We start from the raw sequence: 52790 nt of genomic DNA, 5'->3' as shown, positions 1-52790 counted from the left end.
CAAATCTTAGCTGGCTAACTCAGCATTACTTTGGTGGGCTTACCAACTCTTCGTCAGCTGCCTCCTGTTAAACCAGTGTTCTGTGGATGCCCGGGTGGGTAGGACAGTTTTTCAGTGAGTAGTATCCAAGCTTAACTCGGTCAGTGAGTTAATCACTCCAGGTAAAACAAACGACTTCCTAAGTGCATAAAGCTTCTATGGCTTGGCCAGCTGAGTTGCAGGAGACCCATTCTAGCTATTACCACATATTGCGTATATTCTTCTGGAGATTCTCAATTGTGTCTGCCAGGTTCAAAATAGTTCAAGAAAATATCTAATTGCAGGTATGGATTAATGCCTACAGCCTAGAACAGGGGTAGGCAACCTATAGCACGCATGCCGAAGGCGGCACGCGAGCTGATTTTCAGTGGCACTCACGGTGCCCAGGTCCTGGCCACCGGTCCGGGGGGCTCTGCATTTTAATTTAATTTTAAATGAAGCTTCTTAAACATTTTAAAAACCTTATTTACTTTACATACAATAGTTTAGTTATATATTATAGACTTATAGAAAGAGATCTTCTAAAAACTTTAAAATGTATTACTGGCAACACGAAACCTTAAATTAGAGTGAATAAATGAAGATTCGGCACAGCACTTCTGAAAGGTTGCCAACCCCTGGCCTACAATAAACAGGTTCTAACTCTCTGCTGCCATAGAAGGATTTAATGGCTCATGACTCTTTTGCGTGACACAGCTATTTAAGTTTTAACTCCCAAATGGAGAGTAAAACATGGGGGGCAGGTGTGATATTGGGCAAGGAACTATGTATTTGCATTGTATTAGTACCTAGGAGTCCTGTTGGGTCAGGCAATGCACAAACATAGTAGAGAATCTGTTCCAGAACTTTCACTCTGTATTTGTGTTTAAGTGAGATGTGTAAATGAGAGAGACAAATAAGGAGAGGGCATGACTAGGTAAAAGTTAATCTGTTGTATAACAAGCAGTTGTATTGCGTAGCCATTATCAGATGGCAGCATTGTGTAGGCATCATAGCAGAGGTCAGTCATGAAGTGATAGTTTAATTTTGGGATTATTATTATTTTTTTTAAATGGAGTTTTCCCCAAGCATAATGGGAGCATGTGAGAACATTAAAGTCTTGATGGGAGAAATACTAATGGGCAGTATAGGCTGGCATCTTTTGTAGAGCAGTGATGATGGCTGTCATGTCCAGAAAAACTGATAGGGTGAGGCTAAACCTTGAAGGGCCATAAAAGTAAAGACAAACTTAGGGCTGACATTGGAAAAGAGGAGTGGATGGAGGGATCTGAGGGTGTGTGAAATCTTAATAGCAGCAATTTCAATGGAAGATAGCAGAGTTGAGATGCAAGATGAGGGCCTGGCTGAGAGATTTTGGTGGAGTGCAGAGAGGAAAGGCCAGATCCATAGAATTTTAACAGAAATAAGTAATAAGAATTAGATATGGCCTGGAAGTGTGAGCCTAATGAGAGGGCAGTGTCAAAGATGACCCCTAGATTACAGGCCCAATGTGCTCTGGGCTGCTTTGCATGGGAGAGCAGGATGTTACCCTTGCTTGGTAACATGGAGTTTTTTCTAATTAGGTTGGGAGGGAGAAAGAGGTTTTATCAATATGCCGATTATGAGCTATTCTTGAATAGGTGATTAACAGTACTCTCATTTACCCCTTTTAGTTTCTATTCTTGGGGAGAGGAACGTACGACTTTGGCTGATTTGTGAGTCCCTAGATTGTGTCTCACATGGTGTGAACCATTTTTTTATTTACTTCTAGGTGGCTCTGGCTCCTATTTTGGGATGAGTAGAGATGGACAGCTTTTCTAATTTCTTGAGGGCCAGAAGGAGTTAGTAGTTATTGGTCCTTCAAGACATATCTGTTCTATATATCTCTTACACTAGGTACTTGGCAACACGTGCAGTAGCTGATGTTCAGAATCCTGTGGCAATGCAGGACATGCCCTGGAGCCAACAGAACCTGAAGTTGTGTGAGTGTGGGAGGGAGTCCCAAGCAAGAGGGGATTTAGACTATCAGAAGTGGAGGTGGGTCCTGAGTAGCCTTCCCTTCAGTGCCTGCTCCTGAAGCACAGACGACTCGATTGGGTAACAAATTGGATAGGGTGGGGCAGTGACTCTATACAATGAATAGAGCAATAGATCCATCTTGCCCTTGTTTTGAAGGGATGCTTAAAATAAAAACAATGAATAGCTAAAACTATGAAGGCATTTTCATTTTTAAATTTTGGTTAACTGCATATGTTCTTTGCTTTGCTTAGCTTAAATAGTGAAACTCAACTGGTCTGTTTCACTTCCTGTTTACAATCAGCCTCACTTTCTAGTTAAGCACTAGAACAATGGTGCTTTTTGACTTTCCAACACCCCAGGACAATATTTTTACAAACACTTTTGAAAAACCTTAAACTAACTTAAACGCGTGTAATATTAGGCCCAAAACATAAGCTGCCTTAAAAAACAAAACCTAGTGAAGCCTAAATTACTAAAGCGTTGCTTTAAAGTTGAAACTTAGCTATTGAAAACATAACCATGTGGCTGCATCCAAACTTCTAACACTCCCAGAGACACTGTTTCAGTGGCTGTAATGTTCAGTGTCTGGGTTTAGTTGAATAATGCCAGGGCAGATTAACAGTCATGGTTTCTGAGTGTTACACTTTTTAAAAAGTGTATGACTTATTAATAGTGACGCTGGCCCACAGCAGCCCATTGTCTGACTGAAGCGTGAAGGTGATATGAAATACAACAGGAACCTTGGACCGCATTCTATAGTGTAACAAATACATGCTGCTTTTTCGTACTTCAGTGACATCTGGTGGCCCACTCTCCTGTTGACTTAAACTACACTGATTATGCCAAATAGCTATTTCCTACGAAAACAAACAAACAAACAAAAAGTATATTGTGTGTTCATTCACATGTATTCAGTATTGAAATCAGAGCACCCCCTTCAATTTCCTTAGAACTTAACTCTCTGTTGGAAGATTAATTACTGAAATCAAAACAGCAGTCTGTCTAGTTTAGGAATACTTAGCCATTCTTAAACTGAGCTTGCATATCTACCTCTAGCCTAATTACCAACAATGGTAGCTTACTTTAATTGCAACAAGGTTCTCTCACCCTTTTCCCCCCCAGGTATTTGTAGCCAAAAGGAATGTGACCACTTACTTGTATGCACTAAGGGTATGTCTACACCCAGCCGCTAGTTCGGCGGCTGGGAATCGAAGTTCTGGGTTCGACTTATCGCGTCTTGTCTGGACGCGATAAGTCAAACCAGGAAGTGATCGCCGTCGACTGCGGTACTCCAGCTGGACGGGAGGAGTACCGCGGAGTCGACGGGGGAGCCTGCCTGCCGCGTGTGGACCGAGGTAAGTTCGAACTAAGGTACTTCGAACTTCAGCTACGTTATTCACGTAGCTGAAGTTGCGTACCTTAGTTCGATTTGGGGGTTTAGTGTAGACCAAGCCTAAGATATAGTTAATCCTTTAGTTACTGGACTAAATAGCCTCCAAACCCAGTTGGGTGACATGTGAAGCAGAATACTTGTGGCAAAATTAAGTTGTTCTACTTGTCATATGCAGTTGGTACAGAGAGACAGTACTGGAGAAATGTCATGAATTTAGTTTTGTAAGAACTATGAACAAATGAGTTTTTAGAGTATACCTATTGAAAAGCTGTTTGGTATGTAATTAAAATGTTCTTCCTTTAGATTTTGCAAAACTAAAATCTTGCTTAAATTTCACTAGGGGCAGAATCAAACCCTGTGGTTCACAGAGAGCCAGATCTTCAAGAAAGCAAGACCATAATATTGCAGTTTTTCTCCACTTACAATTGCGGCCAGATTGTCAAAGGAATTCAGCATGCTAGGTGCTGATTGTCAAAAGAAATCTGGCCCCAAGTGTGAGATGCTGAACGCTTAAAAATGTGACCCTACTGCTCTGTCTCTATGCGCAACACACCAATGATGTCATTAGCCATTCCTCCTGGAATACAATTTAAGTGTCTGCCTAGCTGTTGCACATAGGACCAGACACTACACTGTTAATTCACACATTACTCATGCTGCAGTCTATTAAGGGAGTTTAAAGACTGAAGTTGGTAATGTGCAAGAGTGACTCACAAGACATGTGTGACGAGTTACCATTTTTTCTCTAAAACTTAGATTTGACCACTCTGTGTTCACAGAATGTTTTTTTTCTGCAGTAGTTTCTAGAGATTTCTAAAATAACTTCAGAAGGCAAACTCTAACTTCTAAAACAAGCACTTCAGAGTCGTTGCAAGCTCTTCACCATGAATATGGTCTAGCAATTGACTTTCCATTAGAATACTCAAACAGTAATTCCAGTACCACTGTAACATCAAGTATAGTTGGCCTCTGTATGATAAGGTCTTTGTGTCTCCTGTACAAGGAAAATAAGTGTCCTTGAACTCCTCCCCGCCCCCATTTATCCTAGAACTTCACTTAACTACCTCACAAACAATTCACAACTTGGATTTCGTTTAGTAAGCTGGTCACTGACTCTTGTGTCCTGCAATACTCAAGTATCTATGACCAGAAGCTTCACAGGAAATCACAATATCGCAGATGCTGCTGCACTGTGATTTTCAAATCTCTCTTTAGTGTTGTATTTGTGAGGCTCAAAACTAAGCCTAAAAATAAGATTGGAAAGACCACAGTCCACAGCATGATTAGAGGAGGAAACCGATGGTGATGTTAATGTCTGCCTAATCCTCTCAGAACCTTTTCAGTACTCAATCTTGAAATGAAATTTGTCCATGATTTTGACAATATGCAGGGAGAGAAGGAAGTTCCTTCCTTATTCCCCCCCCCCCCCACAAATATGCTAAACCGTTCAGTTTCTGTCAGCAAAAATCCCTATAGTAAAACATGCTGAGATTCCATTGGTAGATCAAATAATTATCCACTTTCCTTTAATCGTGAGTTATGTGGAGTCTGGCAGCAATATCTGAGGTATGTGACCCGCATCACCACAGTATCAGAGCATCAAGATATTTTAATGTATTTATCCTTGCAACACCCCTGGGAGCAAGGCAGTGCTATTATCCCCTTGTTACAGATGGGAACTGAGGCAGAGACTAAGATCACACAGGAAGTCCGTAGTAGAGCAAAGACTTGTAGCCAGGTTTCCCAAGTCCTAGGCTAGTACCCTAGTCAGTGGATCATCTTGTCTCTCCTCCTTTTTCCCCTCTGCCAAAGAGGCCATCTTTGGTTCTAAAGAGTCTCCCTGAGTCCTGGCATCTGGAAAAGGTTGTTATTAAGATCTTCTCCGTTCACTCTTTGAGGCCTTCACAAAATTCTGTAGTACTGTTTCTTCATGCACAGTGGATTATCTTGTATTTACCTTGTCCAATCTTACCTTGAGTGCAAGGTAGAATATATTTTACAACTTAAATTTCTCAGCAAAACCCACAGGGCTGGATCTCCTTTTCCTGCAGAAGCTCTATCATGGGAACCTTAATTTTCAGTGCAAGTGGCTAGACTTGTGGGAGGATCATCATTTCAGGAAATGACTACACCGGGTGAAGTTCCTCATAACTTGATTGCAAAATTGAGACCTCACTTAATGCACTTAGAAAAGAGTTTGAAACTTGTGGTGCCTTTATGCACGGTGGATCATGCAGAACTCTGTGCCAGAGGGGTCCAGTGGAATGAATGAGTTCATAGACCTGCAGTCCCAGCAGCCCCCTGGCTCACAGAATTATGGAGCTATTGCACCAACTACAAGTACTGCTCAGTTCTTACAGACACCAGGAAACATTTCAGCAAAGCGATCTTACCTAGCAGTTGGTGTGCTGTGCTATATTAACTTACTCAACTACATGGATTGGTTTATTGTACCAGGTAAGACTCTTCCTCCTCTCTCTTAGAAAGAACAAACTATAGTTCTCAGCAACTCTGTTCACTCCACAGTTAACGGGGAAACATCTGGCTTAAAGCTGTTTATCTGTGTAAAAAAAGTAAATTATTCAGAAGCACAGACTGTTTAACACTTTTCACTTGTTTGTTTTGGTCCGTTGGTCACACTTCCTGTCAAGGTGCCATTTATAGATTTTAATAATTGTTAAAGGTCCATAAACTTTTAAGCAACCTCCAACTATTCATGTCTATAACATGCATATAACATGCATTAACCATTTATTAACCCTTAAATCATTTATAAATGGAACCTGGGTATAAAGGGCAACTGATCTGGTTCTAAGTAATGACTTTCCAGAGCTTTGACAAAGATGCTTTTCTGGGGCTGTAGACAGGCAGCTCACAACATCTACCTTCAGTAGGCTTTTCTCCTCTCTGCCTGGGGAAGTGAGTGGGGGATTACTGCCCTCTTTGCTTGCTTTAGACAGTGCGCCCATTGAAACTAGTGAGCCTTGTATGAAAAAGGACTAATGATGAGATCATCCCTGACTCTCTTCTCTTATGGAGGGGATTAAAGGAGCAAAAAACCTACTCTTTTGGCCAAAATTTTGACAGGGAAAGGCTGGTTTTATCTTCTGGCCCAGTGGAAACTATGTGATCTCTGCAGTTAGGAGTTTCACATAACTTCGGGAGGAATTGAGGCTAGAGGAGACCCATTCTCCATTTCATTGCCCTTCAAAAATCACAAATAGTTCTCTGAATAAGATCATTCTGACTTAGGAGGATGGTTTTTGCCAAGGCATGAGTGAGAACCATGATAAAAGCAGTGCTTCTAGTGGAGCTTTGTTGCAATTTGGATATCTGGAGAATTGTGAGGAAGCCATGGTTCTTCAGATGAATTGTGATCTGTGGGATTTCTTCTGGTTTAGGTGTCAAAACCCTATTTCTACTCCGCTCCCTCCCTCGCCTGCAAACCTCTAGCTTGCCCTCAACTTGGAGGTAAGAATGGAAACTTGTGATGGGTTTCCCAGGCTGCCTGCCAGTGTTTTTCAGTTTCCGATTGGGCACAAAGACTGGAATTTCCTCAGTTTCTCTATCTAGCAGACCCACTTTTTATTCACAAAATAGCAAATTTAACTTGGCAATCCTGAGTCTCTTGTTTGTCAAGGTCTTTGCGGGTTTGGTCATCAGTCTGGACTTAAATAAATGCCTGACTGCCCTTAACAGGAAAGGGAGTTATTTTGTGCACTAAGATGAAACTATATGTGCCATAGACTTAATTCACACAGGAAGCAGTTTTAGCAACGATGAGGGACTGGGACTGTACATTGTTTGTGGGTTCAAACTTGTTTTCCCCTGAATAATTGGGGAAATGAACATGGCTCCTTTTCAGCCAGGAATAGGAAACAAATAGGAATATGAGCTGAATGAAGTAGCAAGGCAGTTATTGCCACAAGTCCTTCATGGGAATTTTTGATTCTCCTACTATTTTCTTTTGCTTAGGCATCAAATAACTGACCCTCAGCTAGGAGCCGAATGGGGGATGGACAGAATAACTGGAAGGGGGGATAAGGAGAAAGAATACACACAGGGAAAATGTTGGATGTTAATAAAATGAATTTGACAGAGGCTAGGTATGCGAAGTCCTGGCCATCGTCATTGTCATTCAACACATTACTAGAACTGTACTACTTTAGCTCCTTCCAGTCTGTGATATGAAAGTGCTTTACACAGATTAGTGAAAGTTTCACAGCACCCCTATGAAGTCAGTGATGGCACCCCAGCTTAACCAATAAGGAAACTGAGGCACAGTTTAACACAACCGAGATAACACAGGAACTCGATAGCAGAGATGGGGCTAGAACCCAAGCATTCAACAGATCAGTCCTGTACCCTAACCCTAAGCTAGGAGTTAACTGAAATATGTTTCAGTTCTCAGAGTTCTGGATCCCCTTTTGTTTGCCAGTTAAAACAGCTACCTATGCCGTATAGCAACATCCTGTACATCAGCTTGAAGTCAAGCTGTATTGCAGAATTCTTGCATCAGCCACCTTCCTTTTTAACTCTTCTATCTCTTTGGCTGTCAGAACCCTTAAGTAAAAGGTATGTCTACACAGCCCATGGCAGCGAGCCTCAGTGTGCTTTGGCCGACTTTGGCTACCGGGGTTTGCACTGATGCTCTAAAAATAGCTCTGTCGACAGCATGGGAAGTTGCAGCTCAGGCTCTGAAGCCTAGGGCCGGGCCGGGGGGGAATAAGACAGCAACTTCCCATGCTGTTGACACAGTTATTTTCAGACTACTATTGTGAGTAGAGAATTTTAGTTATAAGTTAGGGACGCATAGGTTGGAAGTGACGGAGGAGGAGAAGGACTTCGGAGTCCTGGTTGATCGCAGGATGACTATGAGTCGGCAATGTGACGTGGCTGTGAAAAAAGCTAATGCGATCTTGGGATGCGTTAGGCGAGGTATTTCTAGTAGGGACAGGGAGGTGCTGCTTCCGTTATACAAGGCGCTGGTGAGACCTCATTTGGAGTACTGTGTGCAGTTCTGGTCTCCTATGTTTAAAAAGGATGAACTCAAACTGGAACGGGTACAGAGAAGGGCCACTAGGATGATCCGAGGAATGGAAAACCTTTCCTATGAAAGGAGACTCGAGGAGCTCGGTTTGTTTAGCCTAACCAAAAGAAGGCTGAGGGGGGATATGATTGCTCTCTTTAAATATATCAAAGGGATTAATACCAAGGAGGGAGAGGAATTATTTCAGCTCAGTAGTAATGTGGACACGAGAACGAATGGATATAAACTGGCCGTGGGGAAGTTTAGGCTTGAAATTAGACGAAGGTTTCTGACCGTCAGAGGGGTGAAATTTTGGAACAGCCTTCCGAGGGAAACGGTGGGGGCGAAAGACCTCTCTGGCTTCAAGATTAGGCTTGATAAGTTTATGGAGGGAATGGTTTGATGGGATAACGTGATTTTAGTCAATTAGGCATTAACGTGCCATCGCGGGTAAAATGAGGGTCCGGCTGTAGAATCTTGCCTGCATGCTCGGGGTTCTGCTGATCACCATATTTGGGGTCGGGAAGGAATTTTCCTCCAGGGTAGATTGGCAGAGGCCCTGGAGGTTTTTCGCCTTCCTCCGCAGCATACGGCAGGGGTCGCAGGCTGGAATATTCTGTTGTGGGTGGGTCAGCTTTTGTGGCCTGCATCATGCGGGAGGTCAGACTAGATGACCATATTGGTCCCTTCTGACCTTAAAGTCTATGAGTCTATGAGTCTATGAGTCCTGCTAGCCCGAGTCTGTGTAGACATACCTAAAGTGTCTGGCTTTTAATAAGTTTGAACCGGAAAGTAGGGGAGGTGTGTGCATCAACTTGCAAGGGTACTGAAGGCTATGGAGAAGTTGTGGTTTTCTGTTCTTAACAGTTCTTTTCAAGATGCAATCTGCTTTGCTCTGACCCTCAGCCATGAGAGACCTTTTGTCTGTGTGCATCTAATTATATGAGGGGAAAGGATAGAATAGATTCTGTCAAATGTTTCTTCAAGTGTTGATAATTGAACTTTGTCCCTCTTGTTTGTAATCCCATTGCTGGGGGTTAAGGTCAATACTTTCCAACTTGGTTCCCACTAAAAGTTATACACCTAAATAACTGGCCTGAATTTCAGAGGTGCTGATCATCTTTGGCTCCTATTGACTTGTGTGGCTTGGTATGTGAAAGCTAGAGAATTATTTAGGTGGATATCTTTAGGTAGCATTCAAACGGAAATTTTTTTAGCTTGGGTTGGAATGCTCAATTTGCATGTGTGGAGAATCTACTTGCAATTCCAGTTGCAGTTTTACTTTGATACTTTACTTTCTGCATTTCCTGTTGATCAGTGGTGCTGTGCATTGATAAATAGCTACCAAGTTCTACCAGTTCTACCCTAGAGGCATGGATAAAAGGGTCTAGTTTGATTGATTTCTAGTGTGGTAAAATCTTGACAATTAAAAGTCTGTCTCAATCATTGAAATAACTTCAGGATTTAAGTGGGGTTCTGCTCTGAAAAGTGACTAAAAATGTCACTGGAGTTCCATGTGTTGTACATCAATGTTTGTTTGTTTTGTTTTTTCTCATTCTAAGCCCTGCAAATTTATCCTGGGATATGAAAATCAAAGTCTGAAGGTCTTCTACACAATCACTAAAAGCAAAGGGCCTGGAGGCAAAGTTCTGCCTTCAATTACACCTGTGTTTTCTGTAATGAAGGCACAGGGATTGTAGGCATGACATGTATGGATGATTGCAGAAACTGACTGGTGAAGGAAAATAGACTCTCCAGTCACTGAGGGAGATTGCAAGAGTAGTAGACTACAAAAAATAATCTGTTGCTTGCACGTGAAGAATACAGTATAATCGGAAGAAATTAAGAATCAAATATGGAATCTCAGTGTTGCTGCTAGTCTCATTTCAAAGTCACTTTAATCAGTCATCAAAGTAGGCCACATTCAACAGTTGCTTGTCTACCACGCTATTGGAGATTAGAGAGTGGCACCATGTCTCCTCATTAAAATTCTTTAAATTCCTTTTTCAAAAACATAAAAATAAACTAAACCAAGTAATACAAGAAGTGAGAAATTGCTAAAATATCCACTATTATCAGACTAAAGGAATACAAATACATCCCTGTTTCTTTATTGTTTAAGCCTCTGCTATCTATTTTAAATTTTGTCTCAGGAAAGGGCTGATGCGTGATTAAAAGATAAGTGTGTCCTAGCTACAAATGCAGCCTAAAAATGATGATGGTCATGATATTATGTAAATGCCATGTTTTATCACAACTGCATTAATGCATCCATATGATGTCGAATCCTAGTATTTTTCCCTATTTTGTTGCTGATGTAAAGTCAAACAGTTTTGAAAGAAACTAACATTTCTTTCAATAAGCTGGAAATGTTCAAATTTTGCCACTAGTCTTAATTAGTTAAGAGGAAGTGAGGAAGATCAGCAACCAGCTCTTCACACCTTTATATAAACCAGATACAGAAACATCAAATAATTCTTTATCACTGCAAGCTTGTGGTGTTTGTCAGTGTCATAGGGATTACAAAAATCTTTTGTCTCAAAATTGCTCTCCTACATGTGCCTCAGTTTACCCCAACAAAGTGGGTACAAAACATCAAGCTCTTGTCAGGATAACAATCTTTCCAAATGGTGAAAACTATTTTTAGAGAACTACTACACCAATCACTAAAGTTTATTTTTTTTAGCCTTCAACTCGTAATAAGGACTCTTGTAACCATTAATACTCTCTCTGGAGAGAGACAGAAATCAGAGCACCTCTGTACACTGGAAATGTTAAAATGTCATCCTTAACAGAATTTTAGAAATAACTTTTGCTTATCCTAAACATTTCAGGATCTCTAGCTGCATGCAGCTAAAAGCCCACAAAATTAAACTACCATCTATTCCATTTTGTTTCCCATTGGGTCCGTCTAAACCAGTGGTTCTGAAACTTGGTTTGTGGCTTGTTCAGGTTAGGCCCCTGGCGGGCTGTGAGACGCTTTGTTTACCTGAGCGTCCGTAAGTACGGCCGCTCGCAGCTCCCAGTGGCCACGGTTCGCTGTTCCCGGCCAATGGGAGCTGCGGGAAGCAGCGCGGGATGGGCCACCGCTTCCCACAGCCCCCATTGGCTGGGAACGGCGAACTGCAGCCACTGGGAGCTGTGAGCGGCCGTACTTACGGACGCTTAGGTAAACAAAGCATCTCACAGCCCACCAGGGTCTTACCCTGAACAAGCCACAAACCAAGTTTGGGAACCACTGGTCTAAACCTTGAATTGTAAACCGTTTATACATCACTATGTACACACATGGCTCTGTAGAAATTCTATGGAAATCCTGGCTGAGTTGAGTCTTGCAAGATCTCCAATAGTAGGATGACTATGAATTGCCTGAAGAAAGTGATGGAAACTTCACAATAACTAGTTTATTAATGTATACAAGATGCTATGGAAGGTTTAAAGATTATACAGCCCCCAGGAAAATTAATGGGCCAACTCACCACCTCTGTGCAACCCCTTGACTTGAAGTGAGTCTTCAGGTTAGCAAATGAGTAAAATGGCAACTACTGAGGAATGATACACTCTGCTATAGCTGCATAATTATGATTTTTCTCTTTGTTGCAGGGGTGCTGGTAGATATAACGAAGTACTTCAACATCAGTGATAGCAGTGCAGGCTTACTGCAGACAGGTAAAGAGATGTCACACTACTGGGAGCAGCTTAGCCTACTCCACATCCATGTTGCCTGTCTCTAAAATGCAGTCTAGTTTGTCCCTGCTCCTTATTTTTTCCAGTTCCCCACTGTCCTGTTGATTTCGGCTTTGATCTTTAAAATGTTTAGTCAGTTTGATCACAAATACAAGACTGAAAGTCACTGGCTAAAGTCTGACCAAGGCTGCAGCCTTCCAGGAGTAAAGAAAGTGCTTGGCTGTTTGTGGTCACCACTAAAGTTCTTACAGCACTTAAATCATAAGAATTGAGGGGGGTTAAACTTGGTTTCTCACCTAACTTCCAACTTGGGCAATAAAATTCTGCATATAAAAATTCTCCTTGAGGTTACCATTGGGAAAGATACTTGCTTCCTGCCCTGAACACAACAGGTAAAATTCTAACCTAATCAAATCCATTGTCTCCAGGGTATAAATAGAGCAGGCTAACCAATTAAATTGCTCTTTTTTTCATAAAGCAATTGGCATGAATTAAAGTTCTACATAAAGTGGTCATTGTATGTAATCCCTTTGTTTTACTTTTAACTGTTGGGTATCTTTCAGACTCTGTAAAATGATCAGTTCCAGAATTAGAACTCTTTAACTGAATTCGATAGTATTTAAGGGTGTACCCCCTTTTGGAGCATGCTTTGGGAATAACCAGTCCATTCTGGATGGTGACATGAACTAGTAAGCTGGGCTGACAGTGTCTGAACTGTAGCTGCAGAGTCTGGAGGCGCAACCTTAGGCTGAATTTTCAGTGTCTCCCTATGGTCTATTGAGGTACCTGGGAGAAGTGTCTTTCAGCTATGTATATAAAATAGTAACTTAGTAACACATTTCATCCAGTTTCTTGCTTTAAACATGTATTTTACTGTCCATTGGCTCTGTCATCTCCATCTGTAAACTTCAATAGCTAGAAAAGCCACTGCCTAAAACAGAATTAATAAATCCAAACATCTTGTAACTAGAGAAGAGCCAGGGATATAAAAATGTGAATTGTTTGGATCTGGAGGGTTGGCTCAGAGCTCTCTACTCATGAATTGCACTTCTGCAACCTCAAAATTGGGCATTCCGCCTAATAAGTAGCTCATGTCAAGTATCAGGGGGTAGCTGTGTTAATCTGTATCCACAAAACAACTAGGAATCCGGTGGCACCTTAAAGACTAACAGTAGCAAATGGCATCCCTCTCTGGGGAGCGAGGGGAGCCATAAGAATAATCTGGCCAGCATTGTCACTGCTCTTGCTTTGGATTGCAGTCTTCATCTTCTGTTTTTTGCTGTCTGCACCCTTCTTCGGATACCTTGGTGACCGGTACAACAGGAAAGTCATCCTCAGTGCTGGTATCTTCCTCTGGTCAGGTGTGACGTTAGGCAGCTCATTCATCACTGAATCGGTACGTCACTTGCTTATTTGGAATGGTACTTTTAGAAATCAGCTGCCTGAGTCTTGCAGTGACTCATGGAACTTTTGTTCTGATCACGTTATAGTTTGTAAAAGCTTTCAGGCAGCACCCTGGAGCTTACTCCTTGAAACATGAGTAAATGGGCTTTGTGCAGGAAAGCTCTATAGGGAATGATATCCTGACCCTTCCAGGCCATAGCGCAGCAGTGAAGCTATTCTGCAGCTGCTGCTGCAGTATCCTTAGCTTTGTCCTTGCCCTCTTTCTGAGCGTGTGCATTAGGGTGTAGGGGCTTGGCTGGTGAATCTGTGGAACTACGGACCATGCCTTGCAATGTCCCCCGGTGACACCCCAAGAATTCACCACATGCTGCTGCAGAAGGAAGCTTGAAAAGCACAGTGTTGTGTTTGGAGGGGGTGCAGGTGTGGGAGGAGACAGCACTCTGAAGTCAATGGGAGTCATGAATGAATAAATGCCAAGCACTGCAGGATTTGGCCCAGTTACTTCAGCTGCCCTTCTTAGATCCTCCAGTTTAGTGAGGCTACCTTAGTAACTATAGGGGACTCAAAGTGTTCTCCCTGTTGTAAACACTGGTAACTGTAATGACCCTGGCAGAGGCAGCTAAGACCTTGTCTACACTAAGGGCTTGTCTTCACTACTGGCTAGATCGATGCAGCGGCCATCCATTTAGTGGGTCTGGTGAAGACACGATAAGTTGATGTGAGAGCGCTCTTCTGTCGACTTCAATACTCCACCTCCCTGAGAGGCGGAAGCTGTGTTGGCGGGAGAACATCTCCTGTCAACATAGTGCGGTTTAGACATAGCTGTAAGTCAATCTAAGCTACGTCGACTTAAGTTACATAATTTAACTAGCGTAACTTAAGGCGACTTACATTACCCCCTTAGTGTAGACCAGGTCTTAAACTCCCATCCCATGAGAAACATGCTTCCTTAAAAGGTAGCTTCCATTTCATGTGTGCTTGTTGGATCTTAATGCCTCTTCTGTCCCCAGTACTCCTGGATATTCTTCTTTTCACGAGGATTTGTTGGCATCGGCACAGCCAGTTACTCCACCATAGCGCCTACCATCATTGCGGACCTGTTTGAGAAGGACCAAAGGACCTGTATGTTGTCTGTCTTCTATATCTTCATCCCAGTTGGAAGGTTTGTCTGCTCACCAGTAACGGGCACTTCTTGGAGCACTTTCTGAATTGAATTTTTTCATGTTTACTTTTTCAACTAAGAATGGCTTTTTGACCCATTTTTTTTTCTTGTGGAAAACTTTGATTTTGGTGGAAAAATTGAAATATTTTAATAAAACGAAAGCAAACTGAAAAGCAGAATTTTTCTGGAATACCCAAAGCTCTTCAGCTTATTGGTTTTTCCTTAAAAATATTGTCAGGGAGGTTTTTTGTTGTTGTTGTTTTTTAAATTTCCCATGAAAAACTTTTGAAACATCTCTACACATAAAAAGAATAAGGTACTGAAAATGTGGTTTGCTTTCTTAATAAAAAACCTCCTCTGAGAGTGGGAAAATAATGGTCTTATAGATAAGCTGTCCAGAGTCTTAGTGACAGTCAGGACTAGAGCTCAGTCTCCCAGTTAAAGCTAAAGGAAGGAACCATTGCAGGGCTTAATTCATATGGTTTACCCAAACAGGGTCTCGCAGTGAACCTGTGTGTGGGCTGCCTAGATTTGGATGCTTGGGTCTAATTACACAGAGTAAATGTTTACTCCCAGGGGAAACACTCCTTCTATCTCAGGGGTGGGCAAACTTTTTGGCCCAAGGGCCACATCTGGGAATAGAAATTGTATGGTGGGCCATGAATGCTCACAAAATTGGAGTTGGGGTACGGGAGGGGGTGAGGGCTCTGGTTGAGGATGCGGGCTCCGGGGTGGGGCCAGAAATGAGGAGTTCAGGGTGTGTGAGGGGGCTTGGCTGGGGCAGGGGATTGGGGTGCAGGAAGGGGTGCAGGCTCCAGCTGGAGGTGCAGGCTCTGGGGTGGGGCTGGGGATGAGAGTTTTGGGGTGCAGGAGGGTGCTCCGGGCTGGGATCGAGGGGTTCAGAGGACGGGAGGGGGATCAGGGCTGGGTCAGGGGGTTGGGGCATGGGGAGAGGCTCAGGGATGCAGGCTCCGAGCGGCACTTACCTCAAGTGGCTCCCGGAAGCAGCAGCATGTCCCTTCTCTGGCTCCTACGCGGAGGCGCGGCCAGGTGGCTCTGCACGCTGCCCCATCTGCAGGCACCGCCCTTGCAGCTCCCATTGGAGCACCGGAGGGGGTCACTGAAGTGCGTAGGAGCCAGAGCAGGGCCATGCCTCAGCTTCCAGGAGCCGCATGGTGCGGTCCCCAACCCTGCACCCCGGCTGGAGCGCTGGAGTGAGGCAACCCCCAGACCCTGCTCCCCAGCAGGAGCTTGCGGGCCGGCTTAAAACTGCTCGTGATCTGTAGTTTGCCCATCCCTGTTCTATCTGATACGCTGAATAATACTCTCCCCTACCCTGCTTCTTAACCTTGCCCCTACCTCCCCGCTCCCCGTTTACCATTACCTTCATGGAGGGAGGGTGGGCAAGCCAGAGGCATCATCACATTGCTTCTGTGCCTTCGTGGGCCTGGAAAACCCTTTTCTAGCATAGTCCAACATGATTGGGTAGCTGCTCCCCAATCTTAACATTTTGTGTGGGGCTGCTGGATAAGGGCCAATCTCCCATTGTCCTCCAAATCTGTCCTGTGAGGGAAAGGTAGCCTGACCTCCTGTGATTCAACAGTAGGGACACGCAGAGTGTGTCTGTACTATGAAAAATCAGTACCTGTTTTTCAGCATCAGCATACTTGCATAAATATTAATGTAAACGTGGCTTGGATATTACCACCATCTCAAACCTGCTCTGAGCAGGTTACAATGCCTAAACCCAACTAATTTCCCTGGGAGCTACAATTGAATAGGCCTCACTGCTAGGAAATGACTGCAAAAAATGTTCCTCTATGCTCCTCTCAGTACAAATCCTACCCCTGCAGGGCCTTGGGGTCTCACGGCACCAATGGAAACTAATATTGTCTTGGCATCACATTTTGTCTTTTACAGTGGTCTTGGTTATGTTCTGGCATCTAGTGTAACACAGGCTGCTGGCCACTGGCATTGGGCATTCAGGGTGAGTCTTTCCCTTTCTCTCACTGCTCAGTACTGATCCACTCTTTGTAAAATCCTGGTTTTGACTGGGATCCATATAGCCTATTGGGGTCTGTATCATTAGGATTTCAATCCTGTATGCAGGGACTTCTCTGATCACTGTGTCTCAACAAGAATGTTAAAAGGGTTTTAAAGAAACAAAATATAAGAATAAATGGAGAGGAACATAGTTACCAACAGAGAAAAGAGTTGCAGTCCTAGAACCTTCCATTAAAGCCCCCCTTTCTTACATGAATTCACTATTTAATGGAACTCTTTCTGGAGGGTGAGCAGGAGCGCCGCCAGCTTTTCTGCCGCCCTAGGCGGCGGAAGGTCCCGCCCCAAAATGCCGCCCCCCAAATGGTAGCACCCTAGGCGACCGCCTAGGTCGCCTAATGGGTTGCACCGGCCCTGAGGGTGAGTGGCGTTTTAAGGTTCCATGACTGTAACTATGCTCAAAGCAAGGATGGGTGAACTGCAGAGCTGCCATCCAGTCAATTTTTAGGTGGGACATTGGATCCTCCTTAGCTTCATAGGTACCTCTTAATTAAAGACCCATTTGGAAGAGCTACAGTGGACTGAAGGGTAGCTGGTGCTGGGCCTAGAGGCCTTTTCAGACAGAGGCACCTAAAAACTAAAATGGTCATCACTTTGGCATAGAATCATGTCATTCTGCAGAGAAATTGTTACAAGAGGAACCAGTTTTGTGAAAATACTGCCGCAAATAACCCCTATTCCAGTCTTGTATTAGTCAGATTGCCGTGATGAATGCTCTGTCCTTATAGGACATTTCACATCTTCAAAGCACTTGATAAATCTTCCTAACTCACCTGCAAAGTATGTCAGCTAGTATCAGTGGGGCAAAGAGGACATGGGGTTTGACTTAGAGCTGCACGGAAAATGAGTGACAGCTGGGATTAGAACTCTGAAATACTTGATTTGTAGTCTCAAGCTCAATTCTTCTACATTATGCTGCTCAAAGTGTCCTGAATAACCCCCCTATTGAGGTACTTGCTGGATTAGAAGTGTGCACGTGGGTGCGAATGCTTTTCTAGGTGCAGCAGGGATGCTACGGCTCCCCTATCTGGTGACCCGCCTGCTCGAGATCCCAACATTGCATCGTGGGGAGCCCTCCCCTTACATTTTTCTCCAGGATCATGGGGAAGGGGGGACGGTGCCTTTGCATAGGAGACTGCATAAGGGTTGGGGAACATACTGCATCTTTTCACCAACATCACCAAAAGGGTTTCTCCCCTGAGAGAAAAGCTAATCATGTCTAGGTGACACATGCAACTGGGTCTAGGCTTGTCTGCAGCTTCCCTAAATGTAAATCTTTAGGAGCAATGTTGTGACTTTCTTTTGCTATTAACTGGCCTTTAGTATCAGAGGAAAGGTGACCGTGACCTTACTCCAGTTTTGTCTCTACAGATAACTCCTTGCATGGGTGTTATAGCAGTGGCTCTTCTGATTCTACTGGTCCCTGATCCAACCCAGGATGCAGCTGAAGGAGATGGAGGCGAGAGCATCACTAGCACAACTCAGGGAGCAGATAAGAAGCCTGGTGCCCAGAGTACTGACAGCTCGACCTGGTGTGAAGATGTCAAATCCCTCAGCAAGAAGTAGGTGGCTATGGCTGCAAAGGCTAAACCAATAGAGCGATTCGAAATTCAGAAAGCTCCCATATTCTACATGCAGGTCCTCTGCATCTATGTGCTGTAGGGCATGTAAGATCACAGAGATGTTTGTAATGAATCCCCCTTCCTTAATTACTGGGATACTGCCTGTGAACTAAGAACTGATCTGCATTGGCCACTCTCCCCCTATGAGGGGAAAGAAAGATGCAAAGCAGCTAGTCTTTGGGACAGAGGGGACAGGGGTGTCTGGCTCACGCATTACTGGAGAGACCCTGTTAGAATTGCCTATCTAATTTAGAAATGGGCCTGAACTCTAGCACTGGTTCAGTCTAGCTGCTACTGTCATGCAGTTGGAAACCTGATCCAAACCTGCCTCTAAACTTAACAGCCCTGGGCCTCTATGTTGGGATTCAGTTCAGGGGTATAACTTCACAACTCTGGCCCATCCCTAGCATGTACAAATGTTTGTGGTCTCCCCTGAGGCTATCTGTTGCTGTGATTAGTTGGAATCAAATGAAATATAAATCCAGTGTAGAGGAACTCCTCACCTGCTTGTGGTAGACCAAACATAATCCTATTCCTAGGTGTACAGCTGATGGGGCTGAGAGTTCACCCCAACAAACAAGGGGTGGTCCCAAATGTTGGATATTTTGACAATTAGATTGCAACATCCTGAGTCATGGTATGAGGATGAACAACCCAGATGCTCCTTCAGATCCGAGCAAATGGAGCACATTAGAGGGCAGAAAGAGCTGTGCTACAATCTGTTGATCCCAGTTCAAAGTAGCCTTGCGGGCCCTAGACATTATTGTCTATAGCGTGCTTGGAGGTCTCAGATGACAGGAGATACAGGAAAACGAGGTGTCTTTATAACAGGTCTGAGAGCCAATTAAACACCTGCAAATTAGGAATAGACCATATAATTCTACACTACTACTGTCTCACTGCTGCCTCATGTCGCCCTGTTTGTCTTGTCTTTATACTTTGACTATAAGCTCTCTGGAGCAGGGACTGTCTTTTGTTCTTTCGGCATATTGCCTAGCCCAGAGGGGTCCTAGTCCATGACTGGTGTTCCTAGGTACTACAATAATACAAATAGCAAATGAAGGCAAGCAGCAATTCAAATGGCTGAACGCCCCGTGGGGCTTTCTAACGGAATCTGTCTCATTCCTAGTGTTCTGCAGCAGCAGGAGCAGCGCACTATTGCTAATAATTATTCAGCCCTGTGAATCTATAATGCCTTCTGCCCTCCCTTCCCCTAAGAGCTTCCAGAACAAGGGCCTGCCCCAGCAAGTGCTTACTGTTGGGCATATGTTTGTTACCATTTGTGACTTTAGCAGGGCTACACTTGGTAGTACATGTTTGCCTCTCCCAACCTTGCTCCTTTAGGGGAATGCTGGGTTCAGGATCTGTTGCCATGGAGTATCAGTTCCTCAGCTCTGAAAAGTGCCTAGAGGATGACATGGCTGGTAGCAGGGGAAAAATAAGAACAGGAAATTCCATATCTCTCAGTGGTGCCATTACTTGTGACCAATGTGCTGTTGAACTTTGTGCCTAGGTGTTAGTGTTAATACCATTGTGTGATCATTTCCTTTTCATGGTGCTGAATTTGTGGGTGTCTCCTAAGGAATGTTGTATCAGCACTTCTCAGGCAATCTTGAATAGTCTACTGCAGTGCCTTATGATACCGGGGGCTAGATCCTGCAAGATCAGGACTTAGATTTGTGAAGTAACTGTGCATCATCTGATGTATGACCAGCTAACCACGTCAGTTTTGGCAAAAGGCTGGAAAAGCTGATCTTCTTTATCCGCTGGGTGGCACTGTTCACCTGCATGAAGTTTCTTTCTCCCAGGCCAGACTAACATTGTAATCTGCCTTCAAATGCATTCCTATCTGCTCCCTTTATTTTAAGGACAAACTCCCTCTTGTGCTTTCCTAGGAACCAGGCTTGATCATATCTGGCCACCATAGAGTGACTACATCTGGGAGGATGGAATTGTGGTTCATTAGTAGTGGCTGGACACTAGACTAGAGCACAATCCTCCACTTGGTGACTGGCATTTCTTTATGTGCACCCTGCGCAATAATCAGATTTGAGACCCAAATCAGGATTTTTTGTGGTCTGTAGGCAACTGCTGTCTTAGGTGAGCCAAAAGGGCTTTGTCCTTGGTTGTTCCAATGCATGCAATGCAAAGCTTTACTCATCAGAAGGTCAGTCTTCAAACAGTGATGTAACAGATCTGTGGCCGCCTAGTGTCACGTACTGGCTGTGTATGTATGCGACCTATTTGCCTCTAGTGACTGATCCACAAAGAATAAGGGACCTACTACCGCAAATTTAACTCTTTAACTCAAGTGCTAGAGCCATGTGTCTTGAGGAGCTGAGGTACTAAGGTGCTAATCCTGGCTCACTGGGAGGTTATGACATGTCATCTATAGCACATCAGTGGTTCTCAACCAGGGGTACGCATACTGCCGGGGGTTCGCAGAGGTCTTCCAGGGGATACATCAACTCAACTAGATATTTTCCTAGTACATAAAAAGCACTAGTGAAGTCAGTACAAACTAAAATTTCATACAGACAAAATGAGAAAGTAGGCAATTTTTCAGTAGTATTGTGCTGTGACACTTTTATTTTTATGTCTGATTTTGTAAGCAAGTAGTTTTTAAGTGAGGTGAAAATTGGGGTCTGCAAGTCAAATCAGACTCCTGAAAGAGATACAGTAGTCTGGAAAGGTTGAGAGCCACTGTCTTACACTAAGATGTCATCCTTACCTTGACCCCTTAGTCTAAAGTAGACTTTCTGTTAGTCCTAGGGGGTCTGTGAAACAGTTTAACAGTTCTAATTGCTTCCAGTAGAGACAGCTTGTTACATTGCTTACCCTTCTGCTTGAAAACTATGTAGGCTGATTAAGAAATAATGTATACTTTCATGACACTTTGAGATACAGTAACGCTTAACTTCTCAACTCCTTCCTTAACTAGTGTGCTTGTGTATATTGGCAACGAAACAGATTTCAAATCATCCTGAGGCACTCAGGGCTCTCTCTGTGCACTGTATTTTCAAACTGTTGGCAAGTCATGACATTTTCACCCACCTTCCAACACTCATTTTTCTTTCAGAGCCTACCTGCAGTAAATGCTGGTGTGAATCTTCAAGAGACTAAAGATGGACTTTAACACTGTGAAAGCAATAGTTCACGTAACTAATTAATGCCTAACCCTTGCTGGTTTGAGTGTATATAGATTTGATCTCTTCAATAATCAGATCTTCATAATCAACAGGGAAGTAACTTATGTCGTTAACAGCTCTCTGAAGCAATCCATTCATATTGATTACTTAGAACACTAGATACCCAGGCTAGACTTCCCCTTCCTTCCCATGCCCCATTCTTTCAAACTATTGATCATACTAGCACTAATACTTATTTCTTTTGGTGTGACAGCCAAAGTTTCATCTGGTCCTCATTGGGTGTGACAGCGATGGCCTTTGTGACTGGAGCCCTGGGATTATGGGTACCACTGTTCCTTGACAGGGCTCAGGTAGTCCATGACCTTGTACCTCCATGCCTTCAGGAGCCATGCAAATCTCCCAACAGGTGAGGCACACTTCACTCTGAAAAGATCAGACAGGATATACAAAATGCATATATGAACACTCCATGTTTCGAAATGCTAATGGCTGTCATGTGCTTTCTCTTCCTAAAGACAAAGGGTGGGATGTGGTTGTGAACGCTTATTGAGAAGGCATAAGTATTGCTCCATTTTACAGATGACAAACTGAGTCAGATAACTGACTTGTCCAAGGTGTCACAGGTAGTATATAATGTAGCCAGGAACTAATGCCAGCATGCCCTCCTTATGATGGGGCATAATTCATCTGTACATTGCTTTAAATCGTCTGAGTAAAGAGATTAACTGTGCATATTACGATTAGCAGTGTAATCTCTTGACTAAATTACTCTTACTGTACACTTCTTGCGACAGAATCTAATAACTGGGGTGCCCTAAGGGACTGCTCCTCATCCCAAGTGAGTGGATCACCTAATTAGGAGAAGATGCTGGCTTGCTCCTGAAATGCTTCTCAAATGCCTTGACTTGGCTCGTGTACAATGTGCCGGTTCACTAAAGGGTTAAAATCGGCCACTGGTGAAAGGCTCTGATCTCTCCCAGATGAAGCTGACTTGTAGTGGAGGAAAATCCAGGGCAACATACTAACTTCTTTAAACAGCACTTAGAAGATTGTACTAAATTGGTTTGGCTTTGCAGAATTGGCTCCCTCCTTACAAAGAAGTATCAGCCCTTGATCTGCAGCGCATCCCTACTTGGATGCCACTGAATCCCTGATGGGTGTCCCAGACAAGCAGCATCCCTTGCAAGAAGTAGAAGTCTTAGAGCCAGGCTTACACACAAATTTATCAATTCAGGTGTTCCCACAAGGACTTTCACTGATTTTGCTACACTGAATTAGTTAAATCTGTGCAATTTCCTTGTGTAGACAAGCCCTTAATTTGGCTGCTTGGGGAGCATCCCAGTTAAACTTATTCTCTTAAAGGGCTTTCCAGTTGCATCAGATTTATATCAGTATTAGAATACGTGGGTTGGAGGGGAGAAGTAATTTAAACATCTAAGTAATGAAAAATTGCTGCCTGGAGAAGGATTCAAGCATGAGGTTCAGATTCAGAGTTTAAAGGAGTTTAGTCCTACCTTCAGTGCATATGGAGAACAACTGATCATTGTCCTCTTCCCTTATTTGAAGACTGTTATCTGGTTCCCTCCTCAGTCTTCTTTTCTCAGGACTAGATATGCCCAGTTTTTTTAACCTTCCTTCATAGGTCAGGTTTTCAAAACCTTTTATAATTTTTGTCGCTGTCCTCTGGACTCTTCAGTTTGTCCAGATCTTTATAAAAGTGTGGACATCCCTATTCCTTTCCTACTATTCTGGTATTAGAATCAACTGCCAACGTGGCAAAGTTACTGTGACTCCAATGTGAATCAGGCTTGATTCATCTGGCACAGTACCATAACCTTTTATATCAAAATAAGGTAATTTCCACCAATCAATAATTTATCTGCAGGCAGAGCTCTTCTGGAGAGGAATTCTCTGTTACAGATCTTGAAATGCAGATAAAATATCAGGTTCCTTCAGAAAATGATGTGTGGTGTCGGGAGGAAGGGAAGGATTTGTTACTTTTGTGTCCCAGCAAGGCAGCAGGACAGAGCATCTGATGCTGTAATTCCGATCTGACATTTCATTGGCTTTGACGTTCTCAGAACCCTTCCTCCTTCAGGGTGGAGGAAGACGATCCTCCTTGGCTTTCTGCACTTAGGGATAGTGGAGTGTGCTCAATACTGCGCTCCCACCCTCGCTAGCTACTGCCTTTCACAACACAAGCAGCAAAACATCTCCCCGTCCCCTCTTCCTCTATGTACCGATTGCCAGACTCCATGCAAGTGTGACTCATCGGGCTTATGATCTGTCATGGACATCCCAAACCAAGCTATCCCTAGCCTTTCAGGATATTTCAAGGACTAAGTGATTTGCCATACTCTTCATCCCTGTAGGGGGTTTAGAATGAAGTAAAGCAAATCAGTAGAACCCTGGTCATGTCCTGGTGGCTGTGAAATGCAAGAAACCTCAAGGAAGCAGGCCAGAAGGTTCTGAATTTGGTGCTTGAGGTATCCAGACAAGTACCTGGGGTTTTCAAACACTAAAAGATTCCATGACAGTCTTAAAAAAAAAATTATCTCCAGAAATGGGTTTCATCACTTAGCCAAAAGACCTCTTCCACTCCTTCTGTCTTAGCTGCTCCTTTTCTATCTTACGAGTGGCTATGTTTCAGTACTAGCCTACAGCTCATAGCTCCTTTGGGATAAAAAGGGATCTCTAAACACAATTGCAGGGCCCCTCAGAAACACTAATGTAACCTTAGAGCTTCAAACTTGCCTGTACTGGGCAGATGTGTATAAAATAAATCTTTTGACCACTGATGCTCTATCCATGTTATTTCTAAGAAGAACTGTTTAACTGTGATGGTTGCCTAGAGTACTGAAGAGTGGTAAGCCTATTGCACACTTGAACTCTGCCTAATAGAGTTGGCTGTCAGTTATTGCTTCACCTTTTTAGTGTAGAATTAGTAACTAATTTCCTCCTAATCATCTGGGAGAAAGGGTAAGAGCCAGTGTGCTGCAGTTTAAAAGAACAGATTCCTTGTTTGGCATCACAGCCTGCTATGTATAAGTGCAGATCTCCCTGCCCTAGAGCCAGGGAGAGCCAAGAAAGGGCACCGTTTCTTAAGGGTATGTCTACTCTGCAATTAGACACCCATGGCTAGCCCATGCCAGATGACTTGGGCTAGGCTAAGGGGCTGTTTAATTGCAGTGTAGATGGGCTTGGGCTGCAGCCCAAGCCCTGGGACCCTCCCACCTCTCAGAGTCCTAGAGCCCAGGCCCCAGCCTGAGCCTGAACATCTACACCACAATTAAACAGCCCCATGAACCCGAGTCAGCTGGCCCGGGCCAGCCATGGGTGTCTAATTGCAGAGTAGACATACCCTTAAAGCCACATAGAGTGCTCCCAGAATGCTAAAATAGTTAGAGCCTCTTGTGTTCTGAACACTACACTTCTGTCTCCATTTCATTCGAGAGGGCTATGATAGATTAAATTATCAGGGACACCAAAATCTTATTTATCACAGGGAAGTTTATTTTTGTCATCAGAATCTCATCTGGGATAGAAGAAAGGGTTTACAAAAGTCCCACTGGAAGTCAAGATAAGTCTTGCTTTCAAGAAGACAAACTGGCTGTTCCTCTGAGGAGCACTTCAGCTTTCACAGGCACATGAAACAAAACTGAGTGGCATTTGAAACTCTACATTGTGAAAATATTTTGTGTAGTTCCAACTGGATAACTGTTCAGTCTGCCCCGAGCTGTCATGTAAAGAAGGGCTGTATCCAGCAGTGGGAGAAGTGTCCCATGTGAGCCAGATTAATTTGAGGGTTATGATGGGTTCTACCAGTATGATCCCATGTGATGGGATCTCTTCCAAAAGAGCAGACTGGTACAAAGCTATCCCATCCGTACTGGGGGTGGGGGAGTAGCTCAGTTCATAGGTATGGCCAAGATGGCTGGAAACTCCTCTCAATCTATGGCTCTCTAAGGCAGCTCCTACTGATGGAGCACCCAGTGGGTTTTTAATCTCCCTTCCTCTGGCACAGGTGATAACACCTGCTCTGTGCATGGGCACATCACTGCTTTGGCGGACACGACATTGATAGCAGAATTATAATTTCCAACTAAGCATGTATTTAGCCCTGGAGGACTTGGGTAAAATGGAGCCCAGATTTGATTTCTCCATTAAAATCCTTCTCTGCTTTGTGCAATAAACACCAAAAAAAGGGGGGCGAGAAAAGAAGCTTGAAACTTCTCTCTGAGACATACAAGACAAGCTGAGGTCACAAACTGATGATAGACACTTGGACTGATTCTTCTCCCTTAATGTGCCTTTACTGCCCTACTCATCCCATCCCTTTCCTTTACCGCCAGCCTAATATTTGGAGGAATTACCATCGTGACGGGAATTGTTGGTGTCATCACTGGGGCAGGAGTTGCAAGAAGATATAAGAAGATAAACGCTAAGGCCGACCCTCTTATCTGTGCTGTGGGCATGTTGTCCTCTGCCCCATGTCTCTATCTGTCTATCATGCTGGCCGCGCGGAGCATCCTTGCTACTTACGTAAGTGTCGATGAACTGTGTAGCCTTGACAAATGGTTTTGTAAAATAGCATGGGTGGGTTGCAGGGTGTGGTCCTCAGAATGGTCTAGTTGAAGGAATTTAATTAACAGCTTGCAGTGGCTCATGCCACAATGTAGCCCGCAGGCCGAGTGCTGCACAGGGGGCTCTAACCTGGTCTGCGGTTGCAGTCTCTGCTTCCAAGGTGCAGCCTAGGGACTACACACCCCATTGTGCAGAGCTCCCCTTTCAATATGAACAGCCAGACCACCTCTGGAAAAGGGGATGTTGCAGACTGGGACTTGTAACCTCCATGCACTGCATCTTTGTATTGAAGAGGGTGGTAAATTTATTCAACCTAGTATGGCCACTTGCTAAAAGACTACAATGCACCTTTAGCTGGGCATGGTTTGACTGCCCCAGGTTTCCAAAGGTATATTTAGGTGCAAACTCGAAGTCCTAATTTGGTGTTTGTTTAAATGAATCTGCCATGTATGATACTATTTCTCTTCTCTCCCAGAACACTTAAAGATTACAATGTGCTTGGCACTGTACAATAAACAGAGTTCCTGTTAAGAAGAATTTAGTCAGCAAGTTGGGTGCCCAAAATCACTAGCTGCTTTTCTTAGACCTGTGGAGATGTAACCAGAAGTGAAAATAGCCTAAATCCTACTCTCAGTAAAGAGGAATGCAGAAACATACCAAGAGAGATCAGTAGCTGCAGGAACTCCCTGTGAGGATGAACTGAATGCAAACCTTATTTTAGCAATAATCTGTTAACAGCTATGAAAGGAATCCCAAGCCCTCTCCAATGACTCTAGATCCACCATTACCAGAATTAACATAAACAATAGGATCCATGTAAAGTTAATTACAGTAATCAACACTTCACTGCAAAAAAGGGTGCTTTCACAGTGCTTTCTCTTCTAAAAATAGCTTTTGTTCAAAAAGGTTTTCCTTTTGCCTCTTCAGCAATCTAAAATCCCAGTGAAAGACCACTGACACTTAAGGGGGAAAGAGGATGAATTTTTCATGCACACAGAGCAAAATGTGGACTTGACTTAAAATAAATAAATAAATAAAAAAAAGATTCAGGTATGCGGAGGTAAATGGCAGAGAATATAATTGTCTTGAGAATCTGCATGCTTTCTCTTTATAAGAGCCTCTATCTCAAATCTGTTTACAGTCCTGCCGCTAGCAGACATTTTTACACCTAAAGGTGCAGCACACAATCATAACTGCGTATTGCACTAACGTTAACAAACATTATAGATGATTCTGCCAGCCTATCATAGTGCTTCTCTCTCCCTTCACGGCCTCTATTTCTGACTACGGATGGTTGGATGAAAACTCATTTGCTCAAAGGGGTTTGTCAGCTCCTGTTCCCTAGTTGTTGCATGAGACATCAAATGACGACCAAGCAGCATGAGATGAAAATCTTCATGAATGAAAAACATTTTTCACACAAAAATCTCGTAGTTTTAAAGGGTGGAGGAACATACCACCATCCCCATCAAAATATATTGGCAGAATCCTCCTCTGAATAGAGGTTGGCATCCAGCACTCTGTTCTCAGGATTTGGGAGGAAATCCCAGAGTGGGATATGGACAGCCATAATTTCTCCCTTCTCTCCTCCTTCTCCACCCTCCCGCAAATACAGGCCACTGGGTCTTTAAATGCTGCAGCTTCTCTATACAGATAGAAGAATATATTATAATATATTATACTTTTATTTATTTATTTATTGAGGTCTGTGTAGTCTTGCCACCTGTTTCTTCTGATTCTTACAAGTACAGCTGCCTAACTGTTCCCCTTCCCAATACTTACTATGCTGTTTTTTTTTCTTTCCAAACTCCATCTGGCATAAGTCATAATGGTGTGAGAATTGGGGTGGACTGCCAGCTGGTGCATCTGACTCAAAGCTCCCACTGAATTGGAGCTTTCCGTGGTGTAGGAAGCAGGCAGAGAAGCTGGCTTTCCCATCACTGTTAATTCAGCCACATGGAGGCCAGGAAACTAGTCTATATCTTACAGTATAAGAAAGCTACTGAGGCAAAAACTGCATGCTTCACATAGTTTCTTAAGAGTGCTTGCTGTATTGCTCTGTCCATATCTGAATACATTATGAAGGCTGCTTTGGCTGTAGGTAGCTGGTGGGTGAACATCAGCCTTGTGTTGTCTATCCAAACTTACAAGAAACCTCTGGTGGAAGTTGAAATGGAAGTATTTCAAGACTTTTTCAGTATTTCCCTGTGGCAGCTGGATTGGAGATGCCATTAGAACAGTCTCTTTCCTCTGCTTTCTGTCTGCATAGTTCAGCAATTCTTGATTTCAAAATTAGTTTTTGTGCAGGTAGTGCAAATTGCAACAAAGTTGTCTGAATTTTGTTCCATCTCAGGATGTAGTTTGGTTTAGATCACCTGTCTGAATCTATTCCACCATTCAAAGCTGTAAGTTTCCTTATGCTGACAGAAAAGGAGTATACTTGTCTGTAGCATCGAGTACTGTCTCCTTAGTGCCTTGATAAGTTTTTATGTTTGAATTTTAGCTATTTATCAAGAGCCAGATTACAACGAGGGCTGAATTCAAACTGGATTTAAATGACCTTAGGACTGAGTTTGCCCCAGTGAAGCCAAATTTTGAGCCAACCTGCAGCTACTCTCTTCTTAGCCACCGACTGCTGCAATCCGGTGGGATTAGTACCTGTGGCCTGCACTTAGACTTCCTTGGTTATGTGTGATGTCTGCTTCTTGCCCAAGTGACTCTTTTACTTTGTTTAGGAAAGAGGCACCATGTTTTCCTTAAACCAGCCCATTAATTGCTACTCTGACTCTTCCCTAGATAGATCTTGCTGGAACGGATTTCGTATAAACTTGATTCCTTCATCTATTTTATTTTTCATTTGACAATGTAACAGCATGTTGGCTGCCCTTAAAATACCTTTCCGAAACTCTTCAGGGAAAAAAATCACAGGGGATTTAGTTTTTTTCTAGGACGGTTATAGGGAACCCCAGGGAGACAGATGCTGCGCATGTTGCTGTTCCTATTCACAATCTTCCAGGGCTGATGTAAGTCTTTTCTTCAAAGCTGACGGTCCCTTCACATAGAAATTGTAGCCCATGTGCCATGTAAACTACCATCCGGCTTTAAATTGCCCATTTGTCAGGGACTGGGAAGGGAAACAGGGAAAGGAAATAGACAATTGGAGTGGGCACAGTGCTGGAATCCAGTGGAGGGTGGGAGGGGGGGAAAGAAAGGGGGCTTAAAAATGAGGGCAGAGAAAGTGATACAAATCTCCTTTGATACAGTACACATGGCTACCAAGTTCTTGCCCAAACGCTACAGCTGTACTAAATATGCAGTATTTAGGGCCACTAATGTAAAACATAATGTATTTGAGGCAAGGTGGGAACCATTAAGACTTAAATAATGGACCAAATGTGCATCCTTGGTGCAACTCCCTTGACTTCAGTTGTTGGAGGAGGGATAAATCTAGCCTATTATGTATGGCAGGCAGATATGATCTAGCTTCGCAAGCCATTGTTGCAATGCATTTATTAGTCAGTTTGAAGACAATCGTGGAAGATTATTTGTTAATGGTATGTCACAAGGTACGTGACTGACTTATAACAGGGCTTTCTTGAATCTCATTTCATGTTTAAATATCATAGTACAGCGTTCAGTCTACTTTATAGGTGCTATATAAGAATACAAATACCTCATTCACAGCATTAATCCTAATAAAATAATAACCCGGTTACTGTAGAATCTTATAACCATTTCAATATAACTAATTGCTGACTCCTAGTACTGTATATAGGACCTCAGCTGACTCTGTGGTCTGAACAGTACCGTAGCTGGGCTTTCCCTGTTGTTTTGGACAGACACTCCAAACCGTTATACTTATTAACAGATGAGGGCTGACTTGCCACAAAACAACCAAGATTGTCTGTAGCTCTGACAGAGCCATTCCCCATATTCATTTAGAGCAGTGATTTGAGAAGTCTGAGGCTGCATTGGGGAATGGCAGAAATAGCAGGGTGCACATAAATAATGCATTGTGTGTGGCTTCTCTGTGTGAGTAAAGTACTTCCAGGATCTATTTCCCTGAACCAGGAAAAAGAAACACACACAAAATCTCTATACTCCTGTGTGCAGCTGGATGGTGAGTATATCTGGGATGTACCATGCTGCATTTATACCATAGGTGGGGAAATAAAATTGGTGCTAGTTCAAGAACAGATAACAACGTGAATCTGCAGCTTTAGGTATTGCATCCCAAAGCTGGTTGGGGTAATATTTTTCCACTCTGAGCTAAAACTACTATCTGCATGAGACCTTAAAAATGAACTCTGTTAGGCCAAGGTGGAATCACTCATACTACCAGAACTAAATAGATCTAATAATATGGAATAGTACAAAGTATTTAATAATGATCTAAACTACTCTAGTGGAATTGTATGGAGCTGTAGGGCCTGGGGCCTTTGCTGTAGCATGCTGTAACTCTTTATCCCTGTTTCTCTGCTCCTCCAGCTCATGTCAGTCCCACCACTTGTAATACTCTTGGCCCAGTTCATTTTTGACTTCCCTCTTTGGCCCTCTTTCTCAGCACCTTGTTTGGCACGTCCTTGTGCTGGAGGAAGTGTCTGGACCTATTTCCACTTTGATTTTAACACTAGATTTTACGGTTTAAAGTTATTATATTTCTGTATGACAGATGTGCTCCACATGTCCTCTTTTTTTGGTGCATGTACATTATATATAATGCCTTGTCCTACTATACTGCCTTTCATCCCTGAATCTCAAATTATTTTACAAATGCAAAGCATCATGAGTCCCCTGTAAGGGAGATGTGTAGTATTAACCTGCTACTTCTATAAAACAGGGATAAGTGAATTGCTGAAGTCCATAGTGTGTTAGTAGTGTCCTGGACTCTTTCAATCCTTTGGTTCTAATCGCTACACAAACACACACCTCTTCTAGATCCAAAAGATCTGCCACTTTCTTTCAGTGTTTCCATAAATCTCCACTTTCTTTCAGTGTCTCTTCTCTACATCACTTGAACCTGCACTGCCTCTTATAACCTGCTGCAGGATGGATGGATTTGCATAACGCTTAAGCTGCACAGCAGGACTCAACTGCATGCAAACACTTGCAGAAAGCCCCTTTCCAGTACTGAAATCCGCTCCCTCAATCTGCAGTGATTCTAAAGTATCACATTACAGATAATGATCCAGTTGAATTTTCGTGGCACCAGTAAAAGAGAGGAAGTAAGGGACTTGTCTAGCACATGATCAGTTAGGACTGTCCAGGGAGAAATTAACGAAAGCATGGTAGTTTGGGTTGAGGCAGAGAAGGGCTAGTGTTCTCTAATGTTCACAAGGTGCTAGGGTATTTGTGATTATAGCCAGGTGGCTTGACATAGGCAGAGTTGTATGATATTGCTACCCATATTAACAGACATGTTTCATTGTGGGTTTGGTCCAAAGTGCTGTAATGAACGTATTGCTTGCTGCCCAGCTAAGACTGGCACAGAAAGCATTTTTGTACAGTTTATGGGCTATCTGGAACTGGAAAAGAGACTGCATCCAAGTCTGCAAGGTCAGATGTGACAGGGCACTCCCTCAGCTACCCCATGTACCGTGCTGCCAGGCCTGTTTGTATTCTTGTGTAGTCACAATATACGCACAGTCTTTTGCTTTTCCCCCATGTGTATCTTCAATCTTTAGATTCCTAGCATCGCCGAGCATAGTATGGGCATATGTCAGGAGGAGCTTTCCACCCAGTTCGCTCTCTAAACTCTCCCCTTCATTCCTGTTCCTGCCAATTACATAGCTTCCCTTATTGAGCTAATTACCTCATTAGCCCAATCATTGCCCCCAAGTGTCAACAGTCTCTCATAATAGGTTAACTGCCTCCAGTTAAGCCTGTAATCTTCTTTGTTATGCCATTACCTAAGTGACCAGGGTCCTACAGTTAGTACTCTGGCACAGTGGGTTATAGCCCAGTCCACCTCCCCCTGAAGTAAAAGGAAAGGCTCCTGTTACTTCAGTGTCATTTGGGCTGTGCACATAAACACAGGTGCTGATACATCCTGAGCCAGGGATATTGGTATTGGTCACGGTCTGTTCAATGAATAGCATTTCTATTGTAGTAGGTTGCTTAAGTTTCATTTAGCTGAGTTCAGAGTTAATGGGTGCAGAGGCAAATTAGGAAACTGCTTTATTAAGCATCTTGGAAGGAGATAGGCCTGGATTATAGCTGTATCCACATCCCTCTGAACTTTAGGGGGCGGGAATGACTCAGCATCCAAACGCAGGTCAGACTTCACAGCTAGCCCTTCTCTCTAATGAGTCCACCCAGAATCCTAACTCCCCTGGGAAGAGCCTACCCATAAGGTTCGGCTGTGACTGAGAGTCCACCGCTAGCCTTACTTCAGTTACACGAGCTGAACTTCTAATGTAAGTGAACTAGAACTAGTTTGAATTGATTGAACAAAGGAGAGACTCTTGTTGCATCCCCCCTCCTCTTTGGTCCGTATGTCTGTCTAGACTGGAAGCTCTGCAAGCAGATCCCTGGCCTGACATTTCTAGCCTCCAGTGTGATGATAACTGCTTCTCACAACTTCTATAAATGATCCCTTTTGGTGGGTGTCATTCCCCAGAATCATAGCACAACTGGGCTTCCAAGGAGGTAGGTCAGTACTGAGGTGCATGGGCTAACGAGGGAGGAAAGCTTGCCACAGCATCTTCCTGCACGTGCTTTAACTGTAAATTCACCCACAATTCTTAAAAATGAGAAGAAAAACAAAGTCACAGATCTGTAACTATGCCATCAGTACAGTGATTACAGGCTGTTCACATAAGCACCTGCTTTAACCACTGGACTTAGTGGTTCTCAGCCAGAGGTACACTATCCCTGGGCGTACACAGAGGTCTTCCAGGGGGGAGCCAGTTCCTCACCTAGATATTCGCCTAGTTTTACAACAGGCTACATAAAAAGCACTAGCAAAGTCAGTACAAACTAAAATTTAATACAGACAATGACTTGTTTATACTGCTTTATATACTATACACTGTTACAGGTTAACTTTTTAATCTTGTGGTGTTTCCATCAGATGCGGTTTGGTCCACACAACCTGATTTAAACCCATATCTAGGGACTGGCAGGGAGAGGGTTAATACTTTCCAAGACCACAGATGTAAGATTTATTAGGGACCCAGCATAGTGGGAAGTGTGTAGTGGCCCATCTGCGGTGAATTAGGGAATCCCCACAGGGTACCATAAGAGGGATGTGATCCAAGGAGTCTGGGCTGGCTGTGTCTAGGAGCCAGTTCCTCCCTCCTCTTGGGAAGAGCCCTCTGAGTGCAGTACTTGAACTTTGCCGGCACAGAGTCATCCTGTTGGTTTCATTTAGAAACCTGGCCAAAAGCACCACATGGAGCTCATTTTAAAACTCATCTCACTGTGGGGCGCTCCTGCCGCGCTATTGGTTTGATTTATTTATTTATTTATTTATTTTGACTGGGTTCTGAAATGCTTGCTCCCATCTGCTACACCTAAACCTGTCCCTTCTGTTTTATGTGTCTGAGAGTTTGGGGATTGGGAGTGAGGACTCATGACTCCTGTCCCTGACTCTGCCACTGACAAGATGTGATGTTTGGCAAGTCACTTACTCTCTGTGCCTCCATTTCCCCATCTTTAAAATGCATTTTTAAATTTGCATTTATTTGCATTTATTTGCATTTATCTCTGGGGGTGTTAGGATGCTTAGTTGAGGTTTGTAAAAAGATTTTCATGTACAGCACCTCTCATTAACATAGCAAAGTGTAATTACACTTTGGTGAACTCACCTAGCCACTTTATGGTACAGAAAGTCAATCTGTCAAACAGAGCTACTATGGTTTGTTTTGTTTTTGTTTTTTCAGATTTTTATTGCACTTGGAGAATTTTTTTTAGCCTTAAACTGGGCCATTGTGGCGGACATACTACTGGTAAGTTCAAGTTCATTCTTCCTGCCATTGTATGGTTTGTGCTGATCATTTTAATTCTGTTCTCAAATCTGTGTACTCAAAGTACCTGCTTCTCCTACTAAGCCTTTTGTCTCCTCCCAAGAATACCATAATTTTGGTACCCCATTAACACTAAAAGTTGGCCTGTACCACAAGTAAGAGACTCCATTTCACTGCCCATATTCAAATGTTTTACGTTTGTGCTGAAATGGCTTTGAATAAGAGATCCAAGTGGGGAAAACTCAACATCTTTAAATCACTGTTTTCTAAAGAAAATTGCTTATTAGGGAAGTCTGATGAAATATGCATTGTTACTCTCCTTGGCTTGCGGTGTCACTACTGGAACCCCCAGTAGTGTAGTGAACTTCGCTGTTTTCCTAACACTTTGGAAATGTGGCACTGTTTATTAATTTGATCTGTAAACGCTGAAAGCTGTGTGCACTGTTTTGGGGAATAGAGGAATTTCCTGATAATTGACAAAGTGGTGAAATGAGGTGGAGTCACTTGCTTTGTAATTTTAAGCCCAGATATTTAACATTTTGAGACCATTAACTCTCTGGAAGGGGGAAAAGTGTTCTAGCAGATGGACATTATGCTGTCATTAGTGATCTCTGCTGAAGGTGTACATGAAGGGACATGCTCAGTGACAATAAATTCACTTGCAGCATGAACTCAAAAGCCCCTCGGAACAATGGCTTTGCTGCCACGCTGCTGCCATGTGGAGAGACTAGCTTAGGCACAACGCTGGGACTTGGGCATCATTCTTTTCATGCATTTGGAGTGTGCATCATCTTGGGACAGTAGCTGTGGTGGAGATAGGGAAGACGATTGCTGCCTAATCAAGTGTGATTAATAATATACTTTTGTTATCACTAATGCTGTCAGTCAGTGTCCTGATGGACACCAGTCCCATCAGCGCTTGCCTTCAGGTGACCCTTCTGTCGGTTCGTTCAGTCAGTCCGTCCTTGCTTTCTTTGCCTATTCAATAACAACTTGCTGAATTCCCCTCTCAATATTGACGTCTTCTTTCCATTGTGACTCTTTTCTTTAACGGGGACTGTCTGCTAACATTGCTACTCTATAAAGGAGTTCACGTTCACAATGAGTGCACAATCACACCTTCTTACTGGGTAAACTTCTACGGCCTATTCTATTATGCAGTAGGTCAAACTAGAAAGCTAGTTTAAAAACTCAAAAGACCAAGCAAGTCACAACTTTGATACACTCTTTGCCGTGATAGAAGGTGACACTACACCTGTCAGGTCCAAACCTTTTAATTTTTCCACTTGCCAGTGCAGAGGTCTGCCACCATTTTTTTAGCGACTAAATGCCCATCGGGGCAAAGTGCAGTAAGCTATTTTCTGAGAATGCTTTGTGAGGTAATCTTAAATTGTAAACTTCAGTAATTCTCATTTTCCTGGTTACACAAATCTTCACTTAGGTCACTTGTTGTGTCTTTGCTCAATCAAGGCAACTATAACTTAGGAATTGTATCCATTGCATTGAAAAGCCATGTGGGTTCAGTTTACTGATGCTATCATCTTGGCTGCAGAGCGACACAGTAACCATTTAATCTTGGTTTTTTTATATATATGTATTGTCATTTGTATCGTTCAGACAGTTGCTGATAATACCGCTGGACTTGGGAATGGCTGTTCTTATTTTCCATGAAAGTGGCTTTTTTTCTCCCCAAGTGGTGTTGCTATCCAGAAAATATCTTCAGGCTTTATTTATCCTGCAACCTGTGGAGCTGCAGACAAAGGAAGATGCTGACTGAATGATAAGACTCATGCTCTTTTGTGGCTATTGAATTAAGATGTATTGAATGTAGCAACCTCTGTGCCCCTTCCCCCCAGCACTAAAAATGAAGAGAACTAATGTACACACATAATAACTTGTGTGAATGGAGAGGTGCCAAGCTCCTTCATGGCTCTCATCTAGAGAGGTTAGATGGAGTCTCCATGTGTATGAGTCTGGTTACCAAAGTGAACAACCAAGACAACAGTCATGAGGGAAGAAGGCAGCCTGGGGAAGAGCACATTTACTTGTGGGGTGTCAGTGTGTGCACAGGAGGTCTTCGGCAGCTTGGGGTGAGGAAGATGTCTTGGCTGGAGCCTTTGGGTTGGGACTAGGTCAGCTTGTCTGGTTTGGGAGAGGCTCATGAAGTATATGGGTACATTTGTGTGTGTGTCACAGCTGGGAGTGTGAATGGCAGCTCTCCTGGGAACATACCCAGTCTTGTGCAGCCAGCACTGAAGCACATGCTGCAGCATCCACACTTGTATTGTTAGTGAACAGGCCCTGTAAATTAAGACATTTGTTTGGGGCACTTTGCCTATCTGCATAGGCGTGCACAGCCCATTTCATTAGGGTGTGCACCCAGGGAGCCCCGCCCCTGCCCTAGTCCCGCCCCCATCCACTCCCTCCTACTTCCCACCCCCTGACTTCCCCCCCTGCTCCTTGTCCCCCCAGGACTCCACCCCCTACCTAAGCCCCCCTGCTCCTTGTCCCCTGACTACCCCCTCCTGGGACCCCTGCCCCTAACTGCCCCCCCCAGGACTCCACCCCCTACCTAAGCCTCCCTGCTCCTTGTCCCCTGACTGCCCCCCTAAGACCCTACCCCCTACCTGTCCCCTGACTGCCCCGACCCTTATCCACACACCCTCCCCCAGACAGACCCCTGGGACTCCCATGCCTATCCAACCGCTCCCCGCCCCCAGACAGGACCCCCAGAACTCCCGACCCATACAACCCCCCTGCTCCCTGCCTCCCCCAACCCCTCTCCACACCCCTGCCTCCTGACAGCCCCCCCCAGAACTCCTGACTCATCCAACCCTCCCAGCTCCTTGTCCCCTGACCACCCCCTCCAGAGAACCCCCCCACTAATTGCCCCCCCAGGACCCTCCTTGCTCCCTGTCCCCTGACTGCCCTGACCCCTATCCACCCCCCCGCCCCCTGAGAGACCCCGGGACTCCCATGCCCCATCCAATCCCCCCTGCTCCCTAACTGCCCCCTCCAGAGACCCCCGCCCCTAACCAACCCACCCTGTCCCCTGACTGCCCCCACCCCTTATCCAACCCCCCTGGCCCCAGACCCCTTACCATGAGATGAGGCTCCTAGCCTCCCCGCGGAGCCAAACACTGCCCCGCGGGAGCGCACAGCCCCGGCCCCCAGAGCGCTGCGCATGGCGGCATGGCTCCAGGGGAGGGGGGAGTGTGTCTGACTCCCAGCGGAGCCCCGGCCTCCAGAGCGCTGCGCGCAGCAGCATGGATCCAGTGGAGGGGGGAGCATGTCTGACTCCCTGCGGAGCCAAACACTGCCCCGCGGGAGCGCACAGCCCCGGTCCCCAGAGCGTTGCGCGCGCGGCAGCATGGCTCATGGGGAGGGGGGAGCGTGTCTGACTCCCAGCGGAGCCCCGGCCCCCAGAGCGCTGCGCGCGACGGCATGGCTCCAGTGGAGGGGGGAGCATGTCTGCCTCACTGTGGAGCCAAATGCTGCCCCACGGGAGTGCGCAGCCCCGGCTCCCAGAGCGCTGCGCACGCGCGGCATGGCTCCAGGGGAGGGAGGAAGGCGGGGGAGGGGCTGGCGGCTTGCTGCGCTCGGCCGGGCGCTCCAGCCCGGGAGTGCGGACCCCGTGGCTTGCCGCGCCGGGGAGTGGAGCCATTTGCCCACCCCTGCATTAGGGTGTGCCTGGGCACACCCGGCACACCCCGTGTGCACGCCTATGCCTATCTGACAAGGAATCCTGACTGGATCTCCCAGGAGATGACTTGCAGGCTGCCACTGGAATCAGTGAGAATGAGTGCGTGTCTAGGACATCTCCTTTGATAAGCAGGATATTATGACACATGATTCAGAAGCCTTTGTGTGGGGGTGCTTGGTTTGTTCTATTCCTGACAAATTCCTTATTGCATTATGTGCTAGTAGGAGGAAGAGTGCTCCACTCAGTTCCCATTTCATTAGCAAACATCATGTCCAGTCAGACTCTGACAGAATGAACTGTACAAGTGTATAACACTTAATGTTATATATGAGTGAAACCATAAGATGAACCTTATCTCTCCTCTTCATTCTTGTTTACTACTTCTCCTAGCAGCCCCACTCCATTCACTCCTTGTAGTTCTGGATATTGGAAATCTCTTCAGTTGAGTGACTGCAGCATCAGTGGAAATGAATGGGTGCAAGGTATTGAATTGGGCTATAGAGATTTCAATTTCTAGGATGCTTGTTCAATAATTCTTAACACTTTTCATCTCTATATCATTCAGTGTATAGTTGGCATCATTAGTTGCTTGTAGAGATGGGAAATGGAGTCGAGAATACAACCTAAGTCCTTGACTCCACTCCAGTGCCTTACTCACTGTAGCATGGCACCGTTACCCACCGATTTATAATTGTGTGCGGGCATTCCGGGCAATCTTTTTGGTCTCTGTCCCTGGAGAAAAGGATCCTTCCCCCAAAGCCACTAAGCACCAACTGGCACCTTGACAGTCTTTCCAGATAGGCCAAAGACCTCTTGGGCCATCGAGAATGAACTTTCTCACCCCCACAGAGCCATACTGGGTCAGACCAAGGGTCCATCTAGCCCAGTATCCTTAATAATATATATTCTTCTATAGCAGATAGCCAGGTACATAAACACACACAATACGTGTGGCAGGAGTCCAGCTTCCCACATTGCCAGACACAAGGGATATTGAACACGTCAGTTACTGTAGCCATGGCCATGTTTCTAGGACCCAAACAGTATAAGGCATCTTACGGTTTTGACCAAAATGGCTAGTCAAATTTGGGGCCTTGCTGGTTGTTTGCACTAGGAGGAGAAATTGATGATGAAGCCAGGTTTTGTTTGAGGCCATCTGGTTGATTTTCAAAAATGTACAAATCCTGTTTCCCCAAATATAGGAACAATCAAACAACAATAAGAGACTGTCTCCTGCCTCACAGGTCCAAACTTCTTTCGGCCAGTACCCAACCCCAAACCTTTCTCTCAGCTTCTCACAGGGCCACACAATGTATCTCTCTCTCTCTCCTGCCATGCACACCATACATTTAGCCAAAACGATAGCAAGCAAAGTTCATCTATCCAGCTTTGTAAATTCCTGAGCTGACTCACTTATCCCTTTGTTTTGGGCAGCGATCTGGGCTTGATTGTCTCTTGCAGTTATTTTAAATGAAGGTCAGCGGTTAAACCTATAACATTACTCAACATAAAGCTGTTATCTAGATGTAGAAAGGGCTTATCTACACACAAGCTGGAACTGAAATAACTCAACTGGTTGTAATTCATGCCACTAGTTATTTACTTTGGGGCAACTCTGTGTGTGTGGACACGTACTTAGGTTAAGTGCCCAGTTATATCTAAATAGGACATTTTTATTTTCAAAAAAGCATCCACACACAGACTCACACCAAAATAACTAGTGGCATGAATTTAAAAAAAAAGTCTTCACTTCACCAGCAAAGAGTTGTGTTCACAGCAAGAGAGATAATGTAATAGTTAGCTCCTATAAAATCCTAATGGTGACAAAATGCAGGCAGTTTTAACGTCACCTATCTACACGGTTAACATTCATAGATTCCAAGGTCAGAAGGGACCACTGTGATCATCTAGTCTGACCTCCTGTATGACACAGGTCATAGAATTTTGAACTAGAGCATATATGCATTTCAGAAAGACAGACAGACACACACTCCCTCCCTCCCTCCCTGTGGCTGACTATGCCTACCTACCTCACAGGCCTTGGCTACACTGGCGCTTTACAGAGCTGCAACTTTCTCGCTCAGGGGAGTGAAAAAACACCCCCCTGAGCGCAGCAAGTTACAGCGCTGTAAAGCGCCAGTGTAAACAGTGCCCCAGCGCTGTAAGCTAATCCCCTCGGGGAGGTGGAGTACCTGCAGCGCTGGGAGACCTCTCTTCCAGTGCTGGTGCACGACCACACTCGCACTTCAAAGCGCTGCCGCAGGAGCACTCCCGCGGCAGTGCTTTGGAGTTTCGAGTGTAGCCAAGCCCACAGTAAAAAGTACCTCCGTTTTATCTCCACTGGGACTTTATGGCAAGATAACTAACATGTACTAGTTATCTTACCGTAAACAGACACACCTTTTTCAGCTGTCAAGACATGGCCTTGGTTATTTTGCTTCCAGTTTGTGTAGGCATAATGTTTGAAGTAAGATGCCCACTATTAAAGCAGCATATACAAACTCGTGTCTGAATAACACATGAGGGAAGGGGCTTTTCATGTGGCGAACACTAGAATTGAATTATAAAGTGATGCCAACAGCAGTCAATGCTACCTGCCTGGTTAGACCCCAAATGGGGACCTTTATGGAAAACCCAGGTACAACAAGGATTGGTATTTACTAACTAGGCCAGGGGTAGGCAACCTATGGCACGCATGTCAAAGGGGGCACGCGAGCTGATTTTCAGTGGCACTCACAGTGCCTGGGTCCTGGCCACCAGTCCGAGGGGCTCTGTATTTTAATTTAATTTTAAATGAAGCTTCTTAAACATTTTAAAAACCTTATTTACTTTATACAACCATAGTTTAGTTATATATTATAGACTTATAGAAAGAGACCTTCTAAAAATGTTAAAATGTATGACTGGCATGCAAAACCTTAAATCAGAGTGAATAAATGAAGACTTGGCCCACCACTTCTGAAAGGTTTCCAACCCCTGAGCTAGGCAGTGCTCTTCTGTGTGTTCGTGCTGAACCCAGTGCCTCAACATGGTGTGGAGGGAAGTTTTGGGGCTAGTGCAGATGATTTCTTAAAGATGTAAAATTGAGGCCTGCTCTATTCACCCATTTTTTGGTACTGGCATGGCTATGTCAGTTGGGAGATACATTTTATTTTGAACCAAAATAGTTACACTGATCCAGCCTGTAGTGTGGACGCAATTATACCGGTTAAGCTAATTTCTCTTTCCAATACAGGAATAAGCGATACTGGTATAACTGCATAAAACGTTCATGTGTAGAACCTGACCTCTTCTGGTAATTAAAGAGCGTATGGTCCTTTTTGCAAGAGTATGGGTGTTAACCCTGGGGTCCTGGCCAAAACTAACTTGAGTAATTACTTGTAGCCTTCCTAATTTCCACCTTCAGTTTCAGCTGAAGCAGTTATATGTGATGGTGGAGTGTTGTTGGTGCAGTGTAGCTGCATTTCAGTGATGAGTGGAGTGATTCCTCTGTCAAGGGCTCTGGGATCTCTTTAGATGGAAGGAGACGCATAAACAGACACAAAGCATGTTCATGAACTTCACGTGCACATCAAACATGAAAGCAGATCTTTTTCTAAGACTTCTTTGCCTTGCTTGTTAGCTCCCTTTTACACAGACAAGAAACAAATACTTCATTTCTCATAGTAGCTAATGCAGGCACTTTGGGTTTAGAAAGAAAAACACCAGCCATCACATTAAATACTTTATGAGATGCCCTAAGGTGAGGGACGGTTTCTATATTTATGAGAAGAATGTTAATAATTAACAATGCAGCACTGTGTCCTTGTCTGGTTCTGTCTCATCTAAGATTTTAAGCACATGAGCCTTTAACAGAAGAAACTGTCCTTCCACAAAACACAGAGAAAGGAATATAATGTTACATCGCTTCTCTCCAGTCATTTACTGGATGGAGAGGAGCCTCAACTGTGAAGTCCAGAGAAGTTCCCAAACTTCAGGTATGTTTGGATCTGGAGCTTTGGTGTTGCCTCATCTGGTTGTAAAATCCAAGGGTTGCTTTAATCCCGGGGTGGATTTTCAGCAACCTCATGTAAGAGGAAAGGGATAAACATCCGAGTCCCTTAAACATCTGTTAGAGGGTAATGATACAAAGGCTCCGAATGCTGTCCTGGAACAGAATTTTGCCTGCCTCTCTGCATAAGAGTGCTTCATCCCAGTAGCACTGCTTTGGAAGGGAAGAGGGTGCCAATTAAGCAGCATTTAGAGGGCTAGGCAGCCAATAGAAACTAACAGACTGAATTTCACATGTCTGAAACTAAGTGTTATAAGTGAATATAGTGAGTTGGGAACAGGATAAGCAGCTCATTCAATTTTGAGGCTTCAGATTCTTCTAGCAAAGGGCTAACCTCAAATTTCAAGGGTTGGAGAGGGCCGCAACACCAGAGCTGTCTATCTGAACCTTGGAGCTCTAGGATTGACTTGTAATGCAGTTACATTGTCTATCCTCATTCAAACAGCTTTGAAGACCTTTCCCAAAGGTCTTTATTCTTCAGGGAAAAGTCCTGCTGATGCTCTGGTGCCAGAATCCCTACATTTTGGGCTGATGTTAGCATTGCTGAAATTAGGTTTCAGTTGTTCAGGGCCTCTGTGCCCACCTTTATAGTGGGTTCAATTCAGACTCCTGTGGCTGTGACCTGTTTCTGGGCTTCATTGAACTCAGAGTAAAACTTGGCTGGACTCAACTATTTTTTTCCTTCTTTTTTTAAATGAGTAACTGAGCTGGTAGCAGTAGCCAGGCCAGTCACTAGAGAGAAATATCATTGCAATTAGCCAGTGTGTTATAGTCCCCTCAGGGGGCACTTGCCCAAGTCTGGGGTCCACAGGAGTCAACTCCATGCAAGAGGCACAGCTTCTACCCACTTTCCCCCTCCGGTAGGGGATTAATCTCAAAGTCAAGCAGGCAGCCTAAAACCCCACAGAACTCCATGTTAGTGTCCTTCAACACCTTCTGGGTTTGAGATTAAACCTGAGACCAAACAAGACTCTGTAGGCCTGGGGTTTATGATGAAAGTTTGGCATAGATATGGCTGATGGTAGGGTATCACCTGGGATTAGAGCTTTAGGTAAAGGTAGGGTTTGGTGCTTCTTCTCTTCCTCCTCAGGGATCTTCTTTCACACTTGCTCGGATCAGAGTTTCATGCAGCAATAATACAGTACTTCCAATGAGCTAGATACCAATGCCTTGTCCTCCCTGGTTAGGAACATGTGTAAAAGGGGATAATACTCTCAACTACTCCTTGTTTTGCCTACTTAAATTGCCTACTTAAATTGTAATCTCTTTGTGGCAGGGATTGTCATATTCAGGGTATTTCTACATCAGGAGAATACATAGTGTGTTAACAGATCTTCAACACATTGTTAAATACAATTTTACCCTTGGGGTTAACCATGACCAGTTGACATGTTTCTAAAATATAACTTATCCTTGTCCACAATAAAGGTAAAATAGCATCTTAACATGTTGAAGACATGTTGACACACTCTCCATTCTCCCGGTGTAGGCTTATCCTGGCTGCCCCGTACCTAGTCCAATGGAACCCTAATCTCAGTTGGGACCTCGTGGCACTACCATTGTACCACTGTGTATTTATGTGTGGGCCCCAGGTTGGCTTGGGCTTGATTGCAGTTGATCTGAGGCTGTGTGTTTTATCTCTGGGCTGTATGTATGAATGTGTCTTTCTCGTCAAAGTTAATCCAGATAAAAAGACTGGTGTTTCAGGACTGTATAAATACATTGCCTGGCTATCTGTAATAGTGTAAACATACTGTCAGAACAGAAAAGAGTCACAAACTATGTAGGATCCCACTATACTTTTTATCCATAGTTTATCTCCTCCATTATCCAAAATGACCATATTCCATTTTTAAAAATCACCATAATTATCTCCGTGCTTTTCAGTGTCTTGGACACACAGGTACATATGTTCTTCTTCAAGTGCTTGCTCATGTGCATTCCATATTAGGTGTGTGTGCTCACCGCATTCACCGGTGCCGGAAGTCTTTCCCTCAGTAGTATCCGTAGGGGACCGTTTTTGGCGCCCGCTGCAGTGGTGCCTGCATGGTGCAGTTTGAGGGGCGTCACTGGCTCCCCCCCACCCTCAGTTCCTTCTTGCCGCCAGTGATGGTGCTGGAACATCTGCTGATTTCTTTTCTGTTCTTGCAAACTTTGAAATCCTGTAAAATAGTTATGCATAGGTAGTAGTTTTCTTAGTTACCCTTAGTAGTAGTTCTCAAACTCTCTGTTAGTCCCGAACTGAACCCAGCCGGGAGTCAGAGCATACCCCGGTCCTCATGCTTTAAGCCCTGTGATCACTGCAAACGGCCTATGCCCGTCAGCAATCCCCATACCAGCTGCCTAAGGTGCTTAGGCGAAGGGCACATAAGTGACAAGTGCCGTATCTGCAAGTCCTTCAAACCTAGGACGAAGAAGGAGCGCAATATCCCTCTAAGAGCGCTCATAATGGAGTTGCCACTAACGCTGGCACCGGAGCAGCGGTCTGATTCCGCACCGAGCACCGTGGCCTCTGTGTGCAGTGCTCCCCTGGCGCTGTCTACGAGCTGGCACCGGTCTCCCTCCACGGCTCCGGTCAAGAAGCCGAAAGAGAATGTGAGGGGAAGATCTCCTACCTCCCACAAGGGAAAGGAGAGGGCAGGGGGCAAGCCAAGACCTGTGTCAGGCAGCTCAACATCCTCGGGAAGTTGGGCCCCAGCTCAAGTCGAGCAATGCAGCCCATCCCATGCCTTGCCTGCAACTCCAGATAGCGGTGCAGGCCTTGGGCAGCTTCAGGTGCCGTTGACGCCCGAAGCCCTTCAGGCAGCTCAGGAAATCCTGACACTCCGGGTGTCACCCTCACCAGCTCCTCCGGTACCCTGATCTCACGGAAAACCCGCATTGGGACCTATGCGTGTGTCCACACCTTAGTGGTACCGTTCCCCATCGAGAGGGATGTCCCACCAGCGTTCACCCACCCGCAGCCGTCACGCCTCAGGATGGGAGAGGCAGGCTCAGTGGAGCCCTCTTCAGTCCCTGCACTGGGGGCACCGATCAAGGGACTCGAGGCATACCTCGCCAGTAGATTGGCACAGACCCTCTGAGGCAAGTGCCACCCAGCAAGGACTCCAGGACTGGCCCCGACATCTTTAAGGGCCCGGTACCGATCCTGGGATCGATCGGGCGCCAGAGACTGCCCATCGCTGCGCCGTCATCGCCTATCTCCAAAAGGAAGGTCGCCCTACTCAGGACGATCCTCCCGGCAAGTGGCTCATAGTAGCTCCCGGTCCCATTCTTGAGAGGGCTCGAGAGACTCTTCCCGCAGATACAGGCTCCTGTCCCATAGTGGGATCTTAATTTGATCCTCTCTAGGCTCACTGGTCCACCCTTTGAGCTGCTGGGTTCCTGCTCCCTTTCCCACCTGTCATGGAAGGTCGCGTTCCTGGTGGCAGTGACATCGTCAAGACCGGTCTCTAAAATTAAAGCCTTGACCTCAGAACCTCCGTACACAGTCTTCTACAAAGATAAGGTTCAGTTGTGGCCCCACCCAGCCTTCCACCTTCCATATGAACCAGGACCTCTTCCTCCCGGTGTTCTGTCCCAAACCACACAAGACCAGTGAGGAGAGGTGTCTTCATGCCCTGGACGTCCAGAGGGCCTTGGCTTTCTACTTAGAGCGTACCAAGCGTTTCCAAAAATCAACTCAACTCTTCATCGCTACAACGGATAGGATGAAGGGTCATCCAGTGTCCTCGCAGAGGATTTCCAATTGGATTACCTCCTGCATAAGAAGCTGTTATGACCTTGTGGGTGTTCTGCCACTGCCGATTGTCAGAGCCCACTCAACGAGAGCGCAGGCATCTTCTGCAGCCTTCCTGGCGCATGTCCCTATCCAGGACATCTGTAGAGCTGCAACGTGGTCCTCTGTTCACACGTTTACCACTCATTATGCCATCGCTCAGCAGGCCAGAGATGATGCTGGGTTCAGCAGAGCTGTGTTGCATTCTACACATCTGTGAACTTCTACCCACCTCCAGGGGTACTGCTTTGGAGTCACCTAATATGGAATGGACATGAGCAAGCACTCGAAGAAGAAAAGACAGTTACCTTTTCCATAACTGGTGTTCTTCAAGATATGTTACTCATGTCCATTCCACAACCCGCCCTCCTTCCCCACTGTCAGAGTTTCTGGCAAGAAGGAACTGAGGGTGGAGGGAGCCGGTGGCGCCCCTTATACCGTGCCATGCAGGCGCCACTCCAGAGGGCGCCAGAGACAGTCCCCTACGGATACTGCTGAGGGAAAAACTTCCAGCACCAGTGCATGTGGCGAGCACACACCCCTAACATGGAATGGATATGAGCAACATATCTCGAAGAACACCAGTTATGGAAAAGGTAACTGTCTTTTCTTTCAACTTGTTATTTAAAATGTGTGTAATTAAAGCAATCTCTGAGCAATATTATTAGGTAGAATGGATGGCTCTAGGGATTAATAAAAGGAAACAATTTTAGTGTGTCATCAGAGGTAGAATTGCCAGCATCTGACACCTTTTTGATGCCCTGTATGAAAAGTTTGAGCTCCATCCCTAGTGACTTGGAATGCATAACGTTTCATCTCAGCTGGCATCCTTGTTAGTCTTGGCAGAGATTCCAGACTGAGTCTGGAGTCACAAGTACCCTCAATCCAAGATGCAGTCCTCCTAGGCTAGGCAAACTGACCATGTAGTGTGGGTAAAACTACATAGAAAACTGAAGAGCAAATATCTGCTTATGGGTAAATCAATAAAGCCACAAAGGCTATCATTCGGCATCGTCTATAAAAGCTAAAATCACATGGCAGAATGGATCGGTATACGCTGCATTGAGAGACAGTGTGGGTCAGGTCTTTTATTGGACCAACTTCTGTTGGTGAGAGAGAGAATCTGTGAAACAGATTGAAATATGTATTAACACCTTATGCTAAACAATGGACCATTCAAGGTGAAGTGGCCAGCTAACTATTCTCCAGTTATGGGGGGCAGAAGGAGGAAGGGGGGAGAAGGCTATTAATGGAGTGTCACATTCTCCCCATTTCACCCTCATTCTTTCTTCGGAATTTTTTTCACCAAATAGTTTCTCAAAACCAATCACAGAAAGTAGGCTGCAGCTGGCAGTATTACCTGTAGCGTAGATCTGTGCAGGTCATTCACGGAATTATTGATTCTTCAAATATTGATGATCCTCTTGTTTTGTTTCAGTATGTGGTGGTACCAAAGCGCCAGTCAACAGCTATTGCCTTGCAGATTTTCGTGAGCCATTTGCTGGGAGATGCAGGCAGCCCATACCTCACTGGAGTGGTAAGTAATGGGATTTTATGGCTACTTCTCTGAAGCTTATCCAAACCTTTTTTAATATAAAACGTTTGGAAATTTCTGAAGAATAGACTCTGATTCCTGGTCCCAGATTGGAAATGCTTTGAATAGTCTTTCTTGCAGTGTGGAGTTGGAATCCAGATGCACTTAAACCAGCACTTCTGTACTAAGTGCTTTTATATCACTATTGGTCTCCTGGCTCTGCAAACCCTTAAGTACAAGCTTAACTCTATACATACCATTAGTCCCATTGAGTACAAAAGTGTCTGTAGGCTTAGGACTTCACTTTGATATCAGCTATATTAATTCATAAAGATTTGGTAGCAGTCTGATTATCGCAATGGCACTTGTTCAGAGTGTTTAAATCCAAGTGCAAAACTTTTCTGCCAGGTTAAAGGACAAATTCATGGGAACTACTAAAATATGATTTTGCACCTCAAAATGTAAAATACAATTAAATAAAATCTGTGGGCAAGATCTCATTCTGCAAAATACCCTCTGGAAAACTCAAAATATGCAACTCTTGTAATAGCAGGGGGATTACTGTAGCTGAGGTTGCATAATGATTGGCATTCCGAGCCCCTGGTCTCAAATGCTCCTAACTTTCCAAAACGTTACCTTTCTGGACTCAAACTTTCAAAAAATTCACACCGAAAGACAAGCGGTAGAAAGACCAGGGAAATGAAAAGAGTTCAAGGAGTGCGAATGAACTTTGTCACTTCCAAAAATAACTGGAAGGTTCAGTGGCTCCAGTGCCAAAATGGGGTAGCCAATTGAAATTTGGCAGAAATATGCTCACTGAAGAAAAGTAGATGCGAGTGGTCTGATGAATGCTGGGTTTGATTTTATGGCTCTGCTGCTCTGAAAATCACTCTGACGTGCAGTAACCTTTACACAGTAGCTCTTATTGGATAGCTAAGGAAGGCTGCATTGCACATGAGTGCCTGAACAGCAGCGGCACATTCTACAAGAAGCACCTTGGTATGAGCTTTGAGTTCTTCGCTGTGCTTTTCATGTCAGTTCCAATCAGGTGTGTGCACGCACGTGTGCATAGCAGCCAGAAGATTTCCCCCCTAGCAGTATCCGTTGGGTCGGTCCAGGCACCCCCTGGAGTGGCACCGTCATGCGCTCAATATAGGGCCCTACTGACCCGCCACCCCCTTAGTTCCTTCTTACCGCCAGCGATGGTTAGCTGGAATTTCCCTTGTCTTGTCGTGACAAGCACATTTGGCAGTCTGTATATAGTTCTCTAGTTAGTGTTAAGTAGTTAGTAGGTACTTTACTTAGTTCTTAAGTTTCCTTTGAAGGGGTTTAGGAGAGGGAAGAGAAGGTTCTTGCTTAGGAGGATTTCAAAACCTATAGTGCGGCAACTGAATTCCATATGGATTCAGCATTGTGCCAGAAACTTCAGTTCTGCCTCCTTCATAAATTTATGCTAATAACATCAAGCAGAGCCAGAGGGGATAACCTAATGTGGGTGCACATAGCAACTTCCAGCTGAGACCACCGTAGCACAGCTGCTAGCAGTCTGTCCAGAAGGAAAGTTCCCTTTGGTTCACCTGGTGCAGCTGCTACTGATGGCCAATAAGATTCCCAGTTGATAAGTTAATCCTGCAGCCAAGATAGTCCTGCCACAAGATAGGAGAATCATATTGTTTGGCATTGTGGAGGTTCCTAAGTTCCATATTCGTGCCAGCTGTAGTGATGCGTTATGGTGTGGATACTTGCCCACAAGGGCCTAGATTGAGGCTTCCTACTGAATGCGTTGAGGGCTCTGTGAACTGCTGGTCTAGATTTTGTTCTGTCATGCGGCTTCTGCAAGCCCATTTCCCAGGCCTGTTGCATCCTGCATCCTGTTGTAATTTATGTGCAAAATGCTTTTTTGAGTTGTGTTGCTGTTTGCAAATATATTACCTTGTGTGGAATTCTTAAATTGTGCTTAAAAGCACTTAAGGAAAAAAAGTATAAGTCTCCGATGTCTTATCCAACTGTTACTCCTAGAACTGTTTACGTGATGATGCATAATGTTGTAACTGTCTTGCAAGCCACACTACGCTAAGCAGACGTAATAAGTTAATGACTGAGACTGTTGTATTTCCAGCTGGGATTCTTGTGCAAAAAGCCTCTTTTCTGCAGAATTTCTAGACTCAGGACATTCGGATAAACATCAGACTTCGGGAGGCTTGTGTGAACCCCACCATCAACCCTTCTGAAATTCACCCATTCCTGATCTCGTTGGCCAGACATGGAATATTCCGTGTTCAGAGCTTGCTGTTGCATGCTAACCTGCTTCCTCTAGCTCTTGATTTTTTAAAAAAAAAATCCACTCTGGAAAGCTTGCGAATAGCCTCTTTTTGCAGTGTAGACATACCCTCTGAAGGAGATCCCCCCCCTTGGCAGTGACTCTCAGAGCTTGGGTCAACAGAGTCAGGCTCCTGCCCTAAGGCTAAAACTAACCATGTAGACATTCCTGCTTGGGCTGGAGTGCGGGCTCTACACTTCTATTTTTAGCATTGTAGTGCAAACCTGAGCCTGTATACCCAAGCTCTGAGACTCGCTGCTGTGGGGATTTTGTTTTTGTTTTTTGTTTGTTTTTTTACACTGTAGGCATACCCAGAGTCTATATATTTTGTTTTCTCAGGTGCAGAGATTTCCTTATTGTGCTTTAAATAAATAAATGTGTTAAATCTGCATTTTAGCAAAAACTCATGGTACAACCTCTGGCTGCCTGTTTGCAGTTAATCTTACTCTGATCTGGGTAAATTGCCATAAATAATCATATCATATCAGTGTGGCTTTAAGAGGCTCTTGTTTGTGTATATTTTAAGTCACTTAGCTTATCAGATCTATGACTGGCCAATGTAAGAGTAAAAAGAACTGCCCTTATATATCCATCCCTCAGCTCTGCTCTACGAGCGAGGTTAAATACTGAGGTTTTTATTGAACATCTTGAAATGAGCACTCATCATCTGGCCACACAGCTCAAACTCATTCATTTGGGCCCGTCATGACTCCTGCAGCCTCCCTCTCCATTCCATAGAATATGCAACTATTAAGACCTCTTCCTTTCCATTTCTGACCATGTCACCCCACCTCATCTTGAACGTTTCCTTGCTCAAAATCAGACTCCCTTTCCTCACCCTGAAGCCCCTTCATAGCTCTTCCCTTCTCTTCTTGTCTCTTACTCCTGCTTCTGCCTACTTCTGCCAACAGTGCCAGCTTTGACACCCACCCATCTATCAGAAGTAAAAGCTTTGAGGAGGGATGGGTGAAGACATTCTGATAATGCAAGAAATGACTCAAACCTTTGTACAAACTTGAAATGTGGCTCAAGCCTGTTTTATGGAGACCAAGTAGGAAACCCAGTAAAATGAGTTAATGGCCACTGCACGAGCACTCCGTACAACCTTCCATGGTTGCAGCTATTTCCAGCTCACGTGAAACTGGAAGCTCTGGACATATGCAACAACCTGACTGCATGAGACTTCTAAGCCGAGTGAATACTGAGATGCGGTGAGGGCCAGTTTGTGTGTGTTACCAGATCTAGCGCATGCAGGCAGTGAGTTATCCTTTCCTGTCAGTCTTATTCTGGTCAGTGATGGCATTGCGAGCAACACATTTAAAGCAGGGAGAAAATAAGCCAAATTAAATGACACTGTGTCCCCCCCACCAGATCTCTGATGCTCTCCAGACCAGGCAGACTGACTCACACCTGGGCGCCTTCCGGAGCCTGCAGTACAGCTTCATCTTGTGCGTCTTCATTGGTGTCCTTGGGGGAGGCTTTTTCCTCCTGACAGCCCTTCATGTTGAGGAAGATCGTAAGGAAGCCCAGCAACTTTGCAGAGGTTTCTATGTCCGTTTGTAATTTCCTCTATCAGCCTATCCATCTGCCGTAGCTGTTTGTTCCCCAAACTAAAATGCACTCTAAGTATATGACATAACAAAGGGAAGTCTGTTCAGCCCAAACCCGCAGCAAAACCAACCAACCACAGTAGCAGACTCAACAAATTCGTCATGCCCCGGGACAATAGGCTTTGCAATGTGCCCTGAAAGTCAGCAAGTTGCCATTCTTGGCAATTCCTCAAGTAACCTCGCAATACTACAATAAGAAGACGTAATAAGATAGCGTTATTGTCAGTATTGCATAATTCAACACACTGTGGGGGTTTTAGGTCTTTATCTGGATCATATCATCAGTCTTTCCCAGGCAAAATGCCAGATCAGAAGGACCATTTCTGGTCTTATGCAACCATTCCTGTAAGTTCTCCCTCATTCCATGCAAGGATCTAGGTGCAGAAGTGTAAGAATTCTAGTGAAAACTGATGTATAATGTTCCCTTATCACAAATACTCTGGTAAGTAGCCCACTTCTTTTGATTCGGACTCTGTTTTCCAGGTATTGAGAACCAAGGCTACATTTCAACTGAAGATGGACTCCAGGATGAGCCCCTCAAAGCATGAAGGAGCCACTGCCTCCTTTCCTTTTGCCTGATGAAGCTACAGTTGGAGGAAAAGGCCAAATAACAATCCTTCCATATGGAAAGAAAAACCTGCATACTCATTTTTATGATGCTTTTGACTGAGAGTCAAAAACTTGCTACTGAAATGGCATATGGCAAACCTCCACCCCCATCTGTGAAACTGGCACGAGAGCTCTGAGCAGCTTAGTAGCTCCAGAAGCCAGGAGTATAGAGCTGTCACAGAAATGGATATTATCCCAAAGACGACAATCCCATTTAAGGTGGAATGTCTAGTTGAGATGGGGGATGGGGCTACTGTAAATTCTCAGCAGGATGATGAGTTGTCTGTCTAAAAGCTTGGAAAATCAGGGCAAGTACAAACATAGCTGAGGATTCTGTATCCCCATGTCCTTATTTATGAGAATGGAAGGCAAAGGCTGGCTGTGGAACTGAACAAGTGTAACTAGGAGGGGCAGAACTTGCTGTTATGGAAGTTTAATAAATTACAACTTTAAACAATTACGGGGGGAAATGGATAACTAACTTGGAGCAACTTCTGCAGGACATACAACAGTAACCTATTTCAGAGTGGTAGCTGTGTTAGTCTGTATCAGCAAAAACAACGAGGAGTCCTTGTGGCACCTTAGAGACTAACACATTTATTTGGGCATAAGCTTTCATGGGCTAGAACCCACTTCATCGGATGCATGAAGTGAAAAATACAGGAGCAGGTATAAATACATGAAAGGATGGGGGTTGCTTTACCAAGTGTGAGGTCAGTCTAACGAGATAAATCAATTAACAGCAGGATACCTAGGGAGGAAAAATAACTTTTGAAGTGGTAAGAGAGTGGCCCATTACAGACAGTTGACAAGAAGGTGTGAGTAACAGTAGGGAGAAATTAGTATTGGGGAAATTAAGTTTAGGTTTTGTAATGACCCAACCACTCCCAGTCTTTATTTAAGCCTAATCTGATGGTATCTAGTTTGCAAATTAATTCCAGTTCTGCAGCTTCACGTTGGAGTCTGAAGTTTTTTTGTTGAAGAATTGCCACTTTGAGGTCTGTTATTGAGTGACCAGAGAGATTGAAGTGTTCTCTTACTGGTTTTTGAATGTTATGATTCCTGATGTCAGATTTGTGTCCATTTATTC

General features: G+C 44.5%; 1 protein-coding gene across 1 annotated transcript; it reads left to right on the top strand.

The window, feature by feature from the left end:
- The first annotated feature begins 5661 nt into the window (after nt 1–5661).
- SPNS3 (SPNS lysolipid transporter 3, sphingosine-1-phosphate (putative)) lies at nt 5662–51639 on the top strand. The gene is made up of 12 exons (XM_065418387.1): nt 5662–5887; nt 12063–12128; nt 13406–13542; nt 14561–14712; nt 16633–16699; nt 18145–18335; nt 21798–21950; nt 25897–26086; nt 34012–34077; nt 47066–47164; nt 50853–51024; nt 51575–51639. The coding sequence occupies exons 1-12, from the start codon at nt 5662–5664 to the stop codon at nt 51637–51639; spliced, it is 1584 nt and encodes a 527-aa protein (XP_065274459.1).
- Nucleotides 51640–52790: the final 1151 nt, after the last annotated feature.

The sequence above is a fragment of the Emys orbicularis genome, chromosome 17 (assembly GCF_028017835.1).
Source record: "Emys orbicularis isolate rEmyOrb1 chromosome 17, rEmyOrb1.hap1, whole genome shotgun sequence".
NCBI classification, from domain to species: domain Eukaryota; kingdom Metazoa; phylum Chordata; order Testudines; family Emydidae; genus Emys; species Emys orbicularis.
Note: the sequence above shows the minus strand (reverse complement) of the source record. Positions and strands in the feature narration are given on the sequence as shown.

What these genes read in the sequence shown, in the direction of transcription:
- SPNS3 (XM_065418387.1), top strand. Translation starts at nt 5,662, where the DNA reads ATGCAGAACTCTGTGCCAGAGGGGTCCAGTGGAATGAATGAGTTCATA. An exon ending in GGATTGGTTTATTGTACCAG is followed by an intron (nt 5,888 to 12,062) that starts GTAAGACTCTTC and finishes TCTTTGTTGCAG; the next exon opens with GGGTGCTGGTAGATATAACG. An exon ending in GCTCATTCATCACTGAATCG is followed by an intron (nt 13,543 to 14,560) that starts GTACGTCACTTG and finishes TTCTGTCCCCAG; the next exon opens with TACTCCTGGATATTCTTCTT.